The sequence below is a fragment of the Callithrix jacchus genome, chromosome 11, assembly GCF_049354715.1.
Source record: "Callithrix jacchus isolate 240 chromosome 11, calJac240_pri, whole genome shotgun sequence".
Lineage (NCBI taxonomy): Eukaryota > Metazoa > Chordata > Mammalia > Primates > Cebidae > Callithrix > Callithrix jacchus.
The window spans coordinates 79,922,792-79,994,880 of NC_133512.1; the positions used below are offsets into that span (position 1 = coordinate 79,922,792).

The window sequence follows — 72,089 nt, forward strand, 5'->3', positions numbered from 1 at the left end:
ATTCCATGGTATATATGTATCACATTTTCTTTATCTGGTCTTCCATTGAAGGGCATTTGGGTTGATTCCATGCCTTTGCTATTGTGCATAGTGCTGCATTGAACATACATGTTCACATGTACTTATAACAGAATTATTTATATTCCTTTGTGTATATACCCAGTAATGGGATTGCTGGGTCAAATAGTAGTTCTTTCATCACTTTGAGAAGTTGCCACTCTGCTTTCTACAATGGTTGAACTAATTTACACTCCCACCAACAGTGTATAAGCATTCATTTTTCTCTTCAATCTTGCCAACACCTGTTACTTTTGACTTTTTAATAATACCCGTTCTGACTGGTATGAAATGGCATCTCATTGTTGTTTTGATTTGCATTTCTCTAATAAAATGTTGAGCTTTTTCTCACATGCTTGTTGGCAGTATGCATGTCTTTTCAAAAGTGTATATTTTTGTTCTTTTCCCAGATTATTGGGGTTCCTTGGTTTTTAATTATAAATTTGTTTAAGTTTCTTATTGATGATGGATACTACACCTTTGTCAGATGCATAGTTGGCAAAAATTTTCTCCAGTTCCATTAGTTGTTTACTCTGTTGTTAGTTTCCTGTGTTGTACATAAGCTATTCAGTTTATTGAGACCCCATTTGTCGATTTTTGCTTTTGTTGCAATTCTTTTGGTGCCTATGTCCTGAATGGTATTCCCTAGGTTGTCTTCCAGGGTTGATACACACACACACACACACACACACGAGTTTTGGGTTTTATATTAAGTCTTTAATCCAACTTGAGTTGATTTTTAATGTGCTGTAAGTAAGGTCCAGTTTTAATCTTCTGCATATGACTAGCTAGTTATTCCAAGCTCCATTTATTGATTAGGGAGTCCTTTCCCCATTGCTTACTTTGTCAGCTTTGTCAAAGATTGGGTAGTTTAGGTGTGTGGTCTTATTTCTGGGCCCTCTGTTCTGTTCCATTTGTCTGGTGTCTGTTTTTGTACCACTACCATGTTGTTCTGGTCACTGTAGCCCTGTAGTATAGCTTGAACTGTGGTAGTGTGTTGCCTGCAGCTTTGCAGAAAAGGGTTTCAATAAAATTCAGCATCCCTTTATGCTAACAACTGATTAATACATTAGGTATTAAAGGAACATACTTCAAAATAAGAAGAGCTGTCTGTGACAAATGCATAGACAGCATCATACTCAATGGACAAAAGCTGGAAGCATTCCCCCTGCAAACCAGCACATGAAAAGGTTGCTCTCTGTCTCACCACTCCTATTCAAGGTACTATTGGAAATCCTGGACAGGAAAATTGGGCAAGAAAAAGAAATAAAATGTACTGAATAGAAAAGGAGGAAGTCAAACTATTCCTGTCTGCAGACAACATGATCTGGAAAACCCCATAATCTCAGCTTAAGAGCTCTTTCAGCTGATACCCAGCTTTAGCAAAGGCTCAGAATATTGTGTACTGAAATCACTAGTATTCCTATGCACTAACATCAGTGAAGCACAGAGCCAGACCAGAAGCTCAATTCCATTCCCAATTGTAACAAAAAGAATAAAATTCCTAGGAATTCAGCTAATTCAGGAGATGAAAGATATCTATAAGAAGAACTACAAACCACTGCTCAAGGAAATGAGATGACACAAACACATAGAAAAACATTCCATGCTTATGGATAGGAAGAATCAATAACGTTAAATGGCCATACTAGGCAAAGCAAATTTTAAATTCAATGCTATTTCTATCCAACTAACAAGGACATTCCTAATAGAACTAGAAAAAGCTTAAAATTAATGTGGAACTGAAATAAAGGAGCCCAAATAGCCAAGGCAATGCTGAACATATTTTTTATTTTTAATTGTTACAGGTTTGTTCTGAAGACATCTGTTCTGGTCCTGAATCAGTCAGTAATTGACAGTCATTATATATCTAAATAAATTTGTCTCTTAAGACTTTAATTGTGTGTGCAAACAAGTTGGAGTGAGCCTTTAACATTTCTTCTAATTCAAATATTTTGTTAATATCTTATTTTAATATTGTAATAGGACCTCCCATATTTTATCTTTTATAATTTTCATGTCTTAAATATTTCCAAACAGTGAGAACACATGGACAGAGAGAAGGGAACATTACATACTGGGATCTGGGGTGTGGGGGACTAGAGGAGGTATAGCAGGGTGTGGGGGGGTTAAGGAGGGATAGCATTAAGAGAAATACCTAATGTGGATAATGGAGTGATGGATGTAGCAAACCTCTACCATGGCACGTGTATACCTATGTAACAAACCTGCATGATCTGCACATGTACCCCAGAACTTAAAATATAAAAAATTTTAAAAATAAATGTTTGAGGTGATGGACATGCTAATTACTCTTATCTGATAACTATACATGGTACATATCAAAATATGTACTCCATAAATATGTAAAATTATTTGTTAATAAAAAGTATTGAAAATAAAAAAATATATTTCCCCTATATAGTTTTCTAATCTTCTCTTTTTCCTGGAGGAGCTTCTGAAAGAATAAATTTTATACATTTTTCTGCATCAAAAACTCCTGTTCAGTGACACCTCAACTCTCTAATTGTAGCTTCTTCTCTCATTCCTTAGCTAAAATTACTACTTTTAAGTACACCTAAGACCTTTGCATTACTAAACCAAGATAAACTTATGAGTTCTGATCTCACTTCAACCCATTGCAGGGCATGACCTTGTGGAGCACTTTCTCTTTTACTAAGTTCTCTGTAGCATGGTCTTCCATGACAGTACCATCTATATTTGTTTTCCTACTTCTTTAGGTACTCTAGCTTTTCTCTTTGTCTTCCCTTTTCTTTGGTACTGGTATTCTCCATTTTCATCTTCAACTCTTCCTTTACTCAATCCTGTAAAATTTCATGATTACATATGAGTAGTTAATATCTATAAATTCAATTACCACTTACTCTTATGTTTCTAAATCTCTGACACTAAATCAAATTGTTCTTAGGTTTGGTTTTATCACATAAAGAATATTTATCTGACTATCCAACAGAGAGGTCAAATTAAACAAATCCAAAATATCATTTTAGGTCTCTACTCTTCAAATGAGTTTCTCCCAGTGTGTTCTTTATCCTTGCATATTGCACTATTTAGTTGGCTGTCTTCAATTTATCCTCAATTTGGCTTACAGAATTTTATTTTCTTCATATGTGTATAGTGTAGACATTTAAAATCTGCTCTATTCTTGGTAGTAATAGATATGTTAATTAATTTGATTTTGGTAATTATTATACAATGCATAAATGTATTGAATTATCACATCGCATATCTTGAATGTATACAACTTTTGTTTGTCAACTATACCTCATTAAAGATAGAAAAATTGTCAAACTATTTTTATACCCATTACAATAACTTGGGGGGGACTAGTCCCATGATTTTTTGTAGGTATATATTAATAATCTAATAGAATGGTCTCTTGTTTTCCACTCCAATCTTTGTTTAAAATACTGGCATAGGGTGAGCTTTATAAAGCAATATACTTATTCTAGTGCTTGTCCCTTTGGAATCCTGCAATGTCTCTTCTATGCTATTAAGATATGGTCAGAATTACTTAACATGGTGTAAAAACCCTTTCAGATTTACTCCTGTCCGTCTATTCTGACTACCCCACCACAGAGCTCTCTCTGGCACATGAGTCTTTTGATGATGGAGTCTATGAAATCCTGAGCCCCAGTTCCTAGAAAAGTATTTGAACATATCTAAAATATGTTCATCTCGTCACCAGGAAATGGAGCAAAATTTTTTTTTAAAAAAGAAAAGAATGGTGAGATGTTAATTACATGTCTTTTTAAATGGAAGGATATAGCTTATAAAGTTTAATCAAGGTAATATAGAATTATATTTTTCTCAACTATATAATGTAGTGCCTCCATCTAAGAACAAGAAACCTAAATTCTCATCTTGAATCTCTTATTAATTGTGTGACTTTCAACAAATTACATAGCTTTTCAGGGACTCAGTTTCTTACCTGTAAATAACTTTGTAGTGTTATTATTTCTCCAGCCTCTTCTAGTTCTGACTTTCTATACAGCCTGGTACTGTTCCATGGTAGTGATTTAATGAGACACACTAACTTTTCAGGCCTCTAAGGAACAATTTCTTTAGCACTCAAACATAGTGTTTCGCCCTAGTGTCTGTCCTATATCTAAGTATGTTTTGCCCCAGAGAAAACTGGCTCAGAGTGCTGTGATGACAGAGAACTTTTTCTCATTTCCTTCAGTCTTATATAAAAGGGAAAAAAATAGTGTCATAACTCTGGTGGATTTATTCCTTGCTAACTATAAAGCTAAGAAATGCTTGAAAATGTCTCCCCAATGTCACTGATTAGAACGTCCTGTGGAAACAAATTAATTTTCTCTAAGTGACTTCTGAAAACTTGTGAAGGGCAAAGAACAGGTGAATACAGCTGTCCAATGAGTCATTTTATAATTTTAGGATGAAACTGACCACCTTGTATGGTATTTGTGGAGGACACAGTACCACATGATTTTCCCCAAACTATGAACAAAGTAACTCTTACTAATTTGGAAAAGGGAGGGATAACAGTCTTAAAAATTATAGGCCCATTTAAATAACTAAATGTGCTATAAAGATATATGCCAAGATTTTGGCAATAAGACTTGAATGATTTATGGATAAGTTAATACACAGAGACCAAGTTGGATTTATGAGGCATGATATAATTACAGACAATTTGACAAAGACTTTTATGTTAATGCAACTTGATAATGATACTGACTCTAGTGTTTGCAAATTCTGATAATGTCCAGAAAGTATGTAATAGAATGAAGTAGAAATAGCCAAGCAAATGTTAAATCATATAAGTTTATAAGAATCTTATTTTTGAAGGTGATACTGTTACTGTAGCAAAATAGTTTGGATATTCGTAGCTTGATATACTCAATATAGAGAATCAGTGAAATTCTGCCTCATTTTGGGGGGCATAAATATATGATTGAGAGAGTCGCTTGTTTGTTCTTGTAGATTGGCTATATGTTGATAGTCACTATAAGCAGTTTGTACTTATTTTCCTCTTTCTACATCTTATATTTTGTGGTTAGAATGATGTAAGTCACTAGTATAATATGTTTTATAAAATACATTCTTAGTCACAGGGATCTGAACTAATTTAAGAGTTGCAAATTTAAAACACTGATAGTAGTATATTCATACCAAGCCTAAATAAGTTTGAAATAAGACGCACATAATCTTTTTGACTGAAGAAACTAATATTTGAGATTTTAGAACATGAAAAATTTTGAAACATTTCTGCTCTCAGCAGAGTGTTGTATTACACACTCAGAAGAGTCTTCCTTCTACAAAACAACCAGATCTTGGATAGAAATACATTACTGAGTCTCACAAAATAAGGGAAATCTCCAGTGACCCAAACAAGCAAACAGTAAATCTATGAGTTGAAATTGGAGCAGGAAGCAGTGAAGAATAAGATAACCTGAAAGCTGTTTGTCTGATGAACAAATGCCCATACCAACCCTTGGATCAAAGGCTATTATGAGAGTGTATCACAGTGTGCAGGCCAAACCAAGCTTCCTTTCAAGTGAGGGCCTTTGAGTAGTTACCAGTATCTCTTGGGTCATACCAGAAGCAAACATAAATCCTCTGTAACTTAACGCTTTTCACATTTAGGCCCTTAGATTCCCCCGGAGGAAGTTCAGGAAAAGAAATACTCATAATCAGAGTTCACAAAACATAACAAGGCAAAAGGGTTGAGCATCAGCATAGAGACAAAGAACACTGAGTATTGCATTAATCATTTACAGAAAATAAAACTAGGTGTAGCATGTAAAAAATTTAAAAACGAAATCACAAAAGTAATCTACCAACAATAATTAGCAGGTTGAAAATAAAACCTGTAATTCAGAATTAAAAACTTAGCAAATAATTTAAACAAATGACTAGATACAACTGAAGAATAAATCAGTAGTCAGAAAATCGTATCAGAGAGAGAGAAAGAGAGATTGATTTAGACTAAAAGAGAGAGTCAAAGAAAGATGTTGACCTAGAGTTTGGAATGAGAAGCTCTAACATATGTCTGTTAAGACTTCCAGAATTTGTGACTAAAGAAAAAATGAGATACATAAAGAGATATTTCTATAAATAGTCCAAATGCATGATTCTACAGATTTTTTTTAAAAAAAGCACAAAGTGTACTAGGACAGACACCCTCCCCACTCCCACACACAAAGTTAGATACTTTAGTAAAACTCCAGAACATCAAGACAGAGGAGATCTTTCAAGCCACCAGACAAAACATTAAAAAATTGTACTCCTGCAGATTTCTTACCAGCCACGGTGAAAGCCAACACAGTGAAATAATATTTTCAATACTGAAAGAAAACTGTTAAATGAGGCTTGTATTAAGAAGAAAATCATCTTTCAAATATGATGGGCTTATTAATCTTTACCTGTTAAATAAACGCTGAGCAAATTTACCAAAGAACCTTCATTATCTCATAGATAGGAAAATGACCCTATGAAGAAACTGTGAGATGCAAATAGGGAGGGTCACAACAAATATTGCTAAACATAAAAAAATATAAAAAGTGTCACATGCATGAATTAACAGTTATAGTACTGAAATAATGTCAAATTTATAGACGATAAATGAAACAGGAAGAGTTAGATAACAGTGCGATGCAAATGAAGTTACTATGGTAGAAGTAAAACATCTTAAAATCCGGATTTTTCTGGGAAGAAGGTGTGATATTGATTATTTCTAGATTTCATTAATTTGATCCCATGTTTAAAGATAATTATTTAAAAAAAAAAAAAACTGTAGGCTGAGTATGATGGCTATAATCCCAACACTTCAGGAGGCTGAGGTGGGAGGATTACTTGAGCCTGAGAGTTTGAGGCCAGCCTGGGCAATGTGTGAAATCCTGGCTCTACAATAAACACAAAACTTAGCTGAACATGGTGTTGCTTGCATGTAGTAGCAGCTACTCAGGAGGCTGAGTTTGGAGGATGGATTGATCTTAAGAAGTTGAGGCTACACTGAGCCAAGATCAGATCCCTGCACTCGAGCCTGGGTAACAAAGCAAGACCATATTTAAAATAAATAAATAAATAATAAAGAAAGAAAATATAATTAGCATATGTAACATCCAAATAGTGATGAAAATGGACTAGGAAAAAACTGACAACTGAACAAAAACTAAATCATCTTTTAAAAAGGAGCTGCAAGGAAAGACAAAAAGTAATTGTAGAAAAAGTGAGAAAAAGAAGAAATCAAATAGTGAAAATAGGTCCAAATATATCAGTCATCCAATGGCTAAAAAAAAGTTCATGGACTAAGTCAATTAAACTATGTTTATCATATAGTATAAGTACAAACCAATAGCAAACCACCCCCAGAGCAAAATCCAAGTAAGTGGAATTTACAAATAAGGTAAGGCCATTGAGAAATAAAATAATAGAAAATATTATCACAAAGTTATGAACTAAAATTATTCTGGTGTCATTGCAGAAATAAGAATGAAATTTAAAGTAAAAGAAAAGCATCTTTAAAGTCAGTGGAATCTCAACATAAAGAGAAACCAACTTGAGATGTATTTGTATGTGACAAATTAGCCTCAAAATATGTAATATTAGTATAAAAACGATGAATCGTACGTAGCATATAAGTAATAAATCTCCAACCTAGTAAAAATTTCAAAATGTCTTTTACTTTTGTTTGATAGAATAAAAGGAAAAGAAGAGTAGGAAAACGAAAAGATTTGAGCAATATTAGCATCCAAACTGTAACCTGAACCAAGATTACTCTAAGATATGTCAGTTGTTGAAAGTGCTGACATAATAAAATCTAAACAGATTTCAAAGAATAGAAACCATACCAATTATTCTCAACCCTCTGAACGCTTATGTTAGAAATAAATAACAATAAAACAAATTTAACATTACCATTATTAATTTAGTTAGCAAGACTTTTATTGTACTTGTACTATGCACTGGTCATGTTTCTACCATGAAGATAACACAGTCAACAAGGCAGAACAAAGCAAAATCTCTCATGGAGGCAGGACATACAATGAAAAAGATAAATAAGAAAAATTTCTAATAAGACAGATAGCAAAAAGTGCTAGAGAGAAATATTCTGTGAGGATGAAAACTAAGAAATGAACATGGGATGAAGTGGTACAAGCTGCAATATTAGACAAGGTGGGGCAGGAAGTCCCCGCTAAGAAAGGGACTTCAGATGTGAGACTAGATGGAAGTGAGCTGTGTGGCTCTTTGAAGAGCATTCCAGGCATTGGAAACAAGTACAAGTGTCTTAAGGCAAGTGTCGCCTGGTATGTTTCAAAAATAGTAAGGTCCTGGTGTCAATTAAGTGGAATAAGTAAAGGGGATTCAAGTCGGGTGACTGGGCAAGGGGAGAATGTGTGCAGGCTTTGTAAGCCACTGCAAAGTCTTTGGGTTTGTGTTGAGTAATACAGGAATCATGATCCTATTTAACTCTTTTAAAGATCATTGTGGCTGTGGTTTTGAGTGTATCAATAGATTATCATGCAAAGACAGAAATGAAATTGATGCCAGTTAGAAGTTGCCTGCATGGGTTCTCTCAAGAGGCCAATCTTTCCAAGCCATTCTGCAATGCCACCTCTTCCGTTTATCCACTCTTCAAATGTGTGAATTGTCGGTGAGCTTTCTATTAGGTTCCACTGTTGAATTTATCTGACTTTGTGTTACACTGTACCATATCGTCCAAATTAGCAGAGCTGCTATGGTCATTATTTAATGAGGTCAGTGCTTGCCAAATCACTATCTAGGCTTCTTCTTAGAATGTGTCCTGTGTATTCTGAAATCTTTCTTTAGGCCTAATGCTGATTGCTTATTCTAAGCCAATAATTTACTTTTCAACCACATTGTCTTTACCATTTAATCGTATATTTGACAATACGATTAGACACCTATCATATATGTTTACATGAGCTATATTTGGGGTTGTAGCACTGAACCATGATGTTATGGCTCCTCACTTAGGCAAGCTTATAGTCTTATTCTGGATTTCTTTTTCCATCCTCAAACGTACCAAGCAATATTTCTCTTTATTATTATTTTTTAATTGCAGAGTTCAAAACTCAAGAAGAAAATATGACCATCTTCCCTCAGACTTTGAGAGAGATAAACTGAGACTGATCCTAAGGGGTTTGCATCTAATATAACTAATTTCCAGCCAATTACCAATGTGTGTTTAAAGCATGGAAGGTGTGCACATCTGTATGCTCTATTTCACATTGGTGAAAGTCTGGAAAGTTGGTAAAAAAATCTGTTAAAGCAAAATTAGAAAGCGTGCTCCTTGGGGTAAGTAGAAGTGCTGCTATCATATAATACACATGATTTTAAGAAGTTCCTGTGTTGTAAATAATCACCATTCTGAAATGATGGCTAAATTATAACCTTTAGAGAATTAAATCTTTAGGTAACAGAATTATCAACTGCTATCATGTAGCTAACTCTTGCATAGATGATAGTAGGATAGGGAATATTTTGATCAGGTAAAGTAAGATGTTTAGAGGATTAAGTAATTTATCAGTTACCTTCCAAAATGACAACTCACCAACTGAGAAAAAAATTTATAATGAAGTAGGATCAGGAAAATGTCTAGAAATTATTCCCTTTGAATCCAGGTAACAAATAAAATGTGAAAAGAGAGGATCAACAGAGATAAATGATGAATCAGGACTCCCACTTTATTTTTTTTAATTTTGTGAATATATTGTAGATCTATGTATCTATGTGGTACAAGAGAAGTTTTGACACAGGCATACTGTGAACACTCACTTTCATCTTGCCCATCTCATTCCTGCTGCTTCAACTTACACTGTGAAATTATGGAGGGTTTTGTTCTCAAAAACTTTGCCAAGGTGGACAACGCTGTACCTGCAGAGAGTAATGAAAACAAGAAGGCAAATAAATTAGAAGAGTGCAAGTGAGTTAGCAAAGACTTGTCAAGAGATACAAGGTTTTCTTAATGCTTTCTAGAGGGTAGGTACATTCACATATAGCAACAAAAGACACTGAGTTCTAATTAAGGAAAATATTAGAAGACAAGAAGTGCTATTGTGTGTGGGCTTTATATTCAACACCAGTGGGAATGACCTAACAGGAATTAAGTGACAGGAAACATAAGGGAGTTAAGTTTGAGTTATAATGGAATAAGACAATCATCAATTGGAAATTTTTGAAGCTTTCTTTTGCATCCATAAGTAGTTATAGGGCATCAGCAGACCCAGTTCCCAATGACCACCGCCAAAGCAAATTCTTCATATATAACTGAAACAACATACTTTACAAAAATGTGTAAAGAGGATAGAACAAGTGAGCAGAAGGAAGCGATTTTAATACTCTCTGGTTGAGAACAACTTCTGTTTTAGTGCCAAGGTTTGTGAGGCTTACATAAAATAAAAATCTATTCAACTTTTAAAATAAGATCCCTGTCTAAGTTACCTACGTATATATAAAAGGTCCTAGGTGCCATAGAACTTGATGTTTGACCAGTAGTAAAATTTGCTCTTTCAGGAAAAAAAAAAGTAAATATTTATTTTTATTTTTCTTCTTCTTTTTTCTCTTTTTCCCCTCTTTCATTTATCAGACAGAGTTAGAGCACAGGTCAAGCACACAAAGGACATAAGGAACTTAAATGGAACAAGTAATGTCTAGCATCAGAACATATGGTTAAGTCTGTGATGTTTTCATTCTCCCTTTTAAATTTTAAATACAACCCCAATTTGTAAAAAGAAAAATGCTTCAGAAAGTTTACATACCTGAGTCTTCATTCTCCCTTGTTTTTATTGTTTTCTAAATGAGATCATCTTTTAAGTGACTCTAGGGGGTTAGTTATAAAAGTGCTTACGTACCTTTATGAGGGAATAAATCAAGAACGTTTAACATCATAATTGTCCAGAAGGCTGATGTCTACCACATTTATTACATTGTTAAGGCAATGCTGAATTTCTCAATCCGATGTTGATTATTTTCCATGTCTTTATCAATTGAAAACAATTGCTATTGCTTTTCAGGTAGATTTATTGCTAAATAAATGAAATATCTTCCTGAGGTTTTAAGCTAATGTGTTCCTTCTTTGAACTGTTTATGAAACAGAATGGTAGCTAATAGATACGATGTTTCCTCTAAACAATTTTATTTACCACAGAACAACTGAAATATCCACAAGACAGCTTTACTTTTAGTACTTCGTCTGGTTTCCCTGAATAAATTGTGTGTAGTAGTATTGTCCAAACTAACGGAAATACTATTCTGCTTGTGCAAAAATAATTTTGTATTAATGTTCATGTATACATTTGATAGAAAACATTGGAATGCTTCTTCTATTAATCATATTTAAATTTTCCACATATTCTCATGTAACTCCAATATTTAAAAACAAAGACAGTTTGCAAGTTTCACATATCTTTCAGTATAAAGTTAAGCTTATACAGCTGTCTTCATTCAGCCTGGAAAATATTATGATTTTTTAAATTAATCATTCTCATAGCAATTTATGTGGGGTATATGACCTTGGTAAGCTAAGATAATATAAAATTGCCACAAAATGGCAAATGAATTACAGTATGAAAGGTCATTTGTAGAATTTCTGACGGTTTAGAACATTAGAAGGTCAAAAATCAATGGCACATTGTCCTATGCTGGAAAACATCTTGATCTAATTAAGGCATTGTGTAGGCTTTTCAATCCAAAATAATTGTACTGTGTAAAATCAGACCTTCAGATGTGTAGCTACCATTTTAGTAAGAAATGAATCAAAAATTAGAAAGAGGTTGCATTTACCTCTTTGTTTTCTTACAGCAAAGGTAACTTTCAAATACAGACATTTTCTTCTTGTATTTAACACTTTAATGTTATATTTGTACAATTGATGTATATTTTTATTAAGGAAATGCCTGTCAAAATGAATAACATCATACACATATAACAATTTTAATTTCAAGGATCATTTATCCTTGAGATTTGGGTTTTTATTATCTTGCATTTAATGCAAATTTAAAATAGTGTCTGAGAGGGATCACTTTGATTAGTATAACCACTTATATTCCCCCACATATCTTTATTTTAGGATTAGTAGCTGTCTTATTTCAAGTATATAAAATCCAAGCACTTTGAAAGGTCGAGGCAGGCAGATCACCTGAGGTCAAGAGTTCAAGACCAGCCTGGCCAACATGGTGAAACCCTGACTCTACTAAAAACACAAAAGATTAGCTGGGTGTGGCCATGGGTGCCTGTAATATAAGCTACTCGGGAGGGTGAGGCAGGAGAACCACTTGAACCTGGGAGGCAGAGGTTGCAGTGAGCTGAGATCATGCCATTGTACTCCAGCCTGGGCAACAAGAAAAAAACTTATTCTTAAATAATAATAATAATGATAATAATTTTTTTATCTTCATCTTTTTATCCAGGAAGCAAAAGAATTTTAGAATAAAAAACCATCAATGGATAATCAATTTAATAATGTTAACTATATATTTGTAAGTAAAAATCAGGAGCAAATTTTGTAAGAGATTGTATAATGAAAAGTGTTAGAAATTGGAGCAAATAACCATGACTTTTAATTCTAATTCTGCCATAGTCCAGCATTGTGGGAACAGCTAATTATTCTTTGAATTTATATTTTTTAAGTCTGTAAGAATTAAAAGATAGCCTCATTAAAAACTCACATATTTTTGTAGGAAATAAATGAAATGTGTATGCATACATACTAATGAACCACAAATGCCATGTATATCTATGTTAGTATATGGACCAAAAGATAAGCAGTCTTGATTATTTAGAAATTAGATAGATATAATTTTACTCTGAGAACTACATCATCAAACCAGCATATCACAGCAGACCTCAGCAAAGTCACCAGTCACAACGACTCCTTTTAAACAAGAGAAAAACCAAGTAAAAAATAATAACGTAAAATAATTAAAAATAACATGGTAAGAAAAACAATCTAAAAGGATATTATTAGTAAAAGACATTTTTAAAATCCACTTATCAACTGTAAAACACCTATATGACTCCAGGTTGATAGTTTACCATTACCTTTAAATTCAATTAGTATTTAATTAAAAATGATTTTGCTTTCATACACCTTGGCAGGGTTTCTTGGGAGGAAGAGGGCTATTTCAAATATTTTTAAGTCTGAATTCTCAATTCTGCTTGTGGTGCTTTAACCATCCTTCTTTATCACTAAAAATCCCTTCTTTAGTTTCTCTACCTTCCATAGGTTTTTCGGGAACAGGTGGTGTCGGGTTACTTGAGTAAGTTCTTTAGTGGTGACTTATGAGACTTTGGTGTACCCATCACCTGAGTAATATACACTAGACCCAATTTGTAGTCTTTACCCTTCACTCCCCTCCCATCCTTTCTCCCAAATTCCCACAGTTCATTGTATCCTTCTTATGCTTTACATCCTCAAAGCTTAGGTCTCACATATCAGTGAGAACGCATGATGTTTGGTTTTCCATTCCTGAGTTACTTCACCTAGAAACTGGCCTCCAGTTTCATCCAGGTTGTTGCGAATGCCATCATTCCATTTTATTGCCAAATAGTGTGCTATTGCATATGTATACACCACAGTTTCTTTATCCACTCATTCACTAATGGACATTTGGGGTGGTTCCATATTTTTGCAATTGCGATTTGTGCTGTTATAAACATGCACGTGCAAGTATCTTTTTTGTATAATGACTTCTTTTCCTCTGGGTACATACCCAGTAGTGGATTGCTGGGCTTAAAAGAACTAAATGTAGAACCACCATTTGATCCAGCAATCCCACTTTTGCCCATTTTAAACAGATTGACTTTTTAATATAGAGTTGCCTGAGCTTCTTGCAAATTCTGTTTATACCTTTGTCAGATGAGCAGTTTGCAAGTATTTTCCCTCATTCTGTGGGTTGTCTCTTTGCTTTGTTGATTTTATCCTTTGCTGTGCAAGAGCATTTGAATTTTGCACAGACCAAGTCCTGGAGAGTTCCCTCAATGTTTTCTTGTTGTAGTTTCAGAGTTTGAGGTTTTAGACTTAAGTCTTTAATGTACTTTGATTTGATGTTTTGAATATGGCAAGTGATAGGGGTATAGTTTCATTCTTCTGCCTATGGCTATCCAGTTTTTTCAGCACCATTTATTGAAGGAACTGTCCTTTCCCCAACCTGTGTTTTTGGCACCTTTATCAAACATTCATTCACTGTAGATGCAGGGATTTATTTCCAGATTCTCTATTCTGTTCCACTGTTCTTTGTGTCTGTTTTTATGCCAGTACCATGCCATTTTGGTAAGTACAGCTCTGTAGTATAATTTCAAGTCAGACAATGTGATTCCTCCAGTTTTGTTCTTTTTGCTTAGGACAGCTCTGGTTATTTTGGGACTTTGTGGTTCTATACAAATTTTAGAATTTTTTTTCTGTTGCTGTGAAGAATGTCATTGGGATTTTAATAGGGAGTGCACTGACTGTAGATTGCTTAAGGTAGTATGGACATTTTATCAAAAATATTGATTATTCAAGTCCATGAACATGAAAATTTTTAATTTTTATTTTTTGGTGTCCTCTTTGGTTTTTTGCATTAATATTTTATAGTTTTTATTGTAGAGATCTTTCTTTGATTTAATTCACTCCTAAGAATTTTATTTTATCTGTATCTATTGTAAAAGGTAATGCTCTTCTCTTTATTTCATTTCCATATTCTTTAATGCTGGCAGATATAAATGCTACTGAGTTTTGTATATTGATTTTGCATCCTGCAACTTGACTGAATTTCTTTATATGTTCTAATTCTTTTTGGGGGGGAGAGTTTTTAGGTTTCTTAAATGTAAGATCATATCACCTGCAAACACATATACTATGAATCCTTTTTTTTTTTTTTCCAATTTGGATACCCTTTATTTCTTTCTCTCATCTGATTGCTGTAGCTGTTACTGGTTGAAGGTGTCCAGGTTCTTGGCGTTTTGAACAAAGAATTGGACAGAATACACAAAACAAGGAAAGAATGAAGCAACAAAAGCAGTGATTTATTGAAAACGAAAGCATACACCACTCCCTGAGCAACCTGCCCAAGGGTGCCAATTACAGAATTTTCTGGGGTTTCAATATCCTCTAGAGGATTTTCATTTGTTACCTCGTATATGCTCTAGGTAAATGAAGAGGATAAATTAATGTTACTGAGTCATTTACTCCATATAAGCTCTATGTGAATGGAGAGGGTGAAATGAAGTTAAAAAGTGTAAATGGAGAGGATGTTACTCTGTGTGTGGCTTATGTAATGGGGGGTGGGGAGCGGTTAAAATGAAATTACAAAGCCGTTTATATTCCTGTCATTGCTGAGTGTTTCCATTTGATTTAGTTCTAGGAAGTCAGCATGAATTAGCCTTATGAGAATTCTATTCTGCTTCATAGCTAGGTCTTCCAGTGCTATCATGAATAACTGATGAAAATGGGTATCCTTGTCGTGTTCCTGGTGTAAAAGGAAAGGCATTCAGGTTTTCCCTATTCAGTAGTACTACCTATGAATCTGTCATATATGGCTTTCATTATGTTGAAGTATGTTCCTTCTATGTTCAGTTTTTGATGGTTTTTATTGTGAAAGGATGTTGAGTTTTATCAAATGCTTTTTCAGCATGAATTGAAATGATTATATAATTTTGTTCTTCATCCTGTTGATTTGCTCTTTTACATTGATTCTTGTATGTTGAACTAAACTTGGATCGCTGGGATGAGTCCCACCTAGTCATGATGAGTAATCTTTTGTTATTGTATTATTGAATTCATTTCTCCAGTATTTTGTTGAGAATTTTTGAATCAATATTCATCAGTGATAACAGACTCTAGTTTTGTTTTTTTGATGCGTCTCTGTCTGGTTTTGATATGAGGGTAATTCCAGCTTTGTAGAATGAGTTTGGAAGTATTCCTTCCTCCTCTATTTTTCAGAACACTTTGAGTGGAATTATTAGTTTTTCTTTAAATGTTTCGTAGAATTCAGTGGTGAAGCCATCAGATCCCAGGCATTTCTTTACTATGAGACTTTTTATTTTGGCTTTATTTTGTTACTAGTTGTTGTTCTGTTCAAATGTTGGATTTCTTCATGGTGCAGTCTTTGTGGGTTGTATTTCTCTAGGGATTTGTCTGTTTCTTCTAGATATTTCAATTTATTGACATTTGGTTGCTCATAGTAGCCAATAACAATCCTTTGACTTTCTGTCATATTGGTTGTAATATCTCCTTTTCATCTCTGATTTCTTTATTTGGGTCCTTTCTTTTTTTTCCTAATGAGTCTGCCTAAAGGTTTGTCAGTTTGGTTTATCTTTTCAAAAACTTTGGTTTTGTTGATCTTTTGTATTGCTTTCTTCATTTCAAATGTATTTATTTCTGCTCTGATCTTCATTATTTCTTTTCTTCTACTAATTTTGAATTTTTTTCTTACTTTTTTCGTTCTTTAAGATGCGTCATTAGATTGTTTGTTTGAAGTTTAACTTTTTTTTTTTGATGTACATGCTTATAGGTGTCAACTTCTCATTTAGTGCTACTTTTGCTGTAGCTCATAGGTCTCAGTATGTTGTGTTCATTATCATTTGTTTCAAGACATTTTTCAGTTTCTTTCTAATTTCTTCTTTGAACCACTGGTCATTCAGGAGCACATTATTTAATTTCCATGTGTTTGTATAGTTTCCCAAATTCCTTTTGCTGTTAATGCCTACTTTTATTCAATTGTGATCAAAGAAGATACTGGATATTAGTTCATTTTTTTGAAAGTTTAATAACGTGTTTTGTGATTGAACATATCATCTAACTTGGGAACAATCCATGTGCTTAGGAAAAAAAATTGTATTTTGCAGTAATGGAATGAAACATTCCATAAATACTTATTAGGTCTACTTGGTCTACACTACATGTTAATTCCAGTGTTTCTTTGTTGATTTTCTCTTCGGAAGATCTGTTCAATGCTGAAAGTGTAGTGTCAGAGTCATCAGCTATTGTATTGGGCTCTATCTCTTTCTAGCTCTAATTACTTTATGTATCTGGGTGTCCCAGAGTTAATGCATATGTATTATTATACCCTCTTCCTGAATTGACTCCTTTATCATCATATAATGAGTCTGTCTCTTATAGTTTTATCTTGAAGTCTGTTTCATCTGGTATAAATAGAGCTATTCCTGCTTTTTTCTTGGTTTCTTGGCATGGAATATCTTTCTCCATCTCTTTACTTTCAGGCTATATGTGTCTTTATTGGTGAAATGTGTTTCTTGCAGGCAAAGATCACTTAGTCTTGTATTTTTTTAATCCATTCAGCCATTTTTTTTTTCTTTTTGAGACTTGGTTTCACTCTTGTCGCCCAGGCTGGGGTGCAATAGCAGGATCTAAGCTCATTGCAACCTGAGCCTCTAGGGTTAAATCAATTCTCTTGCCTCAGCCTCCCAAGTAGCTGGGATCACAGGTGCCTGTCACCCTACCTGGCCAATTTTTGTATTTTTAGTACAGACAGGAGTTTTACCAGCTTGGCCCAGCTGGTCTCAAAGGCCTGACCTCTGGTGATCCACCCATCCCAAAGTGCTGGGATTACAGGCATGAGCCACCTACAGTGCCTGACCCATTCAGTGTTTTTTATTTGAGAGTTTAGTCCATTTACATTCATTTACATCTGCTTACATTCAGTATTTTTATTGATGAGTAAAGACTTACTCCTGCCATTTTATTTTCTGCTAGTTTTGTGGCTTTCTCTTCTTTCTTTTCTCCCTTCCACTCTTCCTTTTAGTGAAGGTAGCTTTTCATTGGTGGTATGATTTAATTTCTTACTTTTTATTTTGTTTGCATCCATTGTATATTTTTGATTTGATATTACCATGAGGCTTACAAATACTATCTCATAACCCATTATTTTAAGCTGATAAACAACTTAAAACTGCTTATCAAACTAACAAGCAAAAAGAAAACTAATAAAAATTCTGTAGTTTAATATCGTACCCCTACTTTTTAATTTTTCATTGTTTCTATTTGTATCTTATTTTACTGTCTATGGATTGAGAAGTTGATGTAGTTATTATTTTTGTTTAGTTCATCTTTTATTCTTTCAACTTAATATGTGACTGATTTACTCACCAGAGTTACAGTGTTATAATATTCTGTGTTTTCTATGTACTTAAAATTATCGGTGAGTTTTATACGTTCAGATGATTCCTAATTATTTATTTACATGCTTTTCTTCTAATTGAGGTACTCACATTAGCATTTCTTATAGGATAGGTCTGGTGTTGATAAAATTCTTCACTTTGTGTTTATTTGGGGAAGTATTTCTTCTTCATGTTTGAAGGATATTTTCACTAGATATTCTATTCTAGGGTAAAAGATTTTTTTTTTTCAGCATTTTCAATATGTCATGCCTTTCTGTCCTGGTCTGTGGAATGTCCACTGAAAAGTCTGCAGCCAGACATATAGGAGTTCCATTGTATGTTATGTGTTTCTTCTCTCTTGCTGTTTTTAAGGTCCTTTCTTTACTCTTAATCTTTGGGAATTTGATTATATAATGCCTTGAGGTAGTCTTCTTTGGGTTACATCTATTTGGTGTTCTATAACCTTCTTGTACTTAGATAGTAATACATTGTATTAGGCTTAGGAAGTTCTCTGTTATGATTTCTTTGAATAAACTTTCTACCACTATCTCTTTTTCTACTTCCTCTTTATTTCTAGTAACTCTTAAATTTTCCCTTTTGAGGCTATATTCTAAATACTGTAAGTGTATTTCATTTGTTTTCTTTCTTATTTTCATAAATACTGTAAGTGTATTTCATTTGTTTTCTTTCTTATTTTTCTTTGTCACCCCTCCTGTGTATTTCGAAATGGCCTCTCTTCCAGGTCAGTCATTCTGTTTGATCCATTCTGTAATTGCAAGACTCTGATGTATATATCAGTTTGTCAATTGCATTTTTCAGCTCTAGAATTTGTTTGATTCATTTTAATTATTTCAATATCTTTGTTGAATATATATGGTAGAATTCTGATGTCCTTCTATATGTTATTTTGAATTTCTTTGAGTTTCCTCAAAACGGCTATTTTGAATTCTCTATGTGAAATGTCACATAACTGTTTTCCCAAGATTGGTCACTGGTGCTTTATTTAGTTTATTTGATGACCTCATATTTTTTCTGGATGGTCTTGATGTTTGTTGAGGGTCATTGGTGTCTGGGCACTGAAGAGTGAGATATTTACTATAGTTTTCATGGTCTGGGTTTGTTTGTAGCCATCCTTCTTGGGAAGGCTTTCCAGGGATTCGAGAGGACTAGAGTGTTTTTGATCTAAGCCATATGTACATTAGAGGGCACCCCAAGCCAAGTTACACTGTGGTTCTTGTAGACTCATAGAAGTACCACCCTGATGGTCTTAGATATGATGTGGAAGAATTATTTAAATTACCAGGTAGTGACTCTTGTTCTCTTTCCTTTCTCCTAAACAAATGGAGCCTCTCTCTTTCTGTGATAAGCCACCTGGGGCTGGGGGTGGAATGACACAAGTATCCCTAAGACCACCACAACTGAGACTGCTCTGGGTTATACCTGAAGCCAGGACAGCATCGGGTCTCACTTAAGGCTAATGTAACCACAACCTGGCTACTGTGAATGTTCACTCAAGGTTCTAGGGCTCTCCAATAAGAAGGAGATTAAACCAGCCAGGCTTGTGTCCTTTCCTTCAAGGCGATGAGTTCCTCCAGGCCTTAGATCTGTCCAGAGACGCCTTCTAGGAACCAGGGACTGGAGGCAAAAACTTTAGATATCTACGTGGTGTTCTGTTCTACTGCAGCTTAGCTGACATTCGAACCATGAGACACAGTCTTTTTCATTCTTCCTCCCCTTTCCACAAGCAGAGGAACCTCACCCCATGGTCACCATCACCACAGGCCAATGGGGGACACTGCCAGGGTACCACTGATGTTCACTTAAAACCCAAGGACTCTTCAATCGACATTTGGTGAAGGCTGACAAGCCTGGGACTCACCCTTCCAGGCAGGGGGATCACCTGTGGCCCAGGCAAGGCCCAGAAACGCTATCCAAGAAAAAAGCCCAGTGATCAGAGACCCCAAGGTCCTGCTCAGTACTCTACCTCACTGTGACCAAGCTGGTACCTAAGGGGCAAGACAAAATTCTCTTTTTCCCTGTTTGCTTTTCTTAAGCTGAAGGAGTCTTCCTCCATTGCCAGTATAGCTGGGAGTGTGCTGGGTCTCACCTTAAGCAGACAAGTCTCAGCATCTCACCGAAGGCCGATGACATACTACCTGGCTATTGCTGCTGGTTATTCGTTATTCAGGACCCAAGGGTTCTTTAGTCAGCAGGTGATGCAACACATCAGGACTGGGTCCTTCTCTTTAAGGAATTGGGTTCTCTTCTGGCCCAGGGTGTCTCTAGAAATGTCATCTGGGAGCTAGGGCCTGGACCTCTTGGTTCTGCCCAGTGCCCTATTTTCCTGTGGCTGAGCTGGTAACCAAGATGCAAAACAAAGTCTTCTTTCCTCCTCCCATTCCTTTCCTCAAGTGGAAGGAGAGGGTGGCTTTTCCACCTGAGATCTGTGCTGCCTGGGTTTGGAGAATTGGTGACACAAGCACTCCCTTTGTCAACCTGACTGTTGTCTCAGTAAGTCACATACTCCCCAAATCCACTGGCTCTGAGAAAAGTTCAGCACTAGGGTTGCCTATGATTGGCAGGCTTTGTGACTTAGATTGCCTTTTAAGTTTATTTAAAACCCCAGAGCACTTTAACCCACTTAGTTTCTGCTCAGGGTTGCAGGAACTCAATTTTTGACCACGAGGATGGGTGATTCCCTCTGGCTAGAGCTGGTCAAAGTGCTCCCTCTGTAGGCAAGTGTCAGCTGAGTTCAGTCCAGTTTGGCTTTCTGCTCTGACAGGGCAGCACTGAGTTAAGGCAGGGTCCAACAATCACTGCACTCTTCTTCCCACAAAATGCAGAGATTTTCTGCACCACATTGCTGCTGTTGGGGAATGAGGGAGGGGTGACATTGGAAATGCAAGCCTGTCTTTCCCAATCTCTTTAGTGCCAATTTCAGCAATTTAAAGATAAAACCAGATACTGTTAGTGCTTACCTGATTTTTGGTTCTTACGAAGGTGCTTGTTTGGTCAAATGTGGTGTTCCTGCAGGAAGGGCCAATGGTAGAGCTTTGTATTCAGCCGTGTTGCTCTGGCTCCTCATTACATTATTATTATTATTATTATTATTATTATTATTTTTGCTTTTACCTCTTCATGCCTTACCTCCTACTACCTATGAGTTTACGCTCATTTTAATTATATTTTATTTGTAAATTTGATAATTAGCTAGTACATTTTCATTCTGTTGTTTTCTAATAGAATTATTTAATATGCTCATTTCCTGTAAGAAATATTTTAAGTGTATCAATGAACTTTTAATGTAATCCCTTAATTATGGCTCTATAATACATATATTCTGGCTGCTATATAATTTATATGGGTACCCATAATTATTTGAAACATTATCTCATGCTCTCTCTAACATATGTCTCTCTTATTTCATGGTTTGAAAACCTAGATTTAATAATTTTGGTTAGAGAATCAGAACTACATAGTTATCTATTCTTTGGTATTTTTGTTATTTACTTGAATTAGTACATAATTATATTTTATAGATATTTCATGTATTTTTACAGTAGATATATACTCTTTCATTATAATGTTTCTACTAATATTTGGATAATGAATGAATGGTTCCATGGATAAATGAATGCATGAGCTAGATGTCATAGAAATAAAAAAAATTTGGAGTTAAAATGCTGAATAGATAGTAGTTATCCTGTTGAGTTTTTAAAAAAATTACTTGTTTTTATTTTGTTGGGTTCAAATTGATTTTAACATGTAAACTTGATATTATAAGCATGAGGTGCCTCTCAGATATCAAAGCATAGATAATATGTAGGCAAAGAATCTATAAATATGAAATTCAAGAGTAAAACTGGATTAAAATATAAAATTCAGCATCATTACCTATAAATAGCAGGACTCAGTGAAATCATGTATAGTTTATATAAGGTCTTAATCAATATTTTTAAACAATGTGTTAATTGGTGGTTTGTCGGGAGTTCTGAAAAGTGAAGAATTTGAACTAAGTCCTGAAAGTGTCCATTATTAAAAGTCAGGTGGGAAAAAAGAAGGCTGTGCAGAAAATTAAGAATGGATGTTGACACGAGAAGGGGTAAACCGTGAAAACAGGAGAATGACAGAAAGGGAAGAGAGAAGGTGTTTCTAAATGGACTTAATCCTAAATTACAGAGCTCTCTAAGATGTTAAATTTTAACAAAGACTGAAATACTTCTTATTAAGTCACAGTTTGTTTCTCAGTAGTGATTGCTTTATTTGCCTACTGTGAACACTGAAACCCTTTTGATAATAAATCGTCTAAATGTGTGTCTGTATAGCTGGAAGAGATTTTTCTAACTATGATGTGACCTCAAATTACTGCTATAGTATAAAAAGACAAACAAGCTATCAGAAAAATCTTTAGCTACAGCTTCACTAATCAAACTTCAAAGCAGTAACTTCAGAGCTGTGGGAGAATTTATTCTTCTATGAAATGTAACACTAAAGGAAGAAACCTAGCCATGACCATTTGCAAATAAAGACATACATCAAACACATGTAATATGAATGTCAGGAAGAACACCTGTTTGGCACATGTGCACTATCTAATTAGAAAATCAACTGCTGTTGAAAATGTCATATTTGAAAAATATTTTTAAAATTCTACAGATAAAGGCAAATTTAGGGGAAGAAGCAAAAAGTCATTTTAAGTATTTCTGAAATGTATTAAATGGTAAGCTCTTTGAGAAGTTAGGTCTGTGCATTTGTATATTTTTAGACATATTTTTATTCCTGAGTATTTATTGAGATGTCCAAGTGTGAGAGAGTTGACAGAATGTGAATGTTTCTGAAAGCAATAGGAATTGAAAAAAGGATGGTAAAAAAGTACAGAAATACTTTTTATTTGGACAGGTACTCTATAATTTGAGAGTAATTATAGGCTCAATATTTTAGAGGTATAACATGGGTTCTTTTAAGTTATAAGTTTTACATATACATTTTACACATATATATATGTGTTTTGTACATGTGTGTACATATACATACATTTATATACATACATAGAATTCATATATACATATATAAGTGTACATATGTAAAAGCCACTTCGGTTTGAGTCTAAACTTAAATATTTGCATAAACTTTTGTTAATGAACCTACTATCACTCTGCATAAAATTGCAAATTTTTTAAAAGATTGAATTATTGATGAAAATGTACTTTCTTTGTGAGAACTGAGCTAAAATATGCCAAATTGCTGAAGTACAATTAAAATTTTTTGGTTCACTCTCGAAGGTATATATACAAATACTGAATTTTACATTTAGTTATTATCAGGCTAGTTCAGTCTTTGAGTAAGTGGGACCCAGTCTACTAATAATTAGATAAAACATGATGTAATTGGTAACATAATTCATTTCTTATGAACAGTAACATAATGATAATAGTTGATCTTTCTTCTAAGTAAGTCATGCATGCAATTTTGTTTATTTTAATATCATTTTTACTAGTGACCATTGCTCCTGGTTTGTATGTAATCTACTTCCATAGAACTCAGTAATAGATATGAAAATAAAATACTTAATCAGGGCAAATTTGATGCATTTACAATTATTTTTATAAGTAGGAAATTCTATGAGTGATGTGAATAAACCAGAAACGTAGATTATCTTTGTTCTACATGCTTACCAAAACTAGTATTGTAGATTTAAAAAAAAAAAAGTCTCCTACTTATTTATTGGCCATTTAGTTTTCCCTTCTGAGAAACATCTTTTCATACATTTTATACTTTTATTTTCTATTGCGAATATCTTTCCTAATCATTTTAAAGTTGATTACATGTTTTGAATACAAACTTTTAAAAATTATTTTTGTTGCAAATAATATTTTCTCATATTTATGGACTTTTTGTTTTTAGCTTATGGTGATTTTGATAAGTAGACATTTTTTTTTTTTTTTTTTTTTTTTTTGAGATGGAGTTTCGCTCTTGTTACCCAGGCTGGAGTGCAATGACGTGATCTCGGCTCCCGGCAACCTCCGCCTCCTGGGTTCAGGCAATTCTCCTGCCTCAGCCTCCTGAGTAGCTGGGATTACAGGCATGCACCACCATGCCCAGCTAATTTTTTGTATATTTTTTAGTAGAGATGGGGTTTCACCATGTTGACCAGGATGGTCTTGATCTCCTGATCTTGTGATCCACCCGCCTCGGCCTCCCAAAGTGCTGGGATTACAGGCTTGAGCCACCGTGCCCGGCCAGAAATTTTTTAATGTTACCAAATTTATCACATTTTATTATTTACATATTTTATTGTTTTAAAAGAAATATTGATGTATTTCTAGATAAATATGTCTTATATTGTTAACCTTTTATAGACATATTCTTCACATCTAAAACTTTAAGACGTTTGGAATAGACTTTTGCCAATTTTGATAGGGGTCAGTTAACCTCCAGTAATCAATTTCTAAGTTTAATTGCATTGTAGTCAGAGTTATGTAATCTATAAAATACTGATATTTCAAACTTTGTGAAATTTTAATAATTTTATGTGCATTTTCCATGGTCTTTGTTACTAGTACAATCTTGTATATGCTGATTAAATTAAAAAGTTTTTAGATAATTTTTTATTTAGAATTTAGTTTCTTCCAAGTCAATTGAAGCTAATATATAATCACTATTTTAAATCTTCTAATAATCTTTCTTGCCTTAAAATCTATTTTGTTTTATGTTGATAATACCACAACAACATTGTCTTAATTGCCATTTTTTCTGTATGTTACTAAGACTTTAATTTTTTGTGTATTCTAGTATTTGGAAGACATATTTTATAATGAGCAGACAGTTGGGTTGAATCGTTAAGTCATGCTAACAATTTTTGCCTTTTAACTTATTTATCTCACTAGTATGTAAGTATATTTGAATATATATATATTTTATATATTTGTAATATATATATTTTAACATATATTTAGATATATTATAAATTCACAGGTGAATTTTAAGTATTACCAATTGAAAATATAAATGGAATTTTAAAATTCAAATCTATTACATGAAGAAAACTCATATGGGAAAAATTTATAAATGACAAAGTAAGAAAAATTGGATTGACAAAGGGAGACACAGTGTGAAATTACTCATTTTAAATATGTAGAAAATATATATTTATATATAGTATATTTATTCTAATATAAGAAAGGAGCTTTATTTCTAAGAAAGGAACAGATGTAAAAAGGAATATCAAGTATAAAATTATGTATTATATGTATATTAGTAAAATATATAGAAATATATATTTTAGTATATATACAATATATAATTTTATACTTTATCTTCCTCTTTTCATTCATTTCCTTTCTTACTTTGTCATTAACAGTTTTTTCCCATTTAAGATTTCTTCCTATACTAAATGTGAATTTTAAGTTCAATTTATATTCTTCAATTGGTAATACTTGAAATTTACCTATGAACATTAAATATTACTATTTCTAGAGTACATTCAATATGCTTTAATTAGGATCAAATACACACACACACCCTCTCAATAATGGAATTATTGTCCAGTAATTTAGTTCTTTTAAGTCAAATAATATTTGTCTAATTTATGATTACTGTAGAAAACAGTGTGGAAATTTCTTAAACTAAACTAAAAGTAGAGCTACCATTGATCCAGGAATCCCACACCTGAGTACCCAAAGAAAAAGAAGTCATTATGTGAAAAAGATACCTGCACACATATGTTTATAGCAATATAATTTGCAATTGCAAAAATATGGAGCTAGGCTTAAAGCCCAGTAATGAATGAGTGGATAAAGAAAATGTGATGTATGTATGTATGTATGTATGTATGTATGTATGTATATATATATATATATATATAATCACTGTGGTATACTAGTCAGCCATAAAAAGGAGTGAAATAATGACTTCTGCAGAAACCTGGATGGAATTGGAGACCATTATTTCAAGCATCGTATGCTTTCACTCCTAAGCTGTGATGATGCAAAGGCATAAGAATGATACATTGGACTTTGTGGACTTGGGAAAGGATAGGAGTCAGGTGAGGGAGAAAAGAATACACATTGGATACAGTGTATACTGCTCGGATGATGGGTGCACCAAAGTCTCAGAAATCACCACTAAATAACTTATTCATTAAACCAAACAGCCCCGATCCCCCAAAATCTATTGAAATAAAAATACATTTTACAAACAATTCCATCTTACCATAAAACAAGGATGTTTACTGATTAATTAGCATTTTGTTTATATATCCTGTTAAAGGTCTTTATACCATGATGAAATGGAATCTGAAATTTGGATACTAAATAATGTTGTTTCAATATATTGTCCTAGTAATCTATTAAAAAGAGGGTGTCATTCAGGGCTTATCTGATTTACAGGATGAATATTTAACAATATGAACTTATAAACATAATTTCATTTGTACCTGATGAATGCTCTCTTCTTTTTCCCATTTTTTAAAATTTAGATAAAATGGACATACTAAAAATTTTAGCATCTTAACCATTTTAAAATGTGGCATTTCATGGTATTAAATTCGTGCCTGGCATTGTGCAGTCATCACCATCATTCATCTCTGTAACTTTTCATCTTGTAAAACTGAAACTCTATACCCACTGAAGAGTAACTCTATTTTTCCCACCGCAAGCCCTAGCAACCAGTCCATTTTGACTTTTTTCCACCTTTTAAGCTTTGGTTACTTACTGAAAGCTACAGAATTTATAGATATGCTACATGACACTTTTCTTACAAATCAGAACCCAAGTCTCTCACAAGCATTCTGCAATTCTGTAGCTTAATTGCTGTGACAAATTTTCTGTGAGATCTAATTCATACTTCCCTTTCCTAAAGAGAAGGTAGAGACCTGAAAATCAAGCTGTCACTTTTGACTTGATTTGATTTGATTGACAAAACTTGTCAATGGCTGTGATTCCTTTTATTTTCTGTACGTAAAAGAAAAGTTGTAAAAACTCTTCATACGTGAAGGCAGAAACTGTCTTCCTTTGAAAGTAGAGAGCATCCGGTTTTTGTAGTGGGTTTGTCTTTTTTAAAGCAGCAAAATTATCCAGTTTGTTTTCAACACAACCTATAAATGTCAAATATCCTCAGTGAAAATGATAAACATATAATTTAGCTGTCATATATATGCTCATAAAGCAAGGACATATGTTTGCTGAAACTTGCAGATTAAGTTGGATTAGACTACTGCAAAGTCAGGAATATGTTTGGAATTTATATTTATTAATCCACAAAATGGAATTATTTGTTTAATTGTTAATGTATTTTATAAGGAATCATTCATGCTTACTATTTCCTAGTAAAAGGAATCTTTATTATTTTGAAATATGTTATATATATTTGTGTGCAATTATGGCATTGGGTGTAAATCCACAACATCAAATAGAACCGATGACTTAAAATTACATATAATCCTTGACAGGGTGTGAAGTCGATTTAGAATGAAATACTAATAGAAATTCAGTCCATAAAAATACTATCAGAGGCTTAAGGGTGAACACAGGTTTATTATGCTACAAGCATTTTTTCTTTAGAAATAAATGGCAAATTTCTTCCACTGCCATTCCATTATATTCCTGTCTTTGTAAGAAGCACCAGGAATAAGGAATAAATTGAAATAATTCTACAAATATTAGTGAATTACACACACACATACATAGATACACATCTGATGTTATATTTGATGTCAAAGAAAAAATATCTGCCGTGTATTAAAGTTTCACTAGTATTTGTAGAATTATTTCAATGTATTTCTCTTTCAAAATGTAACGAGAAGTTTTCTAATATCCTTTAAGTTGCTATCATTATATGATTCTGATAAATGCATTGAATTATGCTTCTATAATCAAATAATTATATAGGTTGGGGAGAGGAAATGAAGTCAAATAAGCTTTGCACTTTCTCTTCTTTTAAGATGGAGCCTCGCGCTATCACTCAGACTGGAGTGCTATCTTGGCTCACTGCAACCTTGGCCACTCGGTTTGAAGTGATTCTCCTGCCTCAGCCTCTGAGTAGCTGGGATTACAGGTGCCTGCCACCACATCCAGCTGATTTTTGTATTTTTAGTGGAGAAGGTGTTTCTACTATGTTGGTCAGACTGGTCTCAAACTCCTGACCTCAACTGATCCACTCGCTTTACCCTTCCAAAGTCCTGAGATTACAGGCTTGAGCCACTGTGCCCAGCCAAGCTTTGTACTTTTCAAACAGAGGAAAACTTATATTAAAAACCATGGTCATCTTTTCATCAGAGTAGTAGCTGTTTTGCAAACATTAGTCAAATAAACCATGAATGCACAGGCACTGCCTACGTCACTCTCTTGCTTAAAAGTGTTCCTTGTCAATCCAGTCATCTCCATGCCCTGTAACTCAAATCTCAGGCTAGAAGAAATCTGTTACTCCTCCCTTTCATCTCCCTCTCACACCACCTTTTATACATAATCTATTAATAGTGATGTTCACCACACTTTCTAAATATTTCTGAACTCCATCATTTCTCACCTCCATCATTCTGTCCTTCTTGCAAGTAGACATCACTGCTTTCCGTGTCTTTTCAGTCAACATAAAAGTTTACTTCCCACTTCAGTCCAGTCTCCATAACGTCCATGTCACTCCTTTTTTTTCCAACCTCAAGGGCACCATAAATATCAACTTAAATTCCATGTTGGAGTCTATGAGCCTGAGTGGCCTCATCCACAGCTAACTTCCCACCTTTAGCTTGCACTGTGCTCCATTCTTGTCTTCTTTGTTCCAGCCCTTCTTACGAGCTATTCTTCCTGTCACATTTCGTTCTTCCACTGAGAGCTTTGTACATTCTGGCTGGAATAAGTGCAGAGTGTATAATGCCTGGAGTCTGTCATGCCTTGTGTAGTAAGTTCTCATTCTCATTTAGTTGATATCTGAAAGAGAAGTATGAGACATTTTCAGGTTTCAGCTCTAGCAGCACACTTTTGCCTTAACTCCCTGACGAATATGTCCTCTTAGAATCATGTATGACAATAACATTTTCACATTTGGATAATTATTTGGTTAATATCTACTTTTGTCACTACACTGTAGTTTCATGGGGGCAGGTTTATGTTATTGTTTTCATTGTTTTATTTCCTTTTTTAGCATAGTGTTTGCCCTCAATTGAATATTGATTCAATAAATGCCTGTATCAGTGAGAAAATAGAACTATATCTTAAGATACTGAAAACAATTAGAAGAAGGTAATTTTAGAGATGGAGTATCTGGGGAAGTAAATCAGCCTAAGTAGTTTGAAATTGGGTTATATTCCCCTGGTTGCATATCCTACCTAAAATAATTATAAATCTAGTTTTATAATAAAACAGAAAAAGTTTTATTTATTGAACATTAACTATATCTCTGGAACTAAACTATGTACTTTACACAGTGCCTTTTTTTAAAATTGAGCTTTGATTACAAAAAGAACCTACAGTATGAGAAGATGTTAATGATCCCAATTTCTGTGACATCTTTGTTTCCAGCAGACAAAGATATTTGCATAAAAAATATCTTTGCTGCAGCAGAAAAGACATCAACTTAAATAAGTATATAAAGATAGTATTTCAAGATGTAAACAAAATATATTTTCTTGATATTTCCAATGATCTCATTTGGCAGAATAATTAAATTTTTTGAACTGTGTCAACTTTTTTTCTAGCCCAGAAGTTAAAATTTCTGTTTGCTTAAGATGAAAGAGAGAGACAATGAAAAGGAAAGTCTAAAAATTAAAAGCTGTTGTACCTTAAGGTTCCCAGGAGCAAGAGATACTAGAACTCCTTTGGCAACCAGGTCAAAAGAGGACTCATGCCACTGTTGTCTGATGGAGCCAAGAATGCTCCATCTCAGAGTTACTTCCCCTTTCCTGCATGTCTGCGCCAGCTAGGTCATCATGTAATGTTCATAAAGGCATACTGAGTTAGACTGTACCCGCTAGACCTCCTCATAGCTGAACTGTTGTTTGAATATCTCAGTTTTCCACTTGGCTGTTTATCTTGTGCAAATTAGACCACATTTGTAATTAACTTTCCTCTTGGAAATGAATTTTTTTTGTCACTTTATGATCTTATTTAAATAGAAAATCCTAGCTCTCAATTTCCAAGATCCACAGGTTACAAAATTGGCAATGTACTACTTAAGGGAGAGACTCTTCTTTATTCTAGTGAACTTGGTAAGAAAATCATCTGTGACTGGGATCAATTCCACTGGAAGACTCGGAAAAACTGTGTGAAACATGCCTCATGATAGCCCTCTCAGCACATGGGGATTCTGGGACATTATCCCCCTACTCCTATCTGTGTTGGTTCATGGTTGCCCCCAAGACTTTATATTCCTCATACTTCAGGATTATGCCTGTCTCCTGCCTAGCCAGCTTCCCCAAGCCACAGAAAGCTAGCCCTCAGGCAGTGTAACAGAGAGTTGCAATTGCTTGAGATACAAAGCTATCCTTGTGTGAAAACTACCTGTACTCTTTGATCTTCCCTGCATGCCACACAGAGTGGGTCAAAAGAACATAGGGTGACAAGTATCTAGTATGCATCCTTTTTGCTCCTGTCCCTTTAGGTTCAGAGCTTCAGATTCCTGGCTGGATCTCTTCTCAGTATCAAAAGTTACATCCCATTCACTCATATGAGGAGATTAGGCATAAGGAGATCAGGCATACCTTGGAAACTGACATAAATTCAGCCACTCCTAGCCACTTAAGGTTGTGAGTCGGCTTAAGACATTAAACATATTTTATATTGGATAAGAGACTAAAGATCATATTAACATTGTTTATATGCTGAATAGACTAATTAGAGGAAAACATATTTAAGTTATATTTTTATATAACATTCTAAATACTTGATCCTTAGATAATAGAATACATTTATTTTTATTTGTAAAAAATTAGGAAAAAAGAAACATAACGAAGAAAAAAAATTATCCACAAACCAATTCCTCAATATAACTACTACTAAAAATGTACGTCTTACATTTATAAATTATTATTTGAAATTATCTATTTATACAATTCCATGCTGTACATTATTTTAGCATGCAAACAGGAATGGAGCAGAAGTATGTTATAAATCTAATCTGTGAGTCTGCTTTATTTCTGGTTTTGCTGTTGCTGTAAGATAAATCACATAGATCTAAAAAGAATTATCCATGCATTTTCTCAAACATTCCTGCTCTACTTTCTATACATTTCATTTTCAGCATACTAAGCTGTTGTTAAAATAATTTTGCAGACTATGGCATTAAATGAGTCACTTACAAAATTCACTTTATAAGAGTGTGAAGAGAGAGAGTGAGAAGACAGAAGAGGAAAATACAGGAGAAGAGAGAAGAGGGGAGGACAGAGAGAATGAAATATGCTAAAAATTGGTATTAGCCAGAGGGCTCCTGCAGAGAAATGAGTGCTTGAAAGTGTATACTGACTAATGCTCTTCAGCATTCTAGAAGCAAAGTGTTTTGTATAAGGCTAAGTAGTGGATGAGACTACATTACTCATAAGGCAAAACATACTTTAAACAGAAGTCCATAGGCCAAGAAGGCAAGGTTGCTTAAAAAGAACTGGATTTGTTACTGCCTCTGGGAAAAGAGAAATCCTACTGACCATGTAAAAGCAAGCATTTCCTGCAGTCTTATGAGTTCTATGGCTATTCTCCTGTGTTTCAAAGAAAGTAAATATACATGTATTTTGAACAACCAAAGTTAAAAAATAACATATTTAGAAGAGGTTATCTTTCCTAAAATATAATAAATCTGCCAAGCGAGCATCTTTGGGGGTAGGGAGTTGGTTTGAAAGCATTAATGCTCACAAATATACATTATAGTCATTATATAGTTTTTTTGTTTTTACACAATAGCTCAATTTACTTGTTCAAAGACACTTTAAAAAATCTGTATCACTAAAAGAAGAACATGACATACTGCATAAATAAAATTTGTCTCGTTACTAACTTTTTTTTTACTTTATCACTGACAACTCCACTGGTTACTATGGAATAAAAAGTTTGATTGCAATAGGGAAACGTTACAGATTGTCCTTCAGTAATCAGAGCCATGAGTCTTCTTTCATACTATTTTGAAACTACTTGTTGAAACCTAGTGAGAAGGCCATTTTAATATTTAGCATGTACTAACCTGGGATCAAAAGTCTAAATTCTTCTCGGAGACTATATATGGATCCTATATATCATTTTCTAAGAGATATCTATTAATATATATATTTCCAAAAATAACAAAATGCTATGCATATCAGACCAAAGAAAATTTGAATTTGCCATGATTTGAGCTATTAACTTTTGTTCTTCTGGCTATGTAGAAACCTCGAGCAGGGAGGCTAACAAGCAAAGGGGCAGCATGATGCCATTCAAGAAGCACTAGCCTTGACCAGGCATGGTGGCTCACACCTATAATCCCAGCACTTTGGGAGGCTGAGACAGGCAGATCACCTGAGATCGGGAGTTTGAGACCAGCCTGACCAACATAATGAAACCCCATCTCTACTAAAAATACAAAATTATCTGGGCGTGGTGGCACGTGCCTGTAATTCCAGCTACTTGGGAGGCTGAGGCAGGAGAAACACTTGAACCTGGGAGGTAGAGGTTGTGGTGAGCCAAGATTGTGCCATTGCACTCCAGTCTGGGCAGCAAGAGCCAAACTCAGTCTCAAAATAAGAGAAAAGAAACACCTGCAAGACAGGAACAAGAGACAAGGGACTCCTTGACTCTATTCCTAATAATGTTGTCTTTGTTAAGTGCACCTAAATTTTGACTCACGTTAGTTCTGAGCTGTATTGAAAAATTGCTTCTTTCATACCCAGAAACAGTGTAGTTTTTGTATACTCCTCTACCAACTAAAACATAAGTATATTCAGCTTATGTTAGTAAGTTAATAAGTTAGTAAGACCGAGAGATGGCTGCATATACATATGACCAATAAGCATGAAATTCAATACGTAAGTATTAATTAGTTCTATAATAATTACTGTGAAAGGCAATGTGGTATCGTTGGAAACAGCTAGATTTGACAACAACCAAACCTAGGTTGATTCTAGCTTTCATACTTTTTAGCTATGTGAACTTTGACAAATTTCTCAAATTTCTGGGCCTCATTGGTGACCCAGACTTAGCAGTATCTACCTTCTGTGTTTATATGATTAAATAAAGTAAATGATTTTTGCAGTATGCCTCACACTTAGTAAGTATTCCAAAAATCACTGTTTTTGTACTAGAAAATCTCTGAAGCCTCACAGTGACTGATAGTTCCATTGTCTTCTTTCAAAAAAAAAAAAAAAAAAAACCCTCAGTTACCTGCTACTTAATTTGGAAATTTGTGAAGATCTTGGTGATTATTCATTCCACTGCTGAGATAAGAGGCTGAAGAATATCCCTTTATACAGAGATTATCATACCTGGTGTCAGGTGACTCTGCCACTCTAGCTAGCATTTGATTGGTCTATAATCATTTGACTGTGCAAAGAGTTAATAGTCTATAGCTGAGTGTAGGGATATACCAAGAACACAAAAGAGGCATTTATATTCCTTTTTTGATCAATTTTGAACATAATACCCATAGACATGTTTCTTTCTCATCTTATTTTCCATTATATTCTCATAATAAGTCCCCATGCATTGCACGGCCTGAATGTATCTCTGTTCAGTACAACCAGAAAGATAATATATAACATAGCTTTCCTTTTCATTTTACCATTAACATGGTTATCTAAGTGATATTGTTCATAGGAAATATTTCTCCTGTAAAGAACCATGTATAAATGAACATCGCCCACTTCATTTTCAAGAAATAGAACTGCATCGTGGAGAATTCCCCCAGAAGCACAAGAACTAGGATTATGAGGGATAAAACTATCCCCTGGGCAAACCTCCCAATAAAATAGCTATTTAAATATCTAATGCTTATCCTGTTTAGTAGCATCATAAATGGTTAATTGGGGGAGAAAGTGATGAATTGTTTAGTTCTGAAGTGTAATGGTTGCAAAATTAAATACAATGCCACTAAGTAGAAATTTTAGGCATAATCACTTTCAAGGGAGATAAAATTCAAATAGCCACTTTAGTAGCTTACTTAATTCATGTTTAAAAGTTAAGTTGAGATGAAAAGCATTATTTAAATGTTAGAGTGTCATCTAATGTGCCTCAAATAATTTATGTGCAAAATGACAATTGCCATATTTCAATTGAAGAGTAACAGAGGGTATGGTCTAATGTTTTGATGACAGACACAGTCATTGATAGTAACTGGAATCAGGTTCTAAGTTGGTTGGTGTTAGGCAAACTCTTGTATTTTCCTGCTTGTGTTAAATATAATTTTGTTTTCATGGGAATAAAAACTAAGATCAGGGTGTTTAAATTTGGTCTGGCATTCTAAAAATCTGTGTTAATTGATTTCACTAGAACTAATCAACTATCTTTAATTGTTAAGAAGTTAATCATTGCTTTAACTGTTAAGGCATAAGATAACGTGTACATATAAGGCATGAGGTAAGTTCTATTATCTTCAGAGTAAAATTACTGTAGTAATTCATGTGCCTTTATATACCTACCTATACATCTACATACATATGTACACATAGATATGAATATGCAAGACAATAATTTAAGATGCAAAAAGTTGTATGTGCTATAATGTTGTCTCTGTTAGTGTTAGATTTATCAAAAGACTCATACATTTCATGTAGATATTTAACTATAGCATTAATGCATTTTATCATAAATCTGTCAGCCAATAATTGTCTACATCCCAGCATTACTTAACAGCGCACTTGGCTGTGTGCAGTGGCTCATGCCTGTAATCCCAGCACTTTGGGAGGCTGAGTTGGGAAGATCATTTGAGCCCAGAAATTCAAGATCAGTCTAGGCAACAGAGTGACATCCCATCTCTACAAAAATAAATAAATAAATAAATTACCCAGGTGTGGTGGCAAGTGCCTGTAGTCCCAGGTACTAAGGATACTCAGGTAGACGGATCACTTGAGTCTGGGAGGTTAAGGCTAAAGTGAGCTGAGATTGCACCACTGCTTTCCAGCCTGAATGACAGAGCAAGACCTTGCCTCTTAAAAAAACGGATCCTCTTAGAAGGAAACAGAGCGGCCGGGTGCGGGGTGGCTCACGCCTGTAATCCCAGCACTTTGGGAGGCCGAGGCGGGTGGATCACGAGGTCAAGAGATCGAGACCATCCTGGTCGAAATGGTGAAACCCCGTCTCTACTAAAGTTACAAAACAATTAGCTGGGCGTTGTGGCGCGTGCCTGTAATCCCAGCTACTCGAGAGGCTGAGGCAGGAGAATTGCCTGAACCCAGGAGGCGGAGGTTGCGGTGAGCCGAGATCGCGCCATTGCATTCCAGCCTGGGTAACAAGAGTGAAACTCCATCTCAAAAAAAAAAAAAAAAAAGAAGGAAATAGAGCTGCATTGAAACTGAATCATTGATTTTTTAAATCCTTAGCTCATGATTCTTGATTCTTAACTTCAGTGGTAAATAAGAGTCTTTGACACCCACCCATCTATCCATTTTTCTATCCATCCATTCCCTCACTCAACAAATTATCACTGAAACCTTTTTATGCATGCTGGATACTCTGCTAAATTTAGAGAATGCAAAGAAATTTATATCTCATCTTCCACCAGAAACAATTTGCTCTCCAGGGAATAGGATACATAAATAGATTAAGTAAATCAATGCATTACATTGTGAAGATAGTGCATGCCCTGGATTTTATGGAAGAATTGATGAAATATTCCAGCCAAGTCTGTGAATATAGAAGTCTCTCTGGAGTATGTTTCCTGAATAAAGTATTAAAAGATAAGTCGTTTTTAGCCAAGTGAAGTGAGGAGGATATGTAGTGGTTATATGCCAGTGAGATGGAACAGTTTTATGAAAGATAAAGGGAAGACAGAGCATTCAGTTTCTATTGTGGTGTGTTTTGTAAAAGGGACTACTAAGGAGATGAGGTTAGGAGAGAGGCATAGACCATGTCCTAATGGACCTGGCAGGCTAAGCTAAGGAGTGTGGCTATAATAAAATAAGTCAGGAGGGACCACAGTTTTTTTTTCTGCTTAAATGACAACTTGTCCCATATTTTCTCTGCACCAGAGCATTCGAGTCCCTGCAATGACTGACATACATTTGTTTCCATGGATACGATTAATAGACTGTGGCTCACTAGAAAGTGTATATAAAGGGATCTAGACATAAAGTTACTTTTCACATTTACTAATAGCAGTGAATGTCATAATGGACTATGTAATGCCCTTAGGCAATGTCTCTAGGATGTCAACCTAATGACCTTACCATTTAACTATGTCAGATGCCCTTACATAATAAATATATACAACCATACTTAACATACACTAACAGATTCTTCAAACTAACTGATGGCAAACTTCATTGGTAGAATTGAGACTGTAAATTATAATAGGGAAAACAATGATGTTTCTATCCTGAAGAATTAGGCATTCTATCCTGAAGAATGCCTTTCTAGGACCTGGACACATTTTCATTAGGTTACATCCTCATTCACTCCCAAGGAAATGGAAAACTGTGGTTAACTTTTAGAATAACTTAACTGTAATAATCCTTAGGGTAAGAGGAAAATTCCAATGGTAATTGGTATCATAATTATCTAAGATACCTATACATTAAGTCAGGATATGGAATTACCAGAATAAATTAAAAGGAAATGGAAGTTCATTCCAAGTTACACCTCATATTCTGAATTCTTTTACTCCTAATTGGGGAAGCCATTGCCTCTGTACCACATGGCATTCCAATTAATCTTCTGGTAGTGTATAAGTAATGTGCATGTTAGTTCCACTTATGGGACGATAATATAAATGGCTAAAATTGTCTAGAAATAAGGCAAGAAGCTTCATTTCATGACCTTTTAATTTCAGTCAAGTTAAAATAGCCTGCAGGGAATTAATTCATTTTCATATATGGAAAATGCTGAGTTATATGTACCAGTTAATTTTTGTGGCAAGGAACTTACTGAGACGTAAAATTGTGAGTGTGTGGGAGGGTATAAAATATTATTTCAGTGCTTGGAAAAAACCCCTTTAATCTACAATCCTCAAAAAGCTTTTGCTCCTCTTTGTTCCAGAAGCTCTTTCAAGTCCAAAACAGGGACTGCTAGCCATTGTTAGGAAGACCACATATCTCGGTTTTTCTGGAACATTGTAAGGATAACAGTGCGGCTAGTGACAGTTTTGCCTCCCCAGTCCCCTACCAGGTTTTCCTAGGAACATATCCTGAAAAAATGCTTTAATACAAATCAGGGTCTGTTTCCGTGTCTAATCTAAGACACCCAGCTCTATCTGTTGCCTTGTCAGTACTGTTAATAGCTCCTCCCCCAGAAGGCCCCAATATAAATAACTGTTTTTGCAGGCATTCAAGGAATTGCAAAAAGATAACTTTGTGAGGACATTATTCTATGTTCCCAAAAAGGACGTGGAAAAAGATGAACAAGTGGATATGGGGTGGGAAAACTAACATAATAATGGAGAAGAGATTTTTCAACAAGTGGGCCTGATCTAACATCTGCAGTTCCCAAGTCAAGTAGGATAATGTGCCAGGTCCTTGCAATACCCTGGACTGGTTGGAGGACATTGGTTATTTACTGTGACTAAAGGATTGATGCTAGCCATCAGGGTTTCTGTTCTTATAAAAATCTTCTATGTCCAAATACATCATAGAAAATAGCAGAGAACAACCCAACTATATGGGCTGTACCAGTTTGCACAATGTTCCCATCAGCAAACAGCCAGTACTGAAGCATAAAGCTATTTGAGATTGAGACACTTGGGCTTCACATGGCCCCGAGATACGTATGTCTCAGCCCTAATAATGATCAACATTAAATTTCCCATTAACATCAATGGATGGAAATAAGTCACATTTAATTAGTTTTAAATAAAATAAAGTAACATGACCTTTTTCTGAAATATCCAAGCTTGTAGCTACAGATTTATAACATCACGTTTTACAGAATTGTATAATAAAGCTAGTAATTATTAAATTTCTCTTTAAGTTATAACTTCTTAAGAACCTAGAATGACCACCAAAGAATTTTTGTATTTATTTGAAACTTGTGAAATGAATCTAATTTCTAGTCTTAAAATTTGAATAATACTCAGGATCATTTTGATGTTAACTTCCAGTGATCTCAAAATAATTTCCATGAAAGTGAGCCAAATATTTCAGGAGCATAAATGCACAGACAGTTTGTGATTAGATTTGTAGGATTTCAAATTGAGTATTACAATTAAATTACAGTCACCATGCTATCATGCATTCATAAGTCAAAAAAATTACATATAGGGCTGAAGTAAAATATTAGATTCACCTTTATTTAATGGAAATATAAATTAAGTCATATGAACAGGATGATATTAAACATGTAAAAGGAGTATGTTTTTTTGTTGTTGTTTCATTAGAAAATTAGCTTTGTTCATCAATTTCCTTGGCTGAATTAGCCTAACAGGACCCCAACTTTTAAATGCACTTATTTTTTATCATTAATACTTTTTCAGTGAAGAAATAAAATTGGGAAATTAGAAGACATGATGAATAGCCTTTATTCTAAGTTCAGATATCATATACTCAAAGCTAATAGAAAATATCGTTCTAAGCCATAGCAAATGAACCCTACCAACATAACAAGCCTGGAAACCATTTTGAATGTCAAGGGATATGGTCTTCATTTGTGATGTTTGATTGTTCATATAAATATTTAATGGGAATGTTATTAGACTGTTCAGCTGAGTGAAATAAACTGATGGTACAAGTAGCTAAAGAATCTTAATATTCACTAAATGAAGTGGCATAATAATTTATTTTGCATATTATATAAGTCTTTTGAGAGGTTTTATATTTTTAAACTTTTTAGCACTGTTTAAAAGATGTCATTATCAAAATTATGAGTTTTTAATGTATTTTTATGGTGAATGAACATATAGCACACATTTTATAGGAAGAATGAAGACTGTCATCCACATTATACCTGGTGGAAATAAGATACCTCTAAATCTGAAGGTTGACTTACCTTTAATACAGCTTCATTGAATCTTACCATAAATGTTAACTTTATACTACATAAAATCTCTCAGTGAACTCGAGAGTAGAACTTAAATGATTAAACGGATAAGGTAGAAAGCTTGTTAACTACATGTAAGCTTTGAATTTTCAGAAAAATTTAGTCACCTATTCAAGTCAAGTATATTTTAAACATTTTAGCATTTAATCTGAAGAAAAATTTGGAAACACAGATTTTATAGAACTGTTGGGAATTTGTATATTTACATATAGCATTACTCAGATTCTCTCTGCATATATTAGTTGTTTTAAAACATGATTAAGGATCATATAGCTGTATGAAGAATAATAAAATATGTAGAAAATATACAAAACCTATATCTTTTAAAGATAAGATTTTATGGATGATTTCTGTTGTTAACTTTTTTTTTTTCTGGTTCTGGAGTACATGTGCAGATCATGCAGGATTGTTGCATAGGTACATACATGGCAATGTGGTTTGCTGCCTCCATTCCCCGTCACCAATATCTGGCATTTCTCCCAATGTTATCCCTTCCCAACCTCCCCACCCCATACTGTCTCTCCCCTATTCCCCCTCCACAGACCCCAGTGTGCAATGAGTAAAAACATGAGGCATTTGATTTTCTGTTCTTGTGTCAGTTTGCTGAAAATGATGGTTTCCCCTCAAGAGACCCCAGTGTGTGATGCTCCCCTCCCTGTGTCCATGTGTTCTCATCATTCAACCCCCACCTATGAGTGAGAACATGCAGTGTTTTCTTTTCTGTTCTTGTGTCAGTTTGCTCAGAATAATGGTTTCCAGGTCCATCCATGTCCCTACAAAGGACACAAACTCATTGTTTTTTTATGGCTGCATAGTATTCCATGGTGTATATGTGCCACATTTTCTCTGTCCAGTCTATCATAGATGGGCATTTGGGTTGGTTCCAGGTCTTTCCTATTGTAAACAGTGCTGCAGTGAACATACCTGTGTATGTGTCTTTATAATAGAACAATTTATAGTCCTTTGGATATATACCCAGTATTGAGATAACTGGATCAAATGGAATTTCTATTTCTAGAACCTTTGAGGAAGCACCACACTGTCTTCCACCATGGTTGAACTAATTTACAGTCCCAACAGTGTAAAAGTGTTCCTATTTCTCCACAACTAAAAAATCTGTTGTCTCCAGATTTTTTAATGATCGCCATTCTAACTGGCATAAGACGGTATCTCAATACGGTTTTGATTTGCATTTCTCTAATGACCAGTGATGATGAACATTTTTTCATATGTTTGTTGGCCTCATATATGTCTTCTTTTGAAAAGTGTTCATGTCCTTTGCCCACTTTTGAAATTGTTTGCTTTTTTAATACTTTGTAGATTCTAGATATTAACCCTTTGTCAGATGGATAGATTGCAAAACTTTTTTCCTATTCTGTTGGTTGCTGGTTCACTCTAATGATTGTTTCTTTTGCTGTACAGAAGCTCTGCAGTTTAATTAGATCCCATTTGTCTATTTTGGCTTTAGTTGCCAATGCTTTTGATGTTTTAGTCATTAAGTCTTTGCCTATGTCTGTGTACAGAATAGTTTTGCCTAGGTTTCCTTCTAGAGTTTTATGGTGTTAGGTCTTATGTTTAAATCTTTAATCCATCTGGAGTTAATTTTAGTGTAAGGTGTCAGAAAGGGGTTCAGTTGCTGCTGTCTGCATATGGCTAGGCAGTTATCTCAACACCATTTGTTAAACAGGGAATCCTTTCCTCATTGTTTGTTTTTGTCAGGTTTGTCAAAGATCAGATGGTTTGCAGATGTGTGGCATTGCCTCCGATGCCTCTGTTCTGTTCCATTGGTCTATATCTCTGTTTTGGTACCAGTACTGTGCTGTTTTGATTACTGTAGCCTTGTAGTATAGTTAGAAGTCAGGTAGCATAATGCCTCCAGCTTTGTTCTTTTTGCTTAGAATTGTCTTGGCTATGCAGGCTCTTTTTTTGTTCCATATGAAGTTTTAGGTGTTTTTCTCCAGTTCTATGAAGAGGATCATAGGTAGCTTGATGGGGATAGTGTGAACCTATAAATTACTTTGGGCAGTATGGCCATTTTCCCAGTATTGATTCTTCCTAGCCATGAGCATGGAATGTTTCTCCATCTGTTTGTTTCCTCTCTTACTTCCTTGACAGTGGTTTGTAGTTCTCCTTGAAGAGGTCCTTTACATCCTTTGTTAGTTGTATTCCTAGGTGTTTTCTTCTCTTTGTAGCAATTGTGAGTGGCAGTTCGTTTTTGATTTGGCTCTCTGTTAGTCTGTTATTGGTGTGTAGGAATGCTTATGATTTTGTATCGTGAGACTTTGTTGAGGTTGCTTATCAGTTTCAGTAGATTTGGGGCTGAGACAATGGGGTCTTCAAAATATACAATCATGTCATCTGCAAATAGAGAAAATTTGACTTCCTCCTTTCCCAACTGAATACTCTTTATTTCTTTTTCTTGCCTGAGTGCTCTCGCTAGAACTTCCAATATTATATTGAATAGGAGTGGTGAGAAAGGGCATACTTGTCTAGTGCCAAATTTCTAAGGGAATGCTTCCAGTTTTTGCCCATTCAGTGTGATATTGGCTGTAGGTTTGTCATAAATATCTTTTATTATTTTGAGATATGTTCCTTTGATAGCTAGTTTATTGAGAGTTTTTAGCATAAAGCACTGTTGAATTTGTCGAAGGCCTTCTATGCATCTATTGAGATAATAGTGTGGTTTTTGTCTTTGGTTCTATTTATGTGGTGGATTACATTTATAGACTTGTGTATGTTGAACCAACCTTGCATCCATGGGATGAAGTCTACTTGATCATGATGGATAAACTTTTTGATGTGCTGTTGCAGTCACTTTTCCCACATTTTATTGAAGATTTTTGCATCTATGTTCATCTTGGATATTGGCCTGAAAGTTTTCTTTTGTTGTTGAGTCTTTCCTAGGTTTTGGTATCAGTATGATATTGGTCTCATAAAATGATTTGGGAAGGATTCCCTCTTTTTGTATTGTTTGAAATACTTTCAAAAGGAGTAGTACCAGCTTCTCTTTGTATATCTGATAGAATTTGGCTGTCAACCCATCAGGAAGTGGGCTTTCTTTTGGTTGGCAGGGTATTAATTGCTACCTCACCTTCAGCCCTAGTTATTGGTCTATTCAGGGTTTCAAGTTTTTCCTGGTTTAGGCTTGGGAGGGTACAAGTGTCCAGGAATTTATCCATTTCTTCCAGGTTTACTGGTTTATGTGCATAGAGTTGTTTGTAGTAATCTCTGATGGTAGTTTGTATTTCTATGGAATTGGTGGTGGTACCCCCTGTATCATTTATTATTACATCTATTTGATTCTTCTCTCTTTTCTTTTTTATTAATCTGGCTAGTGGTCTGTCCATGTTGTTACCTTTAAAAAAAAACCACCTGGATTTATTGATTTTTTGGAAGGTTTTTTGTGTGTCTATCTCCTTCAGTTCTGCTCTGATCTTAGTTATTTCTTGTCTTCTGCTAGCTTTTGAGATTTTTTTTTTTTTTTTTTTTTTTTTGTCTTGCTCCTCTAGCTCTTTCAATTTTGACTTCAGGGTGTGGATTTTAGATCCTTTCTTGCTTCTCATGTGGGCATTTACTGCTATACATTTCCTTCTAGAGACTCCTTTAAATGTGTCCCAGAGATTCTGGTACGTTGTGTCTTTGTTCTCGTTGGTTTCAAAGAACATGTTTATTTCTGCCTTCATTTCCTTGTTTATCCGGTCAACATTCAAGAGCCAGTTATTCAGTTTCCATGAAGTTGTGTGATTCTGAGTTAGTTTCTTATTCCTGAGTTCGAATTTGATTGCACTGTGGTCTGAGAGACTGTTTGTTATGATTTCCGTTCTTCTGTATTTGCTGAGGAGTGGTTTACTTCCTATGATGTGGTCAGTTTTAGAGTAGGTACAATGTGGTGCTGAGAAGAATGTATAATCTGTGAATTTGGGGTGGAGAGTTTTGTAGATGTCTATTAGGTCTGCTTGATCCAAATTGAGTTCAAGTTCTACATATCCTTGTTAATTTTCTGTCTTGTTGATCTGTTTAATATTGACAGTGGAGTGTTAAGGTCTCCCACTATTATTGTGTGAGAGTGTAAATCTCTTTGTAGGTAATTAAGAACTTGCATTATGTATCTGAATGCTACTCTATTGGTGGGTATATATTTAGGATTGTTAGCTCTTCTTGTTGCATTGATCATTTTACCATTATGTAATGCCCTTCTTTGTCTCTTTTGATCTTTGTTGGTTTAAAGTCTGTTTTATCTGAGACTAGGATTGTTCTCCATTTGCTTGGTAAATCTTCCTCCATCCCTTTATTTTGAGTCGATGTGTATCTTTGCACATCAAATGGGTTTCTTGAATACAGCAAACTGATGGGTTTTGACTTTTATCCCATTTGCCAACGTGTCTTTTGATTGGGGTATTTAGCCCATTTACATTTAAGGTTACTATTGTTATGTGTAAATTTGATCCTCCCATTTTGATGCTAGCTGGTTGTTTTGTCCATTAGTTGACACAGTTTCTTCACTGTGTCTATGCTCTTTACCATTTAGTACATTTTTGGAGTGGCTGGTACTGGTTGTTCCTTTCCTTGTTTAGTGCTTCTTTTGGGAGCTCTTGTAAGCCAGGCCTGGTGGTGATGAAATCTCTCAGCAATTGATTGATTGTAAAGGATTTTATTTCTCCTTTGCTTATGAAGCATAGTTTGGCTGGATATGAAATTCTAGGTTAAAAAGTTCTTTTCTTTAAGGATGTTGCATATTGACCCCCACTTTCTTCTGGCTTGTAGGGTTTCTGCTGAGAGATCTGCTGTGAGTCTGATGGGCTTCCCTTTATGGGTAACCAGACCTTTCTCTCTGGCTTCCCTTAGCATTTTTTCCTTCATTTCAACCCTTGTGAATCTGATGATTATGTGCCTTGGGGTTGCTCTTCTTGAGGAGTATCTTTGTGGTCTTCTCTGTATTTCCTGGACTTGAATATTGGCCTGCCTTCATAGATTGGGTAAGTTCTCCTAGATAATATCCTGAAGAGTGTTTTCCAGCTTGGATTTAATCTCTCCATCATATTAAGGTATACCTATCAAACGTAGATTATTTCTTTTCATATAATCCTATATTTCTTGGAGGCTTTGTTCATTTCCTTTTACTCTTTATTCTCTAATCTTGCCTTCTCATTTTATTTCATTGAGTTGATCTTGAATTTCTGATATCCTTTCTTCTGCTTGGTCAATTTGGCTATTGAAACTTGTGTATTAGTTACGAAGTTCTCATGTTATGTTTTTCAGCTTCATCAAGTTATTTATATTCTTCTCTAAGTTGTTTATTCTCATTAGCATCTCATCTAACCTTTTTGCAAGGTTTCTTAGTTTCTTTGCATTGGGTTAGAACATGTTCTTTTAGCTCATACTAGTTTGTTATTACTCATTTTCTGAAGCCTGTTTCTGTCAATTCATCAAACTCATTCTCTAACCAACTTTGTTCCCTTGCTGGTGAGGATTTGTGATCCCTTGGAGTAGGAGAGGCATTCTGGTTTTTGGTGTTTTCATCCTTTTTGCCCTAATTTCTTCTCATCTTCATGGACCTATGGTCTTTGCAGTTGGTGACTTTCGGGTAGGGTCTCTGAGTGGACTTCTTTTTGTTGATGTTGATGTTATTTCCTTCTGTTGTTTTTGTTTTGTCTTGTTTTCCTTCTAACAGGCCCCTCTGCTGTGGGACTGTTGGCAGTCCATCCCAGACCCTGTTTGCCTGGGGATCACCTGCAGCAGCTGCAGAAGAGTAAAGGTTGCTGCCAGTTTCTTCTTCTGTTACCTTCATCCTGAAAGGGTACCCACCAAATGTCAGACTGAGCTCTCCTTTATGAGGTGTCTCTTTGGATATACAGGGGTCAGGGAGCTTCTTGGGAAGACAGTCTGCCCTTTATAGGAGCTCAGGTGCTGAGCTGGGAGTTCCATTGTTCTGTTCAGAGCTGATGGACAGGTATCTTTAAGTCTGCTGCAACAGAACTCATTAACTGCCTTTTTTCCTAGGTGCTCTGTCCTGGGAAGGTGGGGCTTTATTTATAAGTTCCTGACATGCTTCTGCCTTTTCTCAGAGATGCCCTGCCCAGCAAGGAGGTAGACTTGTCATAGTCTGCCAGCAGAGCTGTTGCTGAGCTGCCATGGGCTCTGCCATGCTGTTGTATGAACTTCCTTTTGGTTTTGTTTACAGAGGTACAGTTAGAACTACCTTGGTAATGGTGGTCTGCCTCAGTAATGGTGGATGGCCTCGGTAAAGGTGGATTGCCTCGGTAATGGCGGACTGCCTGGGTATGGGGGACTGTCTCGTTAATGGTGGACTGCCTTGGTAATGGCTGATGCCCTTCCCCCACCATGCTAGACCGTGCCAGGTCCAGCTGCACTTGCTGTGAAACTCTCAATCAAGAGCATTTCAGATTGCTGGTCTTTGTTGGAGTAGGACCCATGGAGCCAGATCACCTAGATCCCCGTTTCAGCCCTCTTTTTATTAGTTGAATGGGTAATAAAAAGAATGGGTAGCTCTGTCTCCCAGGCCTTCCAAGCGCCAGTTGAAATGGCCACCCAGATTTGTGTGGGTTTTTGTGCAGAGACCCATGGTGCTGGCTGAAACGGCCATGCTGGAAATTCATGGCACCTTTCAGCACAGGAATCTTCTGGTCTGTAGGAAGTAAAAACTTGTTTGGAAATGTGGTGATCACTCACCCTCTGTGTTTTTTCCCACTGGGAACTGCACTCCATGGCTATTCCTATATGGCCACCTTGGATCTCCACCTGCTTTTGTTTTTGTTTGTTGTTGTTGTTTTACTTTCTCTCTTAATGTTACCTACTTGAAAAATTATTCAGCTTTAGGGCAATGGCAATATAGGAAAGTAGATGAACCTTGAGACCAAGATAAACATGTATTAAAACTCAGCTTGAAGGCAGCACAGAGCTACCAAGGCAGTGAAGAATCATTGGTTGAAGATGGGGAAAAGAATAAAATCCATGGAGGTGAGCCTCATATTTTGGGTTTCTGTAGGTAAATCTCAAAAAGACTAAGAATATGAGCAGATTTTGGACAACCTCACAAGACTTGGAGACAAAAGTTGGTGTTCAGGGAGCGTTAAGGAGAGAGGAGACTGGTGCACACTGCTTTCTCTGGATGAAAGGAAATTTTGAAGAGACTGCCACTAGAAAATATTTTAGTTGTGGACCTCCTTGGTAACAAAATTATATTAAGGTGCTATGAATTGCATGTGGCCCTGACAATTTGCTGGTAAAAAGCATAATATTCTTAATGGGAATGTAATGTCATCTTAGACTCTAATTTATTTATTTCATGAAGTCAAAAAGAACCAGGCATATGAGGTGGCAAAATTTAAAAAGTAAAAACAAGTTAGAAGCAGAAGACAAGAAGAAGAGGAGGAGGAGGAAGGGGAAGAATAAGAAGGGGAAGAATATGAACAAAGAGGGAAGAAAGACTATAAAAAAGGGACCCACAGTCCTCATGAAGTCCATTTAATGGAGTTATCAGACACAAATTATACAATCACAGTTCTTAATATAGTCAAGGATATATATCACAAAATTAGAACTTTAAAAGAGAATATGTAAGCATTGCATATTAACATGTGTGAGTTAATAAAAGACATTAAAAATCTAAATTGAAACTATAGAACTAAAAAATCAACTAAAAATATAATAAAATAGATTGATAAACTCTATATTAGATACAACTGAAGAGAATGTAGTAAATTGGGAGGATAATCAGAAGAATATATCCAGAATAAAGCCCGGAGACACAAAATGATGGACTGCACAGAAGAAAAAGTGAGAACACAGGAGCGGTAGTTGTGAGCTCAGGTATATGCAAATAGAAACACAAGAGGAGAAGCGAGAGGTTAGCCAATAAAACTGCTTATGAACCTGACACTGAAAAGGAGAAAAATAGTAAATCTACCTAATCTTATTTTGGAATTATTAAATAGATCTTTCCAATTTTTTCAACAACTGAAATTACATTTTCTAGTTGTTTTCACCAGTTTACACCAAATGGTTAAGGAAAAAAATAACACTCCCATGATATGACAGAGAGATCTTCTCATAACATTTTGTGAGGCAAAGATACTCTGGACCTAAACCCAAAATGATATTAAAAGAAAGATACTGAAGAAAAATTTCACATTAAAAGCATAGATTTTGAAATTATCAGCAAATTAAAGCCATGTCAGATTTAGTAATAGGTAAAAATTATGAAATATCATGATCAAATTTAGTTTATTCATGGGTAGGTAAGGTTTCTTTAACCTTAATAACCAGTTAAATCATTCACATTAACAAAATAAAGAACAAATGTCACCAATTTAATCTAATTTGAACAAGAAAATATATTTTATAACATTAACCATATATTCATGATTTTAAAAAATTAAACTTCTAACAAATTATACATAGATGAAACTTCATTAATTTGATAATGGGTAGCCACAGAACACACAGTAGAAACTTAATGAATATAGAGTGAAATGTTGAATACTTTCTCTCAGAGATTAAATTCAAAACAAAGGTGTCCCCCATCAACACTTCTATTAAGCATCATGCCTAAAATCATATCAAATTCAGTAAGGCAACAATAATTACAAAAATGTGAAATTAATTGGGTGTTGTGGTGTATGCCTATAATTCCAGTGATTCTGGAGGTTGAGGCAGGAGGATAGCTTGAGCATAGGAGGCAGGAGGATAATTTGAGTATAGAAGCCAGGAGTTTGAGGCTGCAGTGAGCTATGATCATGCCATTGCACTCAGTTTGCTTGACAGAGCATGATCCTGTCTTTAAATATAGATAGATAGATAGCTAAATAACTAACTAAATAAATAAATAACACATGCACACAGATGTTCGTTGCAGCATTGTTTACAATAGCAAAGACCAGAACCAGCCAAAATGCCCATCAAGGACAGACTGGACAAAGCAAATATGGCACATATATACCATGGAATACTATGCAGCCATAAAAAATGATGAGTTCATGTCCTTTGTAGAGACATGGATGAATCTAGAAACCATCATTCTCAACAAACTGACACAAGAACAGAAAACCAAACACTGCATGTTTTCACTCATAGGCAGGTGATGAACAGTGAGAACACTTGGGCGCAGGTGGAGAACAACACTCACTGGGTTGGCAGGGGAGGGGAGGGACAGTTGGGAGCAGAGAGGATGGGGACAGATAACACTGGGAAAAATGCCTGATGCCTGATGTAGACTATGGGGCGGGGGGATGGAGACAGCAAATCATCATGGCATATATGTACCTATGCAGCAATCCTGCAGGAGGCAGGAGGTATACATGTACCCCAGAGCCCAAAGTTAAAAAAAAAAAAAAGAAAAGAAGTGAAAGAATAGCTACTTTATACAGACTAGGTCATTCCCAAAAGGAAGAGGGAGAACACACCCACCTTAGGTACAATGCATGTTTTTATATAGGATAACAAAAAATCATGGGGAGATGTGTTCTACTACAAAGGTTTGTAATAAAGGATTAATTTTTTAAATTAAAAAAGTGGAAAAGGCAAAAGAGTTTGCATAAATGCATTTTTAGAGTGAATATGCAAATATTACAAAGTTGTTGGATACAATGTAAAAAGGTAGAAAGAACAGCATATGTGTGTATATATGGCCTATATAACACCATCAAAATATTTCAAATGCTTTAGAATAAATTATGTGAAAGAATGCTGCACAGAGCCTTAGAAACTATTAAGATAGACTTAAGAAGACATAAATAAATGAAAGAACATACCTGGTCTAAGAATGGAGAGAGTTATTTAGTTATTTGTTTATTTATTTTTAGTTTAAAGCTTTTTAAACTTTTTTTAAATTTTAAGTTCAGGGTTACATGTGCAGGTTTGTTACATAGGTAAACTTGTGTCATGGTGGTTTCTTGAACATGTTATTTTTCTCCAAATATATCTGTATACCCAATACAAAATTAAATATAAAGTAGTATGAATCCCAGCAAAAATACTAGCAGATTTTATGAAAGCATTGGTAATCTGCTATGGATTTGAAAATGCCAGGAATTTGGTATAGCAAGACACCCTTAAAAAATAGAATAAGATGATAGAAATTGTCCTATCAGAGATACAGACTTAATATAAAGCAACAATGAATTGAGAGTAGATATTGACAAAGATAAATACATCACCACAGCAGAGCAGATATATCAGAACAGCCTCATTATACTTAAAGTTTTATATGTGACAAGGATGACACAACAGTATCGGAAGATTATTTCAAAATTAGAAAGTGCCAATTGGGTATCTATTTATATTAAAAAGACCTTGACTTTACTCATAACATATATAAAGTAACAATGGCTGGTGCATTGTAGCTCTAAGTATGGAAGGCAAAACATGAAAAATTTTAGAAAACATTGAAGAACAATGACATTGAGTAGAGAAATATTTTAAACAGGACTCCCAAAAGCATTAACAATAAAAAATCGATGAATCATACTACATTATAATTATATATCAAAAGATACTATTAAGACAAAAGACAGAATGGGGGGAAAATTTTGTGATCCTTATGATCTAGAAAAGGCTTATATCTAGAATATGGAAAAAAACTACAAATCAATACGAGTAAGACAGAATCCAAAAGAAAAGAGGCAAGAGACTTAAACAGGTGCTTTACACAACAGAATCTCAAAATGGCTAAAAATGAAAAGAATTTAAAAGAAAATGTGTGCAACTTCATAATCATCTGGGGAATTCAAATAAAGACCACTACAATATAATATGACACACCCTACAGAATAGTAATACAGATCGACGGTACCAAGTTTTTACAAGAATCTGGAAGAAGAGGATTTCTTATACACAGCTGGTAGAATTTAGTATAAACTCTTCGGAAAACCATTTTGTACTATTTACTGGCTTTGAAAGTAGTTAGTTTATATGTGTTTGAAATTCCATGCCTGTCCAGCGTATGCAGGTGCACTGGTGCTATAAGACATGTTAAAAATGTTTACAGTGGCCTTATTTTTAATTGCTACAAACTGGAATTAACACAAATGGCCATCAATAATGGAATGAATGGTTACACTATAATTACTCAATGAAACCATATATGGCAATGAAAATCATCAAAACTCAGTTACATATGCAACATAGGTATAAACATAATACTGACTAAAAGATGCTAGACACAAAATAAAAACGTTTTGTATTTTGTGAAGGCATTAATTTAGAGGACCAAACACCTGTGCAGTTGACCCTTGAACAATGAGAGGGTTGGGGTTGTCTACCCCATGTAGTAAAAAATACATGTATAACTTTTGCAGTCCCCAAATCTTAACTACCAGTAGCCTACTTTTGATCAGAAGTCTTACCAATAACATAAACAGTTAACTAACACATAATTTGTAAATATACAATCCATTCAGTCAGGCAAAAGAAAACATTACTTAGACATCATAAGGAAGAGACAATACATTTACAATAAGTACTATACTTCATTTAGTGATACCATAATTTTATACCATAATTTTGTGCTATCTGTTTTCAAGATGAACAGTCTGAAATGGCAGTTGCAGACCTCAATCTATGGTACATATCAAGTAATTAAACCTTTTCTTGTAATGTCATGACTTTTCTCTGCTTCTTGGGAGCACTTCCAGAATCACTAGTTGCTCCTCCTATTGTTTCCATGGTGTTATCCAAGGTTTATGGTATTGCACTAAACATGATTAAAAATACATGAGAAGCACAGGAGATCATGTTTTACTGAGATACGCAATTTACTGGAGAGATGAATTGCTTATGAAGAGATGATCGACATCACAAAAGTGTTTTAAGCAGACCCTCTCAACACTTGACTCCTCCACGACAGCTACAAGAGGGGGTTACAAAATTATTACAGTATTTGAGTGTGTACTATACTTCATTTTATGCCTGTTAGGATTTAATACTCCATCTTTGTTTACATTTCTTTCAACTGTAATTGGTACCATGTACAGTCTGTGTTTGCATGGGTAAGTTTTGAAAAATTTTAACTTTTTGTAATAGATTTGTGTATATTTTATGGCAGTAAATGTTAAAATAGTCTAGTATCTCTGTATATTTCAGGCATTTACGGCATATATAACTTTTTCTTAATTTTTGATATTTCTAGGCTACATAGTTTGCAAGTTTTTTTCAAATTGTCACAAATTTCTAATAAACTGTTCCAACATATTTATTGAGAAACAAATCCAGGCATAAGGGGACCAGTGCAGTTGAAAGCCATGTTGTTCAAGGGTCAACTGTATATATTTAGGTTAAAACTGCTTTCCAACATATGCACCTCTCTTGATAGAACTTGCAACAGTAAGCAAAATGTACTGCATATAGCATGCTAAAGAAAGACTCACTACTGCATGGATCAATTAGTTGGATCGATGTTTTAGTGAGTAATTTCTATTACTCCAGTTGGACTGGATCTGCTGTATAATCCAAATCATCCTTCCTAAGCACTTTTGCATCAGGGTTCCATATGGTTAAACCAAAGAGAATACAAGGGCATAGAATAAAACAGAAAAGATCTTGTCACAAACTGTATGACATTATTGATCTCTTAAAATAATCACTTGGAATGAGTTTCTACCTACCAGACCAGCTCAAAATCTTTATTTAGTTAGGGAAGATAAACTGTTTTTCTTAGAACTGAGGTCACTTGTCAGAAAAGAAGACAACAAAATGTGATGTAGACATAAGTACCAGTGATAGGTTTGATGAGATGTACCTAGAAGCTGAGTTTCCAGGCTCTGATGATAATTCAGTTCAACTGAACCATGACATTAAGCTTAATTCTCCCTCCTAAAATAGAACAAGTACAGGTATAAATCAGACCCCTATGCAGAATTGGTGTTCTTTGGCATTGGAGAATGTTTAAAAGACACTGCGACGTACTTTCTTCCTGATTTTCAGAAGTTGAGTAGAGCCTTTAGAAAGACATTCCGGGCCGGGCATGGTGGCTCATGCCTGTAATCCCAGCACTTTGGGAGGCTGAGGTGGGAGGATCAGGAGATCAGGAGGTGGAGACCATCTTGGCCAACATGGTGAAACCCCATCTCTACTAAAATATTAAAAAAAAAATTAGCCTGACATGATGGTGCTCACCTATAGTCCCATCTCTTTGGGAGGCTGAGGCAGAAGAATCCCTTGAACCCGGAACTGGAGGTTGCAGTGAGCCAAGATCATGCCACTGCACTCCAGTCTGGCATAAGAACAACAACAACAACAAAAAGACATCACAACTTTTTTCTCTCTAAGTCACTTTTTAGCTGGATATTACTTTCTAGCATTTTTCTTTAATACTAACTAACATAAAGCCAAGGGTAAATCTCTTGAGGTAATGAGTCTATTGTCCTCTCGCTACAGAAAAAATTGAAAGCAAAATGCTAAAGAAAATCAATATACTGAAATCCAGGTAAATAACTCATAATGTGTTCCTTAGAATGTCAAAACTGGAATAAGACATTGAACCTTTCTGCTTAAGTTTAAAAGCAATACTTCTGTAACATAAATAGGATCTATGTGGATAAATGAACACATTTATTTCTTAAAAAAAACCGAGACTAGCATATGATGTAAATCTACTATTTGAACATTAGTTTTAACATGAAAGGGATTTTTAGTGAGACTAAGTATCTTGTGACTAGATGTTATTCCACAGAACTCACAGATAAAATCCTAAGTGTACAGTATCATCATATTGTTGATATTCCACTGGGAATATAAACTTAAGCTATACTAGCAGAAACCCAGTCGCCTATATTGATGACTACCTTAATAGTGAAGGTCACTGGATCCCAGAATGGACTTATTTGGAGTAGAATTAGCAGATTCTGCTACTGTGTAGTTATTGAATAATAAGACTCACCTGTCTAGCCTGACTTTTATGCATTTTCAGCTGAAGCCAAAAGAATGAATCAGATATACTTTCAAGGATCTTTGCCATCATATGATTCTTCAAGATTGATTCAGTATATTTTAAGAAGCATAATTCAAAGATTCAAAGGCAGGGCATACATAGTATTGTTGTGAATACAGATCACTTCTGTAGTATTTACAGATGTGGATAGATGATGGATATTGAGCTTTTGCTTTCTTATCATTTGTCAATTTTCATGAAGAAAACTATAAAATTCGCAATATAGCAAGCTTTCAGATGGTTGTATTTTCTTATGTGAAACAAAGTTTAATGTAACGAGGAAAGAATTTTTGATGAGTTTTATTTGGAACAGCATATTTTTGTAATAACAAGAAATCCCATTTCCTTTGTAGACAAATGTATACCATATATTATTAGTACCAAAATACTGTTAATTTGATTAAAAAATATTTTTTGATACTTGAAATCTTATCAGAAGAAAAATGAATGAAAATTAAACCCTCTAAAAAAGCTTTGTGTGGTTGAGGTGAAGTTACAGCATACCATTTCCAAAGCTTGATGTTTCTATACTGAATGTTACCACCACACAATTGTGGTTTTATCACATCTTTCTGGGCCCAATTTATTAGCAGCAAAAAGAAAGAAACTTTAAAACCTATATTTTGATGCATTATATTACATTTTCTATATTTTTCAAATATCTGTGCATTTGCCTTAGATTATCCTTTTTATGATATATGGCATTTCCTTTTTATTTTCTTTGAGTAAACATCATAAAAAGAATGACGAGAATATGTAACATCAGAATATCAGTGCTTAGAATAAAACATCAATTTAGAAAGTACTAGTAAGTTTCTTTATGAAATAAACTGAAACTTGTCTTTGTCTTTAGTAATAAAAGTTTGGAGTATCCCTTTGTGTCAAAAATAGATTATTTAGAGCAATCAGGTGATAAGGTATTTATACCAACAAAAATCACAGACACGTTGGATGAAGAAATTCACACAGGCTGTGATCATTTAGGAATGAAAGCAGCTTTCACACTCTGCCTATTTTTTGCTACTTTTGTCCACCTCAGATTTCACTGTTATCTCACTACATAGAGAGTTGAATTATTTTAGCAATATCCTCTCTGGTCTGGTGTGTCTGTAATTTGAAGTGGTTTCCAGTAGATGGCAAAGTAGGTATTATATCCAAGTGTAGATAGAGTTCTATCATAGCAGACATACTGCTATGACAGTGGATACTATAGAAGATCATAAGCAGTGGCGTTTTTTTAGAGCATATTAAAGAATACTGTTTACTTTTAAATAAAAAAATGTAACTGAACTAGCAAAAGGAAGTTGACATATACTGAAGATAATTTAACGAACAATAATTTTAACAATAACAAAATACTCTGAAATCTGTTTCTATACCAGACACTACCAACATTTTGAGTTTTTCTCACTGGGATATATATGTGTCTTAGTTGAAGACTTTCTGGGTCATTTAATTTCACAGATTTCAATCTAACTTGTTACCTCTGTATATGGAGTTCCTACCTCTGATCTACCCTGGCCCTTTGGAATTTGATGCATGTCTCAGCACAGAGACACTCAAGCTACGCTCTTTTCCTCCTATTTCTGAGATCCTGGCCTACACGTTATATGCATTTTTCTGACCCTTTCTTTTGCTGTATTTCTATGTTAATTTTATTGTTTCTAGTCTTGATAGTTGCATCCTCTAAGGATGCAGACTGGGCACAATCCTATTTTCTCCTCTATTAGCTTCTTGGGTGAGATATCCAGCTCCCCGATTCTCTTGGCCTGTCTCTGACCCCCTGGCAGAGTCTATTCCGCAACTCCAGGTGAGAACAAACTCCTGAGTTCTTAGCTGCCTAAAACCTAAGTCAGCTAACAAATGGTGTCTTTTTTTTTTTTTTAATTTCTGGCAGAATTCTTAGAAGAGACTTGAGCTCCTTAAAGAGTTCACTGAACACTTGCCATGTGAGCATAGTCAAATATAAATGACCCTCAATATTTCAAATGTCTGGAGAAATCTGCTAATGGATTGCTGTTCCCACTTAAACGTTTATGATTTTAAATTCTGGGAAATACCTACAGAATAGAAAGCTGAGAAAAGAGATAGCTTTGTTTTCTCAATGAAGCACTTCATTTTTCAACTTTAATTAAAACAGATGTCTTATGTGAAGATTCTTTTATTTACATAGAATACACTGCTGAAATACAGGCTTTCACTCTCTGAAAAGCTTTACTGACCAAGAAAATGAGACCAGGCTAACTCAGCTTCATTTAACTCCTTTGAAATTTCAAACATTTCAATTTCAAGTGCTCTTCAGAGCGTCTTTCATGCTAAGCTCTATGTGCATGCCAAGTGAATTACCACGGGGAGAGTGAGAACGACAATTGACTAATTCTTGATTTTTATTCTTGAATCTGTCAAGACTTCTCATTGGGAAGTGGGTTAATGTTTGCAAAAAGCTCTCAATGTAAATCTCAGAAGCTGTAGGGCTAAACCTAGTGCCCATCTTGTGAATCCTCTTAACAGGTATGTAACGGTCTGCCCTATACAGTCTTTAAATCTGAAAATTTCTAGAGTTATATTTTCGAGTCTGAGGGTGTGTGAAGACTTGCTGATTTTGTGAAATTTGCTTTACATACTTTTTCTCTCATTTGATAGGTTGATGACTTTTTTACTCTATGAAGAATCTATTTATATCCTAAGTAGATAATAAGGAAAGTCACTTCCCCTCCTCGCTTTTTCTTTGTAGGTTTTCTTTTATTCAAAATCTCATTAGTTTCTCTTTTTATCAGGGCTATTTCTTCTGACTACGATATTTGAAAGAAGTACCTTTTTCCTCTTTTTTTTCTGGCTCTTACCATGCCAGGATGCCACCAATTGTAATGCAAAAGCTATAAGATGTAGGTTTCCCTATTTTATTTCCTTTTAAACATGTCATGCAGTGTTTTACTTAAAATGAATCACTGCATTTTTTTTTCAAAGACTGACTGATTGACCTACCTTTTCAACATGAGGTGATGCAGCAGCCTCATAAAATGTTAGCATTCATTTCCCATGTCACTTTTCTGACAGGATATGCATTATACAGGGTATTTCCTGTACTTTAATTGAAAATAGGCATTATAGATCATCCTCAGAAGATTTTAAGTATGCATAAATTCCTACATTTTTGGTGAGAATTCTTTTTTGCTGGCTAAAGTTGAAGAGAGTGATTTCCATTTCTACTGGAAACAATAAAACAGAAAAGCATTGCATGCAACATAGTGACCATTCAGTAAATAGCAAACATCAACAAAAATCATTTATTTTCAACAAATACTTTCAATTTTATGATGTTAAAGGCAAAAAGTTAGCTGAGATTTTTCCAAAATATTCAATACCAAATTGTATTTAGAAAGATTTATACTCACAACTACTAAAAATACATGGGAAAATTATAAGTAGATTATTCCATATATTACCAACGATGTTGATAATCATAATGGGAAAACTAATAGAAAGTTATATACCACTTGGAAGATAATGACTAAAGTTTCTCTAGAGATCATTTCTTTCTTTACAGAGGCAATACATGTTTATAGACAAATAAAATTGATGATTCTACTATCCTTATAAAAATATGAATTGCTAAGTTTAAATTAAAGTTATCACTTTTTTAGGATAGTTTAACCTCAGATTGGGAAATTATCCAAATTCAAAACTTAATTTAAAAATAAATGTAAAACTTTCCCTGATATTTAAAATAATTAATACACAAAATTAGATATTTTAGGTATTTTTAGATAAAACAAGCAGTTTTGACCAGAATAATTTAGTTCTCAGACTAACTAGAGATGTGGTTTATAGGGAGGTCTGTAAATATATTGCAAGATATATTTGAAAACACTCTAATTTTTCAACTAACTCAACCCTCTAAGCTTAGAACTGAAAAGACTGCTGCTTATATGAAAGTATCGAACACTAAATTCTAGTGTTGCCTTTAATTAAAATCTATTCTACTACATTAAAAATTATTTATTTGGTGTCCAAAATGATAGTTGACTGTAACGTCTTTTTTCTACTCAACATCCCTTCACCAGCAAGGTGAATGTTCATTGCTAAAGCCTTAGAGGCTCCTCTTTGACTGAAGAAATTGACCTCAGCTAAATAGGAGCAAAGTTTTCTGGGGGATTATAAATCTCTATCCTAACAGTCCCACCTCTACTGCACAGAACAGTCATTCCAAACTGAAAAGAGGGCACGTAAGCCTAGAGCTCTTGCTTCAAGGTGGAGAATATCTCTATGGTTTATTCTATGTCATAGAACTTCCCTTAGGACCAGGCTGAAGTTAGTTTTCAGCAGAACCATATTCTTCCTTGACTTGCTCCCTTTTCTAGCCTGCTTTACCCATGCCCTCTCCTGAGACTCCTCCCTCAATATTATCACTTTAACAGAATTCTCAACTCAGCCTCTCCTTCTAGGGAACCAGTCTATGAAAAAGTTCCAAAAGCTTAGAATCAGAAAATTAGAAAATTATGGATTGGTAGGGTAGTCACTATTTAAAACAAAGGCATGAGAGATGACAGTTTGAAAAAATACTATTTGAGAGAAGACTCAGAACTTCTCTCTCAGCCTTGATAAATTGACTTGTATCAAACTAATCTTCATACTCCAGGCATTTGACAACAAACAAGAGAAATCAGTGATCTTTCAAAGAAGTAAAACACAAATTATGCCTCGCGTTCCTATTGACTTTCTCCCTGGGGAGCTCTATCAGTATAGCATGGATGTAGTGCCCAAAAGTCTGAAGCATCTGAGGTGACTACAGAGTGGGGTACATGAGGAATGGCTGTTGAGCAGAAGAAGGCATTTGAGGCCCGTGAAGGTATTTCTCTCTGGTGTTTGGTCCATGGCTGGCATGTACACTCAGAGAACAAACCTCAGCAAGCTCTAACAAGCTGCAAGTAGCTCAGAAATAGAAGAAGTTGTTTATGGTTAACAGATGTGGAGAGAATTGCTAAGTACCTCAGGCATCCAGCTGAGAAACCATAAAAACTATACCTTAAGAGTAAGGACTATGCACCAGAATGAGGGTCATGATATACAGCTAAAGATGAATCAAAATACACTCCTTCTTACAAAGCATAAAGCCAATGCTTTGACAAAATCAAGAGAATCCCCAAATAATTAAGCTGCCTGCTGTAACTAAACACAATAACCTTTAAAGGAAGACAACATAATAAAGTATCTATACAATGTACATTTTCCAGCATACAAGTAAAAAGTACTAGACACGGAAAAAGAATGTGACCAATCTATAGAAAGAACAGCCAGTAAAAACCAACAACAAAATTATTCAGATGATAAAATTAGCACAAGGACTTTAAAACAGCCATTACAAACATGTAAGAGCTATGATGGAAAATATAGACATAATGTATGAAAAGCTGAGGATTCTTAGCAGAGAAATGAAAACTCAAAACAAGGTACCACATGGAAATTATAGAACTTGGAACTACCTTATCATAATTTAGGAAAATGACTACATTTGAGGAAGAATACATTGGTCATGCCAGAAGTAAAGGTCAGTGAACTTGTAGACAATTCAATCAAAAGTACGTAAGCTGAAGAACAGAGAAAAGACTGAAATAAAAATGGACTGATGTTTGGTTTCCTGTGAAACTATTCCAAACAGTATAAACCCAGAAATGGAGAAAAGATAGAATGAGTCAGAAAAATAAAAATAAAAAATAAATAATGTTGAAAAATTTTTACATTTGATTAAAAGTGTTAACTTTTAGAATTAAGAGATTTAGAAAAAATGCTTGCCAGGTAAAGACAAACACATTGAAAACTAAATATAAGAAGACAATTTTAAAAGCAGACAAAGGAGGAAAATAAGACAAATTATATATAGTAGTATTACAAAAACAAATGATGGCTGATTTCTCATCAGAAAGAAAAAAAATCAATGATATAATTAAAGTACTGAAAGATTAAAAAAAAAAGGCTTAGTCTAAAATTCTATATCCTGTAAAAATTACCATAAGGCAATTGCTTAAAATAAAGACATTTTCAGCTAAGTTGAAAAGAGAGTTTGTTGGGAGAACAAGTATACAACGTGATAAGCCAAATGAAATTAAGTTGTAAGGAAGTAATACTAAGTAGAAATTCAGATCTACTGGTAAAATAAATAGCAGAGATGATAAATATGTTAGCAAACAAACAACACTTTTATCCCTGTTCTTAAATTATGCAAGTAACAATTGACTGATTAAAGCAAAGAAGAGCTGTGTTAAACTATATTGTTTCTGTAGAGTGAAATGTTCACTTTCCACCATGTCTTTCTTTGTACACTGAAACTATGCCTCAAAGTCATGGTATTTAGAGATGGAGAGGTAACTAGGATTAGATAAGGTAGAATTAGAGGCCTTATAAGAAGAGAAAGAAACATCAAAGAGCTTGTTCCCTCTCTCTTTGCTATGTGAGGAGACAGTGAGATATGTGGCCATCTATAAGGAAGAAGAGCCCTTACCAGAACTTAGCTAGGATGCAACTGTGATCTTGAACTTTCCAGACTCCATGATTTGAGAATGGATTTCTATTATTTAAGCAACCCAGTCTATGCTATTTATTTTTTTTATGGCAGCCTGGTAGATTAATACAATTGTATATACAGGTTGAGTATCCCTTATCCAAAAGGCTTGGGACCAATAGTGTTTCAAATTTCAGATTGTTTCAGATTTTATAACATTTGCAAATAGATAATAGATATCTTGAAAATGGGACCAAAGTCTAAGCACAAAATTCATCTAGTTTCATACACACCTTACAAACATAGCCTACAGGTAATTTTATATAGTGTTTTTTTGTTTTTTGTTTGTTTGTTTGTTTTTTTTTTTTTTGAGACGGAATTTCGCTCCTTACCCAGGCTGGAGTGCAATGGTGCGATCTCGGATCACCGCAACCTCCACCTCCTGGCTTCAGGCAGTTCTCCTGCCTCAGCCTCCTGAGTAACTGGGATTACAGGCACGCACCACCATGCCCAGCTAATTTTTTTGTATTTTTAGTAGAGACGGGGTTTCACCATGTTGACCAGGATGGTCTCGATCTCTTGACTTCGTGATCCATCCGCCTCGGCCCCCCAAAGTGCTGGGATTACAGGCATGAGCCACCGTGCCCGGCCCTATATAGTGTTTTAAATGATTATGTGCATCAAATAGAATGTTAAAGTACTTATATGTGGAATTTTCCATTTGTGATGTCATGTCAGCTCTCAAAAAGTTTTCGATTTTGGAGCATTTTGAATTTCAGATTTTCAGATTAGGGCTGCTCCACCTGTATTACACTACATGATTTATGACCTATGTATAGGTGACGTCTGTGACAGTAATATCACAAAACATGGGAACTTAATGGAGATAATAGTTTTAAAGTTTTTATATCTTACGTGAAATATTATGTGAGGATTACATTATGATATTAGTAATTTCTGGGTCTACCATTATAAAAATCCACTGTTGAAAATATGGTAGAAAACACTCGAAAAATAACAACAAAGCAAAAAGCAGTGAATAAGAAACAGATGGGACAAATGGAAAATAGTGAATGGTACATTAAAACCTAATCATGTCAATACTTGGCTGAAATATATATATATATAAAAGAAATGTAAGAAACATTTCAATTCACAGGAATATAAAATGTTAAGAGTATATACATGTAAATCATAGCCTTAAATATACCAAGCAAAAATTAAATTAAAATCATCAATTTATGCCAAGTAAAAAATAAAAGTAAGAAATAGAAGCATCTGTAACTGTCATTGGAGACTTTATTTTCCTCTAACTGATACAACAAACTAATAAGACAAAAATATTAGTGTATATTGAACCAAAACTAAGAAATATACAGTTTGCAAGCAGAGAGTACTTCAGCAATTTCAGAATATTCATTAATCAATTTTCTTACTAAAATTGAGAATGCACATAGGAGACACATTAATAGAAGTTTGAGGAGAGAGGAAAATTATGAATAATTCTAGAGAGTGAGGGAATAGTTGAATAGGGAAACATGATCCTTTGCCAGGTAACATTAAGGTCATGTGTTTATAGTGTCTCAATCACATAAGATATCACTTTGTTTAATATCTATATGAGTATCTCTAAATTTGTAAAGTCAGGAAATTAAAAAAATATATAGTCTATTTCAAAGAATCTAAGATGGTGTTAGTTGTAAGATGTATCAATTTTGTGTACCATTAAGAAAAAAAGTTGCTGCCAATTAAATTATGACAATACTTTTTTTATCTAATGAATTTTAAGAAATACTGATTCACAGGTGTTAAAATGTGGGGCAGAAATACATGTTTTTGATTGATGAAGTACAGCATGAGAGGATCTAATAGAATAAGCACTGTTTGATAACGTTTTGTGATACTGGTGACAAGAAGCAATACTCAGAAAAGATACATGCTACAGGAAAGTACTCCAATATTAGAGTTAGACTAAGTTAGTCCAATAACAGATTTAGTCTGAGCAACAATGAATGGACACCGATTCTCAATGTTTTTGGAATTGAGGTGTATTTTAAGGAGGCAGATGCACAAAAATTTAGAGCATGAACTCTAAAGTTTGAATTGTACCACTTACTATGTGATTTTGAACAAGCCATTTAAATCTGTGTTTCGGTTTTCTTTCTGTGAGCCTTGGCTTAGAAACAGCTACCTTAGAGACTTCTCATGAGGAGAACTAAAGAAACTATATGCTTACTATGTAATATGTCAAAACTTTAGTGCATAATCAGTAAAAACAGTATGACTGTCTCTTTCTAATAAAAACATGCACAAAGACCTATTAGGTGGTTGTTGCAGAAGAAAGAGTAAGTGATAACAATATTCCCTACCCAATCCCTGCAGCGTAGTTATTTTCATTGAATGCTTCCATCATCACCTGCTAACGTAAGGCAGACATCTGAGAACTGTCTTTGGCACTTCTACCTCATTCCTCATCTCCCCTGTTATTCTGTCTAAATCAGAGTCCTGAATGTTTTTCTCCTTAGTAAATTTCAAATGTATCCACTTACCTAAATCTTTACCATCCAAACTCTAGACCAAACTATTAGCAATTTTTGCAGTCTCTTACTTAGCCTCTCATCCCCATGACAGTTTCTATTCTGTTATTGAATGCTTCAACTATTACTATTGCATAAAGGATAAAATTCAAAATTCTTTGCAACTGGCCCATATCTGTCATCAGTTGTAATTAGCTAGGAAGGGAGGAAAAGTACAAAATCAAACAATATTTAAAATTAAGACCAATTCTCTATTACCGAACTGGCAAAAGGAGGCCATTTTGTGTTTGTGGTGAACATGCACTACATTCTTACAAGAATAAAATTCTTTATTAAGATTAGGAAAAGTATGCTGGAATGTTGAAATGAGCAGCATATCAGGTGATATGGGGCTCTAGAAACAGGAAATCAGGGACAGGGTGAAAGGAGACCTTGAACAGTCACCTTGAAGTGAGTCTCACATTGGAGTAGTCTGAGCCCTGTGCATGGAAAGCACAGGAAAAGTTTGGATGGGGCAGATTTAAATCCAGACCAGGTGTGCAGGCATCCAGCAGTGAATTAAGGTAGACTATATGATTGGCAGAATAAGGAGTGGGTAGTCCAAAGTGGCTCAAGGAGCTATTGGATATCAAAACGAGGAATGAAGCAGGTTCAGGAGTATGACCAGAACTGGATGTTGAATACAGGAATCCCCCTACTGCCACATCCCCTGTCCCATTCTTATTCTGTCATTTTAAATATGACCTGATTACATGGAAATGCATTTTGAGATTATGCATATTACTTTCTTCTATGTTGTTGCAGTCTATGTGCATTAGTTCTTAATTTTTGCATAAAATTAGAATCACCAGAGAAACTCCTAAATTTCTGAGTCAGTGGGTATGGACGAGGGCCCAAGAATCTGCATTTCTAATGAGGTCACAGGTGATGCTGATGTTATCTGGAGACCACATTTTTAGCACCACTGGGATATATTTAACTGGTGTAAAGATACAGAAAAACCCTAATTCATTTGAACTCTACTTGCAGAGGGCATACTACATATTAGGAAGAAGTATTTGTGTTTGGAGAGCAGAATGAGACTCCAAAATATATGCTTAATAAGATGGCTTCTCATTCAGATACTGCTGTTCATTAGAAGCCCCTTTGCTTTGCTGAGCTTTGGCATGAATTGGGATATGCATGTATGTGGAGCAAAGCTAAGGCTGAATTTAATCTCTCAACATTAAAAAGAGACAAGGAATTAAAATATGTCAGAAATAGAGTGGAGAGGGGCCAGGAAGAATTCATGCAGAGAGAAGAGATGCAAAAATAAGTCTCTAAGCAATGGTAAGCCTCAAGTGGAACTTAGCAAAAGGAAAATATGTAAGGGATTTTTAAGCAATTAGCTCTGGGTAAGGGAGATTATAAATGATCAAAAATGCTCTGAAGCAAAAGAATCCTTTGCCCCAGTTGGAAAGTAGTGCTGTGTGGACACAGGAATCGGAGGATGAGGGGAAGCTGATGACTGGTTTATATAGTCTTATAAAATATGATTAAAATGACAGTTTTACAATTTAAATTCAAGCTGGAATCATGACGATATTTTCTGTTGTATTTTAACATTTCCAATGTATGCACCCTTTTCAAATGAAATAAACATTTCAAAGCTGTCAACTGATAAGAAATTAGAATTATAAATCTCCAGAGCTTGCGGAACAAGTAGATCAGGTAAGAATAAATATGCCTTCAAATGATGAAAAATAAACAAGTTCCAGCTCATTTAATATCCCATGTTTCTAGAGACACATTAAAGTCAAGGTCATAATATCTAAGAATATTCCCTTGTTCATAGTCATTAATTCCCAGATTTATTCATCTTTGCTAAAATAACAAAGTGCTTACCTGACTAGTTAATTAGACAAGCAAGAAGAAAAATATTTTACAGAAACAAAATAGTAAATGATCTGGAGATCCTTGTTTTTTAAAATAAAACCTTCACCTCTCTTTTTCTAATCTTAGAATATATATCTTCATGGAAAAAGTGAAAATTCAGAAAATTAAAAATCATAAAATGAAAATCAGCTACAAGACAAACTAGTACAGATATTTGGGCATATTATTTACCTGTATCTGTTCTTGTACACATCACAGACAAAAACAATTAAATACTCTGTATCAAAATTGTGTTTATATATCACTTTATTTTTTGACTTTTCAGCTTTCAGTGTTTCTGTTATAAGTAGTATATTCTTAAAACATGTATTGCTTTTAGCCAAATCAGATAGGTGTTCTCTCTTAATGGGAAGTTTAATTAATTTATGTGTGTTGATATTTCGTATGTTATTTTTATGTATTAGCATTCATGCCATTTAAAATTATTTTCATTAAGTGTCATATTAATTATATAGGTATATATTGGCTTTCACATTTGTTTTAAATGATTTAGTGTTTATACCATAGATTTTAAGATATTATATGTGATTAAATTTATTTTCAAAGTTGTCATATTCAGAATGAATATTACTTATAACTCCCCCAATGTAAAATGAATAATTCAGTATAATATTTTCTTGCTCTAGGATTTCTCTCAATGAAATATGATCTGAGTATATACACTGAAGTCATTATTATTAGTTTTGGGGGCATCAACATTTAAGAATCATTACTGATGTTTTCTTTTTGTGATTTCATTCCCATATTGTTAAACATTTTTGTCATACTAGCATCATGATATACCTTGGCACGTTGGTGTGCAAAAATATTTGTTGAATTAATAAGTAATATAAATTTAATGTAAAATAGCCATCACAAAGATGAGAGATAGAATCAGGGCTGTGCCATCCTATAAATTCATTCTTATTTCAGAGTTTGTTTTCAATTAGTACATTTTGGGGCTGACTACACAGATCATTTTTTATTCTGTGTTTTAATTTTTCACATCAAAAAATCATTTCACATTGTCCTTCTACATTAATGACAAGTGAAAACTAAACCAAGATTGAATGAGTTTAATATAAACCAGGGTTATATTAATTTTCCCTAAAAGTGGTCACATTATTTATACATATGTATTATTTCATTTTTTTATGATCAAAACTCAAGGCTTCTTCAAAATATGTCAAATGGGTGTTCTTTTTGTATTATTTGAATCTGGAGTAGAGTGAATTCTTATAGTCAACAGTTTACTTAAAAACATGGAAATGTTTTTGAATATCACAACATTTCTGTTTTCTTTATGCCAGTTTATGTCTTAAAATGTAGTTTACCCATGACTTAGAGCTATACTCTCTATATATTCTCTGCTTTTGATATTCATCATCTTTTTCATAGCTATCATATTTAAGAATATTTTTAGTGTATTTTCCAAGTTGTGGATTTGCCTTTGTGTATGGTAGATTCTTTCTTAACCTTATGCAAATATGTTTTCTGCTTACATCTTTAGTTTCTTAGCATTTGTTGCATATATAAACCAGTTCTCTTTTCATTTAATCTTTGATACTTTATTTTAGGCAGACTATTATTTCCTAATATTTCTGAAAACTCGAAATGAATATAGTCTTACATACCCTAATGTATCCTGTAGTAAATATTTTTTATAGCTCTACTTGCCTATTTTAGGGAAATGGATCCATGCTCATGTTACAGAATTGTCTTATAAGCCTCTATATTTTTCTTTTTATTTTTCATTTTACTCACCCTCCAATGTATAAAATTCTAAAGCAGTAGACATATATTTTGAAGAAGAGGTTGCTGACTGATCCTCTATGCTTGCTTTATTTCCAGATGTTTATTTTTGAAATGTTGTTGTTGTTGTTGTTGTTGTTGTTGTTGTTATTATTATTATTATTATTATTATTGAGACGGAGTTTTGCTCTTGTTACCCAGGCTGGAGAGCAATGGTGCAATCTCAGCTCACCGCAACCTCCGCCTCCTGGGTTAAGGCAATTCTCCTGCCTCAGCCTCCTGAGTAGCTGGGATTACAGGCACGCGCCACCATGCCCAGCTAATTTTTTATATGTATTTTTTAGTAGAGACGGGGTTTCACCATGTTGACCAGGATGGTCTCGATCTCTTGTCCTCGTGATCCACCCGCCTCGGCCTCCCAAAGTGCTGGGATTACAGGCGTGAGCCACCGCGCCCGGCCCCAGTTATATTAAGATACGTTTTGCTCAGGCCCTACTTGCCCTACTTTGTATTAAGCACTTATATTGTGTAGTTCTGCTGCCCTGATGTAAGGGTTTCACATTTTTTCATAGCCTTGTTGTTCCGGTCATAATTTGAAACAATCTGTAGGTCTTTTTTTTTTTTTTTTTTTGCATGTAAACACTATTCTCTCTAGAGTGTACAGCTGTCTGTCCTCATTTTGTTTTTCCTTTATTTTAGTTTACCTGACTTAACTCAGAATAAAAGGCACCGTGACAGATCCCCTTCTGTTTCAGACTGTGTGGCCTTACAGAGAATTGTCTGATCTGGTAAATATTAAGTCCTGATGCTAAGAGGAGAAAACAAGCAAGAGTATGTTGCTAAAACAGAGCTAGAGGATGCAGCAATACAACACATTTTAACAGATGTAAAATATCAACCCTGTTTAAGAAACAGGGTTTCTTGCCTTTCTCCTAAGAACAATGGTGAGTCATTGATTGCCTGTGGTTTTCCATTTTACCTTGAGTAAAAAGCAAACTCTACTCCCTGACTCATAAAGTCCTGTGTTCCAACAGGCTTTGCCTGCCTCCCTGGCACCATGCACTCTATTTCTCTGACCTGCCCTAGCAGCACTGAGCCTCTCTCCATTTCTCAAAGATGCTAAGCTGGATTTCACCACAGGAATTTTACACAAATGTTCTATCCATCACACATTTTTTATGTTGATATTCATGTTTGCTTATTCTTGCCATTCAGAGACATTCTTTGACTCTCTGACCCGTTCTCAGATTTTCTTTTGCATTAACTAGCTGTGATTTTCTTCAGAGTCCTTATCTATCACTAATATATACATATATATGTGTGTGTGTGTATTTATATAAAACATACATGGTATGTATGTTTTGTTTTGTTTTGTTCGCATGCTTATTGTCTATTTTCTCCACACAAATAAGCTCTATTCAGATGGAGGTCTTGCCAATCTTGTTTATTGTTTTTTTCATCAGGATAATTAAAAGTATATAATATGAAGTAGGAACACAATAATATTTATCATATGTTGCAAGGAGTCTTCTATTCCTGGCTTACATAACAGGATGTATAATATGAAATTTCACAAAAATAAAAGTATTAGAAGAGCCCCAGGTTTGCAGTGAGAAGATGGGAGGGAACAGACTACATTGCAAATGAGATACCATTGGAACCGATATGAAACAGGAAGGTTACGTGGACGTGGCTTAGAAATACCACTTGAATTGTAAATAAATGGTACTTAGGTCTTGAGTGAAGATGAAAATAACTAGGAAGAGATTATGGGTTCCAATCATGATATTGTTTTATAAAGCTTCTGCACACATTTAAAGTCAGTGATTCTCACGACACTTGTGGTAGTCAAGGTTGTCTTAGGTGATGATGATGATGATGATGATGATGATGATGATATGTATGCATAAACTAGGACTTTAGACTTCCGAAACAAATTCCTAGGATTTGAATCTCAGCTTTGGGTGACTCTTAACAATTAGGTAACCTTCTTGTCTCTTAGTTTCCTCATCCTTATTGGTTTCTTATGAAGACTATTTAAGATAATAAGACATCTAAAAATAGTGCCTAACAAATAGAAAATTTGTGCTAGCATGGTAATTATAAACATTTTTTATATCTCTTTTTCTCTTTCACACTGGTAGTCAAATATTACAAAATGAGCAATTCAAACTGAAATAGGCAATTTAAATGGAAATGTACATATAACTATGTAATCAACATACCAATTTAAATATAAAACAAGTCCATCACCCCAGAAATTCACTTAAGTCCCATTCTACATAATAACCTTTTCTCCTAAAGACAAATCCTATTTGGAGTTCTGTTTTGCCTGTTTATGAAATTTATATTAACCAAATCTTACAGTGTATATTCTCTGGTGTTTGGCTTTGTTTACTTACTACAAAGGTTTTGGAATTCTTCCATAGACAATACGCAGTTTATTTCTTTTTATTAAGTATCACACTATCATGGGAAATTATCAAAATTTGTCTCTTCATTCTTCTATTGATGAAATGAGTTATTTTCAATATTTTGCTATTGTGATAAGGCTTCAAAAGTCATTTATGTAGTCTGTCTTTAGTCTGACTTATTTTTAAATTTTATTTTATTAAATATATTAAAGGGCTGGGTGTGGTGGCTCATGCTTGTAATCCTAACACTTTGGGAGGCTGAGACGGGTGGATCACCTGAGGTCAGGAGTTCAAGACCAGCCTGGCCAACATGGTGAAACCCCATCTCTACTAAAAATACAAAAATTAGCCAGGCGGGGTGACATGTGCCTGCAATCCCAACTACTTGGGAGGCTGAGGCAAGAGAATCACTTGAACCTGCGTGGCAGAGGTTGAAGTGAGCTGAGATCACATCACTGTATTCCAGCCTGGGTAACAGAGTGGGACTTCATCTCAACAAAACCCCACAAATAATAAAAATAAATTAATTAATGAAAGCAGAATTTTGAAATAATTGTATAGATATCTATTTAACTTCTTAAGAAAATACCAAGAAGTTCCCAAACTATTTGTAGAGCAATATATGAGAATTTCAGCTGATCAGAATTCATTCTTACATTTAGCATGGTACTATTGGTAAATTTAGCCATTCTAGTGAATAGAAAATGGTATTTCACTTTGACTTTAATTTGTATCTCCCTGATAGCTATTGAACATTTTTTCCCATGTATTTATTGGCCATTTATATTTCTTCAAATATAAATGTCTTCATTTATATTTCTTCAAATAATAAATGTCTTCATTTATATTTCAAAATCCATTAAGTGTCATCCAAGACATTTGCCCAGTTTTAAGTTGGATTTAATGTGGATTTTGTTATGGCTTCAGAGGAGTTTTAAAAATATATTATTCTGGATTTGAATCCCTTGTCATGCATATATGCATTGTGAATATTATTTCCCTGTTTATGGCTTGCATTTTCATGTTCTTAATGATATCTTTTCATTGATATTTTTGTGAAGTCCACTTTATCAATATTTTATTTTATGGTTAGTACCTTCTGTACTCTGTAAGTTTTGCCTTTCCCAAGGTTGCAAATATATCATATTAAGTTTAAATTTGTGAATAATATAAAGTAGGAGTCAAATTTAATTTTTCCCATATCTTGTGGTTCCAAATCATTTGTTGAAAAGAATCTCATTTAAAGTGTATTTAGTTACACTGGTGACGTTTCTTTCTTAAAAAAAATAAACAGAAAAAAACAAAATGCCATTACTGCAGACTTGTGCGTTTATCTCAGATGCGTGCTTATTTTGGAAACCGTCTATTCTATTCCACTAATCTGTGTGTCTATTCTTATGCCAGTGCCATACAGTCTTACCTGTAGCTTTAGATTTATGTGTAACACATCCTGTAAGTCATCTGACTCTATTCAACATTAGAAATGGTTTTATTTACATTGGGCTTTTTTTATTTCTAAGTACATTTTTATATCAGCTTGAAAAGTACTATAAACATCTGCCATTTTGAATTTTCATGGAAAGTATAGATCAAATTGGGTAAAATACTTGCAATATTGCATTTTATATATTTATACAGTTATATATCTATATATTTGTTGAAGATTTTAAGCACTTTCTAAGTAGTAGTATGTAGTTTTCAAATTTGAGACATTGAAAATAATGCTGGATTTTAAATTTCACTTCCCAGTTTTTTCTTGCTAACATATAGAAATGCAATTTCATTTTCTAACATTGTATCTTTGAGTATTGTTAAATTTGATGATTATAAACATTTTGGATTTTCTACATTGAATTATGATGTCTATAAATAAAAACTATCTTATTTCTCTTTTCCTAAACAATATGCTTTTGATTTATTTTTCCTGCTTAATAAAACTGCCTTGAACCTCTAGTACAATGTTGAGTAAACACGGTAAAAACAAACATCCTTGATTTTTCCTGACATAAGGGGAAAGGGACTAGTAAATGCTTCTCTAATAAATAAAATGTTACCTGTAGCTTTTAAAAAAGTCATTGTTTATGTTAATAATTCTCTTTTCTTTCTGAGACTTTTTCTTATTAACATCTGCCAGTATTTGCTAAATACTTTTGTGTGTGTATGCATCTATCTAGATAATGTAATGAATAATTATATCCATCTCAATGTTTTAATCATTTGTTAGTAAGATTAATTATACCAAAAGTTTTTACATTTAAACCAGTGTACATTTCTAGAGCAAACCACTTTTGTTTATGATATAGTTTCCTATTTTGATGAGTTTGATTTACTAATATTTTGTTAAGAAGCTTTTAATGCCTGTATTTATAAGAGATACCAGTATTTTTTTGTTTAGTTTTTGTAATGTGCTTGCCAGATTTTTATGTTAGGTTAATTTAGTCTCATAAGTTGGGATGTATTCAGTCCTCTTTTATTTCCAACAATATTTTGTATAAGTTTGGTATTATTATTCCTGGATGTTTTGATATAATTTACAAAGAAATCTATGTACCTGCAATGTCTTATTTGTGGAAAGTTTTGATATTATAAGTTTATTTTATAAATATATGTTAAACTACTCCATTGACTTTCTTGTCTTGTGGTAATTTTATTAAGTTATGCCTTTCAACAAATTTGTCGGCTTTATGTTGTTGAATTTGTTTGCAGAAATGTGATCTATTTTTATTTACTCTGTATCTGTAGGTTCTACTGTAATATTATGTAACTTTTTTCCCTTGATCTATTTTGCTTAGAATAATCAATTTTGTTACTTTTTAAAATAAAAATCTTAGCTTTGTGGTTTTTCTTACTGTTGTCTATTTTATTTCATGAATACCTTCCAGCTCTATTCTTTTTTGCCTGGGATTGTCTTGGCTCTGTGGGCTCTTTTTTGGTTCCATATGAAGTTTAAGGTATTTTTTTTTCCAGTTCTGTGAAGAAGGTCATTGGTAGCTTGATGCGGATAGCATTGAATCTGTAAATTACTTTGGGCAATATGGCCATTTTCATCATATTGATTCTTTCTAACCATGAGCATGGAATGTTTTTCCATATGTCTGTGTTGTCTCTTATTTCCTTGAGCAGTGGTTTATAGTTCTCCTTGAAGAGGTCCTTCACGTCCTTTGTTAGTTGTGTTCCTAGGTATCTTGTTCTCTTTGTAGCAATTGTGAATGGGAGTTTGCTCATGATTTGGCAGTTTGTCTATGATGGTGTATAGGAATGTGTGTGATTTTCGCACATCGATTTTGTACCCTGAGCCTTTGCTGAAGTTGCTTATCAGCTTAAGGAGATTTTGGGCTGAGAGAATAGGGTCTTCTAAATATGCAATCATGTCATCTGCAAATAGAGACAATTTAACTACCTCTTTTTCTGATAGAATATCCTTTATTTCTTTTTCTGTCTCTGTAATTCTTATCTTTGTTCTCTTTAGATAAGGTTTTGGCAATTGTGGGGTGGGGCATGTGTGTTTCAAGATTGCCTCTTTGTCTTTAATTTTCTGCAGATCAAATATGATATGCCTACATGCACATTTCTGTAGTTATTTATCCTGTAGGTGTTCTCTTAGTTTTCCAGATCTGTTGTTTGATGTCTGCTATGATTTTTGGCAGAATTATTTGGTACCATTACTTTAACTATTTTTTCTGCTCTATTCTCTCTTTTTCTGGTACGTCTGTGTTACTCCTTCTGAGATTG

The 72,089-nt window shown here is 34.4% G+C and overlaps 1 long non-coding RNA gene across 1 annotated transcript; it reads right to left on the reverse strand.

Moving 5' to 3' along the window:
- Window positions 1–9,752: 9,752 nt before the first annotated feature.
- Window positions 9,753–60,419, reverse strand: LOC118143711 (uncharacterized). Its single transcript, XR_008473400.2, has 3 exons — window positions 60,133–60,419; window positions 28,690–29,087; window positions 9,753–9,942 (listed from the first exon to the last, which is right to left on the reverse strand). It is a non-coding gene; the product is annotated as an uncharacterized LOC118143711 (long non-coding RNA).
- Window positions 60,420–72,089: the final 11,670 nt, after the last annotated feature.